This window comes from Beta vulgaris, chromosome 1 (genome assembly GCF_026745355.1).
Source record: "Beta vulgaris subsp. vulgaris cultivar EL10 chromosome 1, EL10.2, whole genome shotgun sequence".
NCBI classification, from domain to species: Eukaryota; Viridiplantae; Streptophyta; class Magnoliopsida; order Caryophyllales; family Amaranthaceae; genus Beta; species Beta vulgaris.
Window position 1 is genome coordinate 26699630 of NC_079202.1, and position 72089 is coordinate 26771718.

The window sequence follows — 72089 nt, forward strand, 5'->3', positions numbered from 1 at the left end:
TGCATTGTTAAGAATGCAGCTATATAAACTGCTAATGGCTCGAGAATTTAACAAGAGAGTCGCCAGACGACCACTCAAAGTGGGAAACCTGGTCCTAAGGAAGATGGAAGCGGTCGGCAGAGCCAAAAAGTTATTCAAACTAGCACCAAAATGGAAAGGACCTTAGCAAATCATCCAGGAACTGCAAAGTGGTACATTTCGTCTTCAAGTCATGGATGGTCGTCCAATCCCTCGAACTTGGAACTCAAATACCTTGAAAAAGTACCACGTCTGAGTAAACTAAAGAAGTTTGTTAGTTCCTCATAAAAGTATTATGGCACGGCAATGAAAGAGTAGATATGTATACATGTACCTTGGCAATCAACCAAGCAAAATTCATATAATACAATTCTACTTTCGCCTTATATTTGTCTCTTTACTTGTTACTTAATGCTATTTACTTAGGGACATCTTACCACCAGCTAGAACAGTGGTTTAAAATAAGTAAATTTTAACTAAATAACAATGTAAATAAAAATAAAAACGTCCATTATATCACTAAAACAAGGAAAATTTCCTTGACGCATAGTGCTTCTACCAGACCAGCCAAACATGTTACAGATCTATAAGGTTTATAACATGACGAATGGTATTCAATTGATAAATTCTAGAAAGGGTAACATCAATCTCCTAAAAGAAGACAACCAAAATTGAGAAACCTTAGTAAATGGGTCTTAATTTTAATCATAAGGTCATCCAAGTAATAACCACCTTAGTAAAGGAACAAGTTATTAAAAATTAAAAATAAAGAAAGCAAAACAGACTACTAGTTCCCTGAATACTTTTTTCCCTCAAACATCACTATTAAACATGGTCGTTCTCCTTCTTGGAACAAAGAGGATTCATAGAATACACTTCGTCCAAGAAGGGGGGGAGAGCCAAGACATAGTGATTCAGTTGAATCCGTCCATGATAATGATCAATTTATGACCTTGGACCATGGACGAATTGACAACTTGTTTAAAAAGCACATAGGCAAACCATCTGCTGAGTATTCTAGCAATTCTTAGACGAACAACACAAACAATTGTAACATTATAGAAAACAAGATCGTCCAGAAATAAATGGGTTGGATAATCATTAGAAGTCCTGTCCAAAGGGAAACATTTCTCTAGTCAACGACGAGTAACTTCAGCACTTGAGAAATTGAGCAAGTGTTGGAGAAACTTATGGATTCAATTTGTCCATCAGTGGTAACAGTATTGGATGAATTTCATTCATTCATAATTAGACGAGGCATTTTGATACTTAGCAAACAAAAATAAAGTTGCAAACAGAGGCAAGATTAGAAAAAGGGTTCTGATATAAATTTCATGTCCAAAAGGATTACAACCTAAAAGATAGAAAAACAAAATAAGCTAAGTACAGAATGGCCTCCGGCCAAGTTACAACAACAATGGAGCAAGGGCTATAAGTTCTATTCAGGAGGCAGGCTGGCGTCATCGGCTTGAGTCTCTTCATCGGTCGTCTCTTCCTCTTCATCATCATCAGACGATTCTTCAAAGACTGGAGGCTTTTTCTCGGCCACCATGGCCCTGTGAAGACTCTCTTAGAAGTTTAGATGACGTTCATAGCGAGGAACTTCGTTCGCCTCGACCAGCATTTCAAAGGCCTTTACAGCCCAAGTCTTGGAGGTGTCAATGACCTCGTTCAGAGCCTCCTCGGTGTCGTTGAAGGCCTGAGCCACCTCCTCTTTTAACCTATGGTTTTGTGCCCTTAGAAGGCAGTTCTCCCTTCTAAGTTGAATCGCGGCTAGAAGAGCAATATTCCTCTCAGCCTTCAAGGCCAACTCTAACACGTCCTTCTCGACGAAAAGATCGTTAATTCGGATGAGATAGTTCTTGTTGGCCGCCTCCATCTCGGTCGAGCGCTTCTCCCATGCCTCCCTAGATTGGCGATGCAGAATTTCTGCCATCTTTATGTCACGAATTCCTCGACCGTTGTAGCCTGCCGGACTAGCTGCTTGTTTTACTTTCAGAGCTGCCTTGCCCGGAACTGCGAGCAAAGAGCTGAAAAGAAAGAGACAAGGCATGTAAGTCAGACGTTCATATAAAAACATATAAATATACAAGTACAAAAGAAGAATAGCAGGGAAATGATTTCCATACCTTAGCAGCTAACTGGGACATGTAGTCTACATGCCCAGAGGAAGCACCTCTCAAGCCTTTGATATAAGGCTCATGGAAGCACTTGAAAAGCTCCTACTTGAGCTTCTCACAATTGGCCGAGGTCATCCTGACGAAAGTAGCCAAGGACTCATCATCCAAAAGTATAGGGAAAGCCTCAGGAACTACTTCAGCCGCTCCTTTGCCTTTATCTGAAAGAGGAGATTCGTTAGTGTTTCTGATGGGAATGACCATTGCTAGTCTGTTGGACAGACTCATCGGATGCCCACCAACATGCAGAGTTTTAAAAATGTTGGAATAGTTAGACTCACTAGAAGACAATGAAGCAAATTCATATGCAGGGGCATATGAGATACCACCCTAACAACATAGCCAGAAAAGGCCGAGCCATCCTTAGCCGAGTCCGGCTGTGTGAATTGTTCTTCAACCTTATTAGGGCTGAACAACAACCACACCCGGTTGTTTGGCAGATGTAGAAGGCGTCAAGCTACCCTCCCCAACGAAGGGAACGATGGCCCTTGTATCTTCTGCTTTGGGAGGCTTCTCAACATTCGGCAGAGAAGGATGCTCAACCTTCTTTTTGGCTGTAAAGCCTTTGAATTTTTTCGAAGGAGGGGCGTCTCTTATACTGGTCGTCCTCTTCTTTGTGGCCGCCTTCTCAGCCAACGCCTTTGACGTTGGGGCATTTTTCTAAAAACAAAGAAAATACAAGTTATAAATAAAATCATAAGTAAAGGTTGCACAAAGGTGAAAATCGGCCAAAAGATGGTTGGCTTCTCGTCCAAAGAAGAGGCTCGTCCTAATGTTGAAATATAGCTTCAGCCCCTAGACGAAGGTTGTCTGCAGAGGAAAGTCGGCCAGAAGCAATTGGCCGCTCTTCATTTGGAGAAGAGGCTCGTCCAGACAATGAAGAATAATTTCAGTCCCCAGACGAAGGTTGCTCCGTGAGGGAGGTCGGCCAAAATTAGTTGGCCGCTCTTCACCTAGGAACAGCCCCCGTCCAAATATTGAAAATGTACTTCAGTTCTTACACAAGGACTAGCTGAAGAAGAAAGCCGGCCAGAAGTCTGCTAGTCGGCTTCTCTTTTCAAAGAGCCTCGTCCTAAAATATACAGACCCCAAAGGCTAGGACGACCATCTTGGCTGCCTACCTCCTAGAAGGGTCCCTCTGCCATACTTCGGTATACAAAACGGTTGTCTGTCCTACAATGACGTTCAAAGATAGTCATCCCCCGATCCAAACCCCAAACGATGACCCCCTGGTCGTCGAAATGAAGAGTGCTAATCTTTCGGGTGGGTCGAGTATTGATCGACAGCGGGAGCTCCGCGGACATCATAACAATGGACTGCTTAACAAAGCTGAAGTATCGGGTAGCCGACCTAACGCCCATCCACCAGCCCTGGTTGGATTCGGAGGACAGTACGTCCATCCATTGGGCTCAATCAAACTCCCAACTCGAATGGGGAAGAAGGGCAAAGGAAGGAATGTCGTCGTCACCTACCTTGTTGTAGACACAAGCCCCCCTTACAACGCCATCGTTGGACGGCCGACCCTCAACAAAGTTAAAGCCGCTATTTTTACGTATCAGCTGTTATTACAATTCGAGGTGGGGAGGACGGAAAGGTCGCTCGATTATTCGGGGATCAAAAGTCTGCCCGAGAATGTTACATAAACAGCCTAAATAGTCAAGAAAAAGAAGAAACCACTAAAAAAAAGCCCTCGAACTGAAAAGCCCGGGAAAATTCAAGCTATCATCGAAATGAAAAGCCCTCGAACTGTCAAAGAAGTTCAACGCCTAACCGGCTGCATGGCGGCACTAGGACGCTTTCTGTCACGATCAGCTGACAAAAGCTTATACTTCTTCATGACGCTAAAACAATCGACATTTGATTGGAACGATGCCGCAGAAGAATAATTCCAACACCTCAAAGCCCATTTGGCTACCCTCCCCAATCTTGTCTCCCCCTTGCAGGGAGAGACACTCTTCGTCTATCCTGCTCGTTGAGCGCGAAAAGAATCAACATCTTGTATACTTCATAAGCCACGCCCTTCGAGGCGCAGAAGCCAAGTACCCTTCAATTGAGAAAATAATCTTCACCTTTGTCCTCGCCACTTGCAGGCTCAAGCCTTATTTACAAGCTCATCCATCAAATTCCACACTAGCTAGCCCATTCGAAAAGTCATCAAAGGAAAGAATCACTCTAGCAGGGTGACGGACTGGTCTAACCAATTATCAAACTTCAGCATTAAATTCGAACCTCACCGCGCTATCAAAGCCTAAGCACTGGCAGACTTCATCGCCGAATGCACCTCCAGGCCTACGCCTACGGAAGAAGGTTTCTTGGAACTAATTGTCGATGGATCATCATCAAAGGTCAGATGTGGTGCCGGACTATTGGTCTTGGACCCATAAAGAAATAGAACAAAGTATGCAATCAAGTTCGACTTTACCGCCTCGAATAATGAGGCTGAATACGAGGCACTACTACCTGGGATCCAGCTATGCAAGACAGCTGGGGCTCGAAAACTCAAAGTTCACTCCGACTCCCAGCTTATTATCGGGCAAGTGACAGGGGAATTCGAGGCCAAGGAAGACAGCATGAAGATGTATCTAAAGAAAGTTGAAGAAGTAATTGCTGATCTAACCCCCTTCACTATCAATCACATCCCTCGATTCTGAGAATCTGCAAGCTGGCGCACTATCAAGGTTGCCCAGCTCAGCCGAGGATCTCTCATCCCGACCAATCATGTGGGAAGTGCTCAAGGCTCCAAGCATCTATAGAGGGGTAGCCACCCTCGACAGAAGCCTTACTTGGATGGATAAAATCATATCCTTCTCCAAGTATGGTGTCCTGGCCCAAGATGAGCTCGATGCAGAAAAGTGCGGAGGCGAGCTTGATGGTTCACATGACACGAGGGTCAATTGTACAAGAAATCATTCACCCACCCCCTCCTCCGCTGCTTGACTCCCCTGGAGGGGGACTATGTCCTTCGAAAAATACATCAAGGGGCATGCAAAAGTCACTAGGGAGCTAGAACCATCAAAGCTAAGGCTCTTCGAGCAGGTGACTATTGGCCCACCATGAGAGTGGACCACCATTCAAGCTCCTTTTCCCTTTCATATGTGGGGAATGGACCTCTTGGGGTCATTTCCCCCTGCTTCAGGGCAACAAAGATTTCTTTTAGTAATCGTCGATTACTTCACGAAGTGGATCGAGGCTGTGCGTCTAGCCTCCATCACCGATAAACAAGTGCAACAATTCATTTGGCAAAACTTGATCACAAGATTTGGGGTTCTTCGAGTCCTGATATCAAATAATGACCGTCAATTCAATAGCGGAACAACAAGAGATTACTGCTCTAGATTTGACATCGAAACCAGGTTCTCCGCCATTAGTCGACCTCAGACTAACGGACAAGCCGAAGCAGCAAACAAATTAGTCTTGAAGGGATTAAAAACCATGCTCGAAGGAGCCAAAGGTTCATGGATTGACCACCTACCGGGCATCCTGTGGTCGACGAGAACAACAGCCCGGGAAGCAACTGGACAAACACCATTCAACTTAGTGTATGGCAGTGACGTTGTGCTACCCGTCGAAGTTTGCATTCCCTCACTCAGGATAACCTTCTATGATTACAACAGCAACGAAGAAGAGAAGAAGGTCAACCTCGACCTACTCCTTGAAACTCGAGGCAACGCCCTCCTGAAAGCTTTTTCCAACAAACTCAAGCTGACACGGCTATTCAATCGTCGGGTCAATCATCGGCCATTTGAGGTCAATGATTGGGTCTTAAGAAAATTCGAAGCCACGGGTAGAGAGCGTCGACTTGGCAAGTTGTAACCCAACTAAGAGGGACCTTACAAAGTCACTTCAGTGGTTCGACCAGGTACTTATCGCCTCTAATATCAAGAAGGGCGCCATCTCCCTCGACCATGGAACGCGGACAACCTTCATAAGTTCTATGTTTCAGTTTATCCCTCGAGCTTAGGGGCATACCATGCTAGTTAAGCTCAATTTTTGTAAAATCGCATGCTTTTTTGGCATTGATTCATATGCAATAATCACTTAGCCTCTTTAGGCATTGATTTATAGCTTTTGTAAAGAATCACTTAGCCTTTTGTGGGCACTGATTCAAACCAAATTATGTAAAAATTACTTAGCAATTACTAGTCTTATGAAATGACCATCGAGTCTAGTTTAAAGCATAAAAGTTAGCAAATTTCAGAGACACAAACATAAAACAGAAACAAGGCAAAGTGCAAAGAATTGAGTTTTATTCCATTAATCGAGATACAAGGCATCGAAGTAGCTACATTACAAGCTAAGAAAAAAAGCTAAGGCAAGCAAGAAAGCTTAATGGTTCCACACTAACCCTGGTAGGAGGCCGCCGAGAAGAAGCGAGCAGAAGAGAAGAAGAAGATACCATGAGCTCGATCCCGACAGCTAAGAAGCAGGAGCTTGATGCCCACTACCATGAAGCAGGAGGTCGGTGCCGTAGTCAGCCCTCGAGGTTACCAGGGGCAAGATCCTGGTCTTCGACTTTAGGGGCCTTACTACTAGCCTTTGCATCCTCTTGGGAAAGCGCCCCAACGCCTTCCTCCACTTCAGCCTAGGAGAGACCAGGAGATATCCTCTCGAGCACGACTCGCACCTTCTGGAGGACCTCAGCATATCCTATCTCGGAAGCCTACAGTGACGCATCTTCAAGGAAGGTCCTCTCTTCTTGGGAAAGCTTCCAATTGTTGATGGTCAGGTTTCAACAACCGCGAGCTTCGACAATTGCTTCCTCAGCCCTCTTATTGGCCTTCTCTTGGGCCATCTTGCAATCCTTGACGGCCTCCCACCGTCTTTGGCTGGCCGAGTCCCTCTGGTTCATGAGATCCTTGATGGACTGCTCAAAGTCTACCACCTTCTCATCGGAGGACTTCCTTCTTGATAACCTCCTTGGCCTCCGAGCGCCTCAGCTCAGATATTGGGAGGCGGTTAACCAAGGCGGACCTCTCACCTGAGGACATCTCCCCTGTGGAGCCATCGACGGTAAGCCCCGGCTTAGACCTTCGAGCCAAGACCAATACCCTGATTGATAGCTGTTGCAAGAAAATAATACGAGTTATTATAAAAAAAAGCCTAAGAAATATACGACAAAGCGAAGTTACCTCGACCAGAGTTTCCTACATGGCCTCAATCTCCTGACCCTTGTGGGCCAGGCAGGCCTTCTTATCGGCCTCCGTCATCAGATGCCCCGAGGCCATATCAAACCTCGAGGCCATTTCGACCCTCGAGAGGGCCAAGAATGGCACTCGAAAGGGTTCCTCCGTCCACGGCCTCTTCCTCGATGGTGGGCCGCCCTCCGACCTAGAAGCAACCACCGGGGTAGGGTCCTCGAGCTTAACCTCTGAAGGTTCTTGCTTGGGGACAAGTGCAGTTGAGGGCAAGCTTCGTCCCTCAGTTGAAGTAGCATCTTTTGAATGAAGACCATCAGAGAGGATGGCCTTCGAGACATTTCTCCCCCTATTGAAGGGCGAGCAGCGTTCGAGCTGGACTTGGCCAGTTGGCGACGTTTAGCCGCTCGAAGTGCCTCGACGGTAATCGAAGGCTGAGACATCGGCTCTCAAGATGAAGAAGTGGGTTGATGGTTGAGATGAATTATAGAGAGAGAGAGAGAGAGAGAAGAAGAAGAAGAGAAATGAGATTGTGAGTTCTAAGAGTGACTTATAAGGAAACATGACCGCAGTTCCCAAGGTTGCAATAAATTCAATCCCCTCATTGGGCTACATGTGTTGGCCCAACAACGTCAAGCACGCGCCACACGTTTGTCATGTATCTTAGGATTCAAGCTGGTGTTGCAAACACCTCGAGGGTCTTTGAAGCTCGAGGATGTCATACCTCGAAAGACTGCTAAATCGAGCGATATGAAAGATAGAGGTTGGAGCATATTAAGGGAAGTAAAGCAAACACTAAAGTCAAAAGTTTCATTAACTGAAAAGATTTACATCCTAAAAGTCATCAAGGACTTGACTAAATACAAAATAGACTAAAGGGTTTAGTCAGTGTTGCTCGAAGATCCGCTGGTCGAAGTAACTGAGGATTCATTAGTGCCTAAGGCATCATCGGAATCAAGGGAGGTGGAGGCACTCGAGTCATCTTGCCCTTTGGATTTCCTCACCAACCACCTTTCCTACCTCAGTGTTCGGAACCTCGTCCACCAGGATCCCCTTGATATCAAGGAGGCGTCAGCTTCGAGCTCGGCGGCGATGATCGAGTTAGCTCCGCCTCGACAACGCTCAGTCGACTAAGGGATATGTCTTTCCCAAAGCCTCTCGAAGTTTGCCTAGAGTGACTTCAATAGCAACCTCGGCCCCGAGCAGCCTCATATTAGCAGCACAGTCCTTGCCAGCCTGAGAGTCCTTCCACTCCTGGATAATGAGCTCCCTAAACTCCGAAGTCTCGCCCTTCGAGGCGTTATATTGGCGTTTGACCGAATCCCTTTGGCTCAAGGCATCTTTGATCTTCTGATCCCATAGAGCCTTCTCATCGAGAAACTTCTTCTGCTCTGCAGCTAGCTCCTTCTCGAGCCTATCGATTTCGAGCTTGCGATTCAAAGCAAGCTCTGTCTGATCAGTCAAATCCTCTTGAAGCCTCCGGAATCCTATCATATTCCGATGGCTCATTATCGCCATTCGGATCGAATGCTGAAACAGCGGTCGAAAGTTAGCACAAAATCATAACTTAGAACAAATAAAGAAGTACCAACAAGACTTACGTCAATCCAGGTAGAATGAAGGGCTTCGAATTCCTCCTCTTCAGTCAATTTTCGGTAGACCTCGATGTCCGCCTTGGTGAGGAACCGCTTCACTGTCGAATCGAAGCGATTGACCTTCTCTATACCAGACAGCTCTGTGAAAGGCTACGAGATGGGATCTAGGTCCAGGTTTTTCCTCTTTTTGCTAACCGAAGGATCTTCCTCTCGAGGAGAGGACTCCTCCCTAATCTCCCGAGATTGGGGTGGTCCCTCCCTCGATCGAGGAGCGGAGTCCGCAATGATCTTCCTCTAGTCTCCACCCCCCCCTGAGGAATAATAATGGTCGAGGCAGTGGGGGGTCGAGTTTTAGGCCTCTTCGAGGGATCTTGCAAGCAAGAGGGTCAGTAATCGAAATAATGAAGATAGAGAAAAGCCGAAGCGGGAAAGTATTACCTTGTGGGCTCGAGGAACCTGAGTGTCTCCCCTCGACACCCGCTATCGAATCTAATTTTGCACCCGCTGGTTAGCTGTCAGACGCTTTGCATCTCTTCATTGAGTTCTTGGTGGGCAATAGCTACAGTAAGAGAAATTAAGTTATTAATCTAACAAAAAGCATCTGGTCGAATACCTAACAACAAGATCCCTACCCTGAGGATAGGCAGGGCTCAACCCCATTGCCTACAGAAAGTGCTCGTCGCTCAGCCTCTGCGTCAGGGTTCCAGTATTGGGGGATCTACTTTCAATCACCATTGTTGATCAAGGTGATAATCTGATAAAAGATGGCCACCCGGCCTCATCCTCGGTCATTTGAGGCATAAATCTGTTTTTCAAATTTAAAGCTCAAACAAGATCTAGATTTCCCCATCAAAGCTCGTAGAATATTTAAAGTGGTACTTTTTCGAATTTTTTAAGCTTAATTTTGTAGTTATTTCTAGGATTTTAGGGTTTTGTTTTTATAAGATGATGTTAATTTGCAATTATTTTTAAACTAATGTAGTGTCTTTAGCAAAATTTCTATTTCTCGAATTCATTTTTGAGTAATAAAAGTAGTATATAAATTGGGCTTGTTCTTGAATTCCATGGTGCAGAAATTCAATCGAACAATTTGCTTGTAAATGAATTTCTTGATGTTGTTACATTGAAATTAAGCATGTATAATTGGTTATGTAATTTGGGCAACTTGTGATGTATTTTTACGCAACTCATGATGTCTATTCAAGTCTACTAGTAAAGCAATCAAGTTGGAGAATATTTACTTTACGTATCTAATGGATGATAATGTGTTCAAATTTTAGGAAAGATTCTTACAGTTTTATGTTGATCAACACTTATCTATACTCATCAAAATTGATTTTTACTGAATATAATTCTTTTACTTTCAATTGAAAAGACACATAATAAGTAGTAACTAGAATTACTGATATCAAGTTCCCCTAAAAAAAAGAATTATTGTTATAAAAAAGTAATTGAATTATTTTTAAGGGTCTCATCGTTACAGATTTTGTTCTGTTATTGTGCTCACATCTACTCACATTTTTGTAGTAGAATTGATGTTTTGAAATTTGATATGCTTTTAACAGATTCAATTCTTGTAATGTATGTTACTTGAAGAACAAATGTGGATGAGATTGAATCATGAAAAAAGAATTACTGCTATTAAAAAGTGTACATGAACTCTTAGAATTTCAATCATGACAAGTAAATATTACCTGTTGCACTTGTGTTATATGAGTTATATAATTTGTTTATATGATTTTCACCATGTTTGATTTTATATATCATATTTCAAATGAGGAAGGTAAAGGCAAAAATTATGTCTATAAGTTTGGAAGTCGTATGTCTCCATTTGGACTTCACTCTATGATTGAAAATATGAGTTCTGGACAAAGACAAGTTGTAAAAGATATTGGGTTTGGTATTTTTCTTAATCTGGGCTTTGGGGCTCTAAACAACAATGTACGAGATGGGAAGATCACGATTGATCGGGAAGATGTCCAAGTGACTCTTGGCCTTCCTATGGGTCCTAAGGCTGTGAAGGAAGCAATGAAGGATTATGACAATGAAGAATTTAGTATTTTTTTAGAACAATGGAGGAGTATATGGGGTTTGGAGAAAGGATACCCTAAAACTACAAAAATGCCGGAGAGAATTGTTACTTGTGGGCCGGAGATGATTTCAAGAGAAGTTTGTGGGTTTTGTTGTTTCCTCGTGTTCGCATGGGCATAAGAATCAATTTTGCAACTACAAGATTTTGTTTTCACTAATGCACACAAGTGAAATAAGTCAGATGGATTGGTGTCAATATACAATTGATTGTTTAATCGATGCAATCCTGATTTGGAAGAAAAATCCATGTGGGTTTTTCACGGGATCTATATTATTTTTCACGGTAATGACACTTTGATATTACCCTATTGTATAATTTATAAAATACACTTTTAGATCATGCTTTTCAAGGGATCATGTTGATATATGCTTGCTTCAATCTTTTTTCTAAGAAGGTGTATATAGAAGGTGTATATGTATTTGAAATAAGCGGTATTGGTGATGTATATGTAGTAGAAATATGATGTACATATTGAAGATTGATGTACGTGATATGCATATATATTATTTCTCTATTTTTATCATTATTAATTCATATTTATTGTTCAGTAATTATTCTACTTGGATAGGGTGGAATTTATAGGATCGCAAAGTGAAAGGAAGGCTCCGATTCTATGTTGTTGGAAGGCTAAGGCTATAGAAGAAAGATGTAAGGCAGAGATAAAGGCCGGAAATTTTGGGTTTGGAAGGATTTTGCCTCCTATACAATCAAAAGTGATGCTGATACAATTATTAACGATGTTGTATCAGTCCATTCTACAACAAATGATCAAGGAGATTCATCACAAAAATCTACTGAGGTATTTTTAACTAGTGCACCTATACTTAGCTTGAGATATCTTAGTCTAACATGTACTTATGAAAAAAGAACATCATGATCCTTGGTCGTTGTTCGTAGCCTCTGCTGACAAGACATCCTAGCGACAAGAAAATTTTATGGTCCTCAACTTTTCATCTCGGTATGTATCAGATGGTGAGACTAGTTTTCTTAAGGATTGACTGTTATTCACAGTCCACTCTATTAAGCTGATATCCAAATTTGTGCATGCACTTAAGCTTAAAAATCTGAGTCTCTTACACGATTTCACCACCTCCTTTACCCCTGCTTAGGTCACGTTTATGCAATTCTCCAGGTTCAAATGTACTAATCCAGTTATCCATCCAAGACACTTCTTCCCTATACATTACCAACATTTCGTCGTTTATCCCTGAATCATTTGCGATTAACATATCTAAGTTTGAGATTTGTCACTGTTATATTTGTGACTGCAATTCACTTGACACTTCATATGAAAGTAAAGAATCTTAGAAAACTTCTCTTTTTATATCAGTATAAAATTTATCATCTTATCATGGATCAAGTATAGAAAGAAAAATAAGTTTAAATAGGTTATTGATTGATCACAAATATGGAATTCTATTCCCAGTTCGTTATGCTCCTGAGCAAGATGAGAACTTTGTTCAGTTTATTACATAAGTCATGAACTAAGATCCTTGTTGAATTGTCTTTATTACAGGATTTTATTGATACCCTTTCATGTGTTATAAACAATTTAGCTATAAACTTTATTTAATTCAGGCAAGTTCTCTCCATGATCCAAAAACAATACCCGGGTAGTGAATTTATAGAGAAAATACAAACCGCCGATGTTGACATGTTCACTAAATAATCAGAGAAGCAACAACCTCAACCGGAAGTAGAGCTTTTTGTTTCCAATCTTAATGGTAAGTCCAATTCAGAAGAGTTTGATGCTTTCTTTGATCAACCCGGAGTTCTGGAAGCAATTGATGCCCTTGTGAATGCTTATCAAGAGACTTGTGGAGCATATAATCAACAAGAAACTAAGAAGGAAACGAACATTCCAAATGATATTTATGCTACTCCACCACAACCGGATGTTCCTAGTTTTGACCTTCGACTTGAACTTTTACCGTTCATTCGGGCTCCTCAAAGTAAAGATATTAATATAATTTCATCCCCTGATGCACTTGAGATTGATCCACTTGAGATTGATGCACCTGAGATCGAGACCGAGAGACCCATAATTGTTGCTTTACAAGGTCGATTAACCCAAAAAAAGGGAAGAGCAAAGTTGTGCATTTTGATACTGAGTTAGAGGGAAAACTGGAAAATAAGAGACAATGTCCTCTAAGAAAGCAAAAGAACCTGCCTTTGCAATATAGGTCTCCATACTATGATCGATATGTTGACGTGTTGAATAAGTTGACTATAATTGAGAAGCAAATCTGCAAATATGTTATGACATTTGGAGATAGAAAGTAAGATGATTATGTTAGTTCTTTTGTCTAATTTATTGTTTGATCTATACATTACAAATTTCAATTCATTGTCATTCTTTTTTTTTTTAAATCATGTGTCTTTAGTGAAGTACTGTATCATTACAAAGGATTCCAAGGTGAACGCCATCTTTTCTCATCACTTTTTAAAGAGTATGTGGACACTGGTATCATTGATATATGGTCATTTCTTTTTAATCGAAAGGAATTAGGACGTGGGTTGGGGTCCCCAAGAGATTATTTATCCCTCCTACAGCTTGTGTAAGTTTCTAATTGATGCAGAAATTGGAAATTTTATTGTGGTCTAAGCAGAGATCAATGTTGTAGAAATTGCTTCATTACTAGTTAATTATGCCTACTATGTAATCACAAAACAGAAGAACATCAGCACCAATAGTAAGTAGATTAACTGCATCTGCCTTATTGTTATATGTTAGGTTTTAGGGGACTATTGGAATTCCAAAATTGAAAACTTAAAATTGGTTAATGTTCCCTCTCTTCTAAAAAGTGATGTTTATTGTCTAATACTTGGAGAAATTGTCAATGAAGCACTTCAGGGAGGCAGATCACAATGTAGAGCATATTATGGGCCTTAGAGGAGTGTTAGACAGATGTGGGCTACAACAATGCGATGTAAAGTTGTCGTGTGAGGGAGGGTGGTGCGGCTATTGACTTATTGAGTGATTGGTGGACTCTTTGAGGTTTCAAGGGGGTTTCTTGCTTGGTGATTTTGAGGCTTCTACGAAATGGGGTTTGTTGGATGTACACCCTAAAATAGTATAAGGTTCTTTATGATAAACCCACATTTGACATGGGGAGAATGGTTATACATGAATTCAAGGTCATATAAATGGTACTTGTAGTGTTATTGCCATAATATAAAGTTATGAACTAGTTTCATTTGTTAAAGCAATTGCATTTGTTGGTTGATGATTATGAAAAAGTATAAACTAGCAAGTCACATACTGTTAGGTGGTGAATTAGCACAATTCCTATGATTTATCAGGTGGTTAATGTTTATCTTGTTAAGTAATTTAGGTGTTGAGTGCTAAATCACATATTGTCTTATTACATGTCTTCTGTCCTCTTCTTCAAGGTGGTTCTATGTAGTGTTATGTTTCAACTTCTAGCATTTCAAGATTGATATTATTGACCAAAGGATGCTTACTGGAATATTAACTGAAACTTATGGCAACTATGCAACAATATTGGTACTTTATTGATATTCATCTCAAATACTTTGTTCTTTTTATGAACATAGTTTATAATAGTATTAATAATGTGTGTTTGTAGTCTAGGGCATTTTCTAACTTTTTGGAGTCAAGTGGTGATCCAAGAGCTGCAAAGGTATTGAATTTCGATCTAAAGCTAATCAAGATTCAATGGAGATTAAATGAGCATGATGATGTTGATAGTGGTGTGTATGTATGTAATGAGGTGCTTAGAAATGTATATGGCGCAAGGAACTTCTTCATGGGATACTTGCTTAAGAAACAATGTAAGAAATTTTCTTTTTAAGTTCTTTTTCCTACTTATATTTGATGCTAAAGCTAATAAAATATATGTTTATTTTAGGCTCATTTTATGAGAACTTTGAGAGCCAAGTATTGTTTTGAGATCTTGAAGGATGACTCCAACATGGTCAAACAACTTATGTTGAAGAATGCTAAGGTGATGAAATGATGAGCAACTTGGAAGAATTTGTATTGTGAGGAAATTTTCCATATCTTCTGTAAGGAAATAAAGAGATGCATACTTTTACAAGATTTATTCAGAATTTCATTTGTATAAGCCTTTTTTGAGAATTTTGGTTGTGCATAAATTGTCATAACACAGTTTGGTCTATCTAAGACATATTATGGTTTGCATGCTTACAGTGTGGAGTATGATTCTTGACTAAAACTTCCTTGTGTGCCGGTAGTTATGCTTTCAATCAATGATGTACATTCAAGTCATCAGTGATGTACATTCAAGCCATCAGTGATTGATAAGTGTGTTTCAAACGTACTTTATGGACTCCTTTTAGCTCATTTTGATCCTCTTTCTCCCCTTTCTTCCCTCTTTATTCTCCCTTTCCCCTTCTATTTCATTCACTTGATCATACTTGATCATAGTGATATTTTGCTAGATTTTTAGTCATTTTTGACCGAATTTCTAGTACATTTGCTTTCATCTTGTTTTGCCATGTTCTTGATATAGGTGAAACTACTAAGATGGCTACGATTTGTAAACTTGGAAAAGGTAGCAATGAAAACAAAGCACACATTGATAAATGATGCGCTTGCACCATTCCCCATGTCCGCTCGCACAAAGGAGCACATTGCACAATGAAATCTTGAACGGAGAACTTCAAATGGACATAACTTTCAAACCATAAATCGGATGAAGGTAATTCTAGTTGGAGGTGAAAGCTCGTTTCGATATCTTTCCAACGACTGGTCATAAGCTTGATTTGGATATAAAACGAAGAAGTTATGCTCGTTTTAAGTTGAGCTGTCCAGTTTGAGGCAGAAGGGTTAGGTGCGCCCGCACCTGTTTTTGGTGCGCACGCACCTCTGTTTGGTGCGCCCGCACCTCATCTTGGTGCGCCCGCACCAGTCGTTTCCGGAAAATGGCGCCGTTGCCGGGGAAATATGCTATTGATTGAAGTTTTCTTAAGTTTGAAATTGCTTAATTGATTTTTTTTTCTTTTTTCTTTTTTTTTTACTTTTCTTTATTGGTTTTTTTTTCTTGTCTTTATTTTATGTGGTAAGTGTTGTTTATACGAGTCTAGGATTTTGTACATATTTTTTTTTTTAATTTTTTTTAAGAGAATTCCAAAAAATGACAAACTTCTTTTTTCCTCAATATAAGGATGAACCATTTTGGAATTATTATCAGAGATTTGAGAACACTCTTCTAACTAAGTATAGACTTGAGATTTGGGAGATGTGTGAGGTGATATATGATGGTTTGAATATGCATACAAGAGAAATTGTGGAGTCTATGTTTAATGGTGAATTTCGATTCCAACACTTTGATGAAGCATGGAGTTTCTTTGGGTGGTTGTCTAGAGATACTTATGAGTGGGACCATGGAGAATACCACTTTCTCAAATTTAGAAGATGTCTCTAACTGTGAACGCCATGTTTATTATGAAATTCTTAATTCACTTGAAGAAAATATGGCATTATTAAAGAGATGTGATTCTATGATGGACAACATTGTCGAATCTAGCAAAATATCAATTGAAACATTGGGTCAAATTATCAATAATCAAAATTACTCTTGTATGACCATAACTAATGAAGATGATGAGTGGGATATGGATGAGAATCCCAGAGTAGAGGAATCATTTGTTGAGAAAGCTTACACTATAAAGTCTAATGATGTTGAAAAAGTAGTTGATGAGACTTTTGTTTCTACTCGTTCTCTTCATATTCCTTTTTCAAGAAAAATCGACTTAGTTCCTTCCTTTCCCATCTTATTCCCTCGCCTCAAAGTTTCACCATTGGAAGAGCCTTTGACCTCTTTAAACCTTCACAAGACCCAAATGAAAGTCATCGAGGATAGGACCGGGCTTAAAATTTGCAAGGATCATCAAAAGGAGAACTCATTGTTTTCTTCTTTTTATTTGAATCTTAATGTTTGTTCTTCATACTTTCCAGGATTCTCTTGGAAATTTCATTATTTCCGGCACTCATTACTTGGTAAGCATATAGACGCATTGAAATTTGTGCATGCTCTTTATCTATATCATACCTATTTGATCCATTGTGAAATGTGTGCTAATGCTTATGACAAACTATTGAGATCTTTGTCAAATTATTTAGTGATAAGGTCTAGCTAATTATCCTAAAAGAGCTCTTTTTGCCAGGTATGTTGAGACCCTTCTCCTTATCTTACTTGGTTAGGATTTTTTCTTGTTTTTTTTGCCCTTACCTCATCCCTACTTTCTCTTTGCTTGTACACTCCGAGGACGGAGTTTGTATTAAGCTTGGGGGAGTTAGTTAGCATGTGTTCTCTCCATCTCAACATTTTTTTCTCCCCTTTGCATTTAGGTTTTTTTTTAGTGCTTTTGCATGTTAGGTTTGCATAAAAAAAAAACACAAACAAAAATATTTTTTTTCCTGCATTTAGGATAGCTTGGTTGCATGCATGATTTGTGGCTAAAAGTGTTCATAACTTGATTGGAAGACCTTCCCTACATTAGACTTGATGGTTTTGGAAGCCCTGTTGTGACTTTAAGTGACTCTTGAGAACGATAACTTTTGGTAGATCTCTTTGAAATTAGGCGAGTTGGATGAATGGATTGCCTTGCCCCTTGTGCGATGAATCCCGAAGGAGGGCCAAGAACCTCGTAAGACTCACTCACAACCCTCACCATTGATCGCCTAACTTGTGACTTGCATTTTAGCTCCCCAAGATTACATAAGACGAGCCTCTAGGAAATGATTTAGGGCGTTTCTTTTGCTAGTAATAGGAGCTACAAAGCCAAAAGCTTGAATACCTGCATAATATTCGCTTCTCAACCCATTTGAGCCTTTCTATCCTATTTTTGCTTAACCCACATAATGAGTCATGGCCAAACTTTCCCCAAAGTGGAGTACATGTGTAGTTTTTGTTGAGCTAAGTGGTTTTGATATTAAGTCTTGGTTGAAAGAGAGTTAATGTGCTTGTATGATAGCAAAAGTTGAAAAATTTTGTGAAAAAGAAAGACAAAAGAATAAAAAAGAAAGAAAGTTCTTATTGTTTGATTTGGTTTATTATTGAAAATGAAAAGAAAGAAAGATCAAATTGATGAGAAAATGAAAAAGTTCACAAAGTGAAAAAGAAACAAGTGAAATTCAAGTTATGTGTGAGAGTTCTTTAATTGAGAATAGTGTTAGGACTAGCTTGGGGGGGTATTTACCCCTAGTTTGTACTCCACTTACCCTTTTTGCACCACATTCCTAGAATATAATCCACACCCCTAACCTAGCCCCGTTACAACCTTAACAAAGTCCCTTTTGACTTCTAGATTGGACTTGATTTATTAGTAGTGGCGGGTGAGATTTTGTGCAAGTCATGATGAGGTCATCAAACATGGTAGAGGCGAGCAATTATGGTTGAGCATCCCTAGGGAGGAGTCAAACTTGGGTCTTGGAAGTGGAGAAGAGTGAGAAATCATTCTTGGAAAGCTTTCTTTCAAAAAGACTCGGTTGATGGTGGATTGAGACCTTAGAGTCACTCTTGTGCTTCCTAATCACTTCCCTCTTGTGTTTGGTTGGTCTCCTAAATCTTGCTATGAACTCATTTAGCTTGCATGTCATGTTTGTAACCTTGCATTTAGAGCATATAGGTTAGTTTGTTGCATGTTTCCCTTTTCTTTTTATTCTCTTTTTCTTCTTCTTTCCTTCATTCTCACTCTTGGTTTACTTGAGGACAAGCAAAACGCTAAGCTTGGGGGAGTTTGATAAGTGTGTTTCAAACATACTTTATGGACTCCTTTTAGCTCATTTTGATCCTCTTTCTCCCCTTTCTTCCCTCTTTATTCTCCCTTTCCCCTTCTATTTCATTCACTTGATCATACTTGATCATAGTGATATTTTGCTAGATTTTTAGTCATTTTTGACCGAATTTCTAGTACATTTGCTTTCACCTTGTTTTGCCATGTTCTTGATATAGGTGAAACTACTAAGATGGCTACGATTTGTAAATGTGGAAAATGTAGCAATGAAAACAAAGCACACATTGATAAATGGTGCGCTTGCACCATTCCCATGTCCGCTCGCACAAAGGAGCACATTGCACAATGAAATCTTGAACGGAGAACTTCAAATGGACATAACTTTCAAACCATAAATCGGATGAAGGTAATTCCAGTTGGAGGTGAAATCTCGTTTCGATATCTTTCCAACGACTGGTCATAAGCTTGATTTGGATATAAAACGAAGAAGTTATGCTCGTTTTAAGTTGAGCTGTCCATTTTGAGGCAGAAGGGTTAGGTGCGCCCGCACCTGTTTTTGGTGCGCCCGCACCTCTGTTTGGTGCGCCCGCACCTCATCTTGGTGCGCCCGCACCTCATCTTGGTGCGCCCGCACCAGTCGTTTCCGGAAAATGGAGCTCGTGGCTTCATTAAACAAGTTTATGTTTTATTTCAAAGACTTACGCTTTATTCTATCTTTCACACAATATTTTAGGGTTTTGTATTAGAGAGAAAACACTGGAGTTTTCATTGGTAATTGAGATTAGAGATCATAGTTTGTGATTCGATTTACATTCAAGGTACTTTTATTCAATTCAATTCAAATTTTAGTTTTTATTTCATTCTCTTGGTGTTTGTTTATGTTCTCATATTATTTAAGATCTTCATTCTCTTAGTTTATGAATTGCGATTTCATTAGTTTAATCATTTCTTAATCATGTTTAGCCTTAATTAGTCATAGATTTTATGTTTAATTGCTTAAACTCCATGATTAGTGAGTAATTTCATATCTAGGGTTAGGGTGAAAGTATGAATTAGGGTTTTAAATATGGTGTTGATGTGATTGTGATGAATGGAGAGGTTTATGCATTGATCTTGGTGTTTTGAGACCTTAGGATAGATATTAATCACATTTATACTTTGATATTTTGATTTCAAACGTTCTTAAATCGGATTTTGAACTCTTTTATCATCCCCAAGAATCAACTTAATTTTCATACCAAGATATTGGATGGAAATTAAGGGGATCCTTCATTAGGGGTTTTCCAAACTTATTGAATCTCTTAATCAATTAACTAAGACCATTCGAGAGAGGATTTAGTTGATAGATTAAGCGATTACTCTTGAGGACCATTCGAGAGAGGACTCGAGTATTTTAGAGGAGGACTAAACCTTGCATAATCGTCTTCGTCGTTCCACAATCGCATTAACAATCATTATCCATTCTTATTCATACTAGTAACCTTAACTCTAGTATCTTTTATTTGATATTTAAACTCGTATTAGTTGCTTGTTCTTGTTATTAGTTAGTCTTAATTGATACCAAAACTCTTTCAAACCCCCAAAAAACTTCTTCAATTAGGCAGTCTAGACTTGTTAGACGTTAACCAATCCCTGTTTCCCTGTGGATCGACCCTTGACTTGCCCTTACTATTCTCTTAGTAATTGCTTGTTAGGACTACAAATATTGTTTGGAAAGCGGTTCTTAGTGCCTTAACGACACACTAAAAACCTCTTATCAGTGATGCACATTCAAGCTATAAGTGATGTTCTTCCGGTCTTCGATTTTCCTTGTTTTATTTTGTTGTTGGTAATGATCATTTATTAAAAAACAATAGGTTAGCAGAGAAAAAAATAGTGAGAAAAAATTGAGATAGTCTAGTAATTAATATAGAGCATCAACTAAAACTTTTCGAGCCACTACTGATGTATATTGATAGTTGAATACAAGTTATCATTCCCAAGTGGCTTGGCAACTGTTGTCCTCATAAATGTGTTTCATTCAAGGGTCTCCCGTCCAGGTATTCGGCATCTTTATTATCTAAGAAGTAAAGACTACTTAATAAGCCATCACTTCTTCTAATGAGGCTGCTTCTTCTTTGATAGCCATGTATTTCCTTTTCTTGCTTGGCAAGAGGTTGTACGGTTTGCTTGCTAGAGTAGCCTGCGCCTGAGGTCTTTCAACCACCGACCTCATAGCATCCACTTGGTCTTAACAAACTCGGCCGCCTTGCCTTCAGCAGTTACCTTCGGTTGTTCTGACTTTTCTCCTTTCCATGATGAGGGTCTCAAAGTGGTGAGATAACATTCTCTAGCCGCCTGTTGGCCTCCATATAAAGATCCAAATTTTCCCCCATCACACTCAAACTTCATCAACATGAGGTGGGTAACAATTATCACCTTGATGTGGTCCCATGTTGGTCGTCCTAAAATGACATTGTAGGCCGTCAAATATCTTACGACCAGGAACTTAACAAACAATGTTCTGGACACCTCTTTGTCCCTTACCTGGACGGGAAAGGTAACTGTTCCCATTGGGTGGATGATTCCTCCCCCAAACCCAATTATGGGATGATGAACTGGGACTAAGTTGGCTTCGCGAATTTTAATCTTGACAAATAATCAGCGCTTATGATATCTGTAGAACTTTCGGTGTCGATTAGAATCCTTCTTACTCTCAAGTTTGCTATCTTCATCTCTACTACTAAGGGATCATCATGAGGAGTTCTGACTTTCCCCCAATCCAACTCACTAACGACCACTTTTGGGAATGGGTCAGTCTTTGCCTGATTGGTGAGCAGGACCTGGCCGAGTTCCCTAAGGTAGTTCTTATACCCCCGATTGGTCGGTCCTACTGCTGCAAATCCTCCTGATATGACCAGAACCACATCCTCATCGGGACTCTCACTTTCCTTCTTTCTGCTTTGACGATCATCTTTTTTCTGAAATTTTCTCCCTCCTTGGGGCAAGTACAAATTCATCTTCCCTTTCCGAGCTAAATCCTCCAAAGCTCTCTTAAGGTGTTTACATTCATTTATTTCATGTCCACTGTCCTTGTGGAAGTGACAATACTTACTTTTATCCCTATTTCTACTGAGAGTCTTCATCTCGGCAGGAGCCTTCAATTCATGCTGATCTTTTATCTCCATAAGAATGGAGTATTGATCTTTGCTGAACTCCATGGGTTTCGCCGGAGTTTCGGATTCTCTTCTTTTACTTCGCCTAGACGAAGTTGTCATAGAAGTCAGTGCCCAAGTTTCTGCCTTCTTAGGATTGTTCTTCTTCGGCTGAATTATTTCTTGAACCTTTTTCGCTTTCGGATGTTTTGCCTCCGCACATACTTCAGTTGCATGGATGAATGCTTCAGCCTCCCGGAGGGCTTCAGCTAGAGTAGTGATCTTCTTCTTTACGAGATCAAACTTAAAACTTCCTTGTTGTATAATATGAGCACTCTAAGAGGGGGGGTGAATTATAGTGAGAGAATAAGCTATACTTTTTGCAAAATTAAAAGTTAACTTGGTAACAAACATGGGAACACGAGAGATTCTAGCGAGGAAAAACTTCCTAGGCCCAATAGGAAGAAACAACCTCGACCACAAGGGATTTTAACTTAAACTCTCCACTATAATAGGCCAAAACAACTATGTTTACAATCCTATTACTTTTCTCTCGAGCCACAACTTAAGTTACTAAACTCAAGTTCCCAACGACAGTTCCCACAACTGTCGTTCCTCTCAAACTTCACTTGAAGTTACTTTCTCTTTCTCTTGCTTCACTCAAAGCTTCTCACACTTACAAGAGTTCACTCAAACCCTTAACTCAAAAATACAATTTGTAAGACAATGGAAGAGTAATAACTCGAATAAAGTAAGTATGAATTCTCTTAGGAACGACACTGACTCTTTAGACAACTAAGAATATTTAGCTAAGCCAGACACACATTTGGTGTGACTAATAAAAGTCAGACACAATTTGTTTTAAGGTTTAGGCGCCTATTTATAGACAATTTAGACAAGACATAAACTTATCCATTACTTAATCCATTATCCCATGATGTCCATGACTCTAATTAATTAATTAGTTTATTTTAGATATTCCTTGAGAAGTAATTAATCCACTTCCTCCACTACTTAACTTAAAACTAAGACGCAGTAAGTGTTACGTGGTTTTAGATACTTGGGGAATAATTAAACTATTTAAATTAATTAAGACTTGGGAAATAATTAAACTATTTAAATTAATTAAGACTTGGGAAATAATTAACTAAGCCCACTAACCACTAACTACAAACGTGTAGCAGTAGTTTTAGGCGTTACAACTGATTTCTTGGGGAGTAAATAAAATATTTACTTTAAATAGTTTTTATGAAAATATCTTCAAAAATAAGTTGATTTAAAACGAAAATGATTTTTATATTTGAAAGGAAAATCTTTTTAAAACCAGAAACTATATTTAAATTTGAAAAGAAAATCTTTTAGTTTAATTAAAATATAAAAGATAAGATTAAAAACCGTTTGATATTTATCTTAAGAAAATCAGAAAATCAATTTAAATCTTTTCTTGACAAACTAATAACAAACTCACTAAAATAGTGGATCTAGTCAAAACTAACCTAAAATTTCTAACTAAGATGTTGGGTGCACAAGTAATGTTAGGCGCACTACTTAAAAGTTATTTAGGTGTTCCTAAGGCTGTCTATAAGTCTGTTCCTTAACCTTGTTCCTAACTGTGCCAGTGTCTGTTCCTTTCATGGGAACAGAACCAAGTTCCGTTTGAGAATTCACCACAAACTAAATTGAGCTTTCACTCAACCTTAACACGAAGATATGAAATACGCCCTAATGTATTCTAATCTTCACTGCAAGCTTGATACTTCATCATTCGAACATCTTCACTTCGATCTTTGATTAGTTCTCCATTTTAATCTTCAATCAAGTATTCTCTTTGCTCGAGAATGAATTACCTAGCAATAACATAAATAAAATACACTATGTCTTTTGTGGTTAAGTCATCTTCAAAACTCAAGGGTCAACATTCCTGAACTCAGGCCTCTGATGAAGGCTTTAAAGGCCACCCCAACATTCAGATCTTGAATCTGCAATGCCTCTAAATTGAATCTTTTGACAAAACTTCTTAAAGCTTCTGTTGGTCCTTGGATAATTTTCTCAAGTGCATGCTTGTTTTCTGCTCTTGCCGATTTGCTATAAAATGACTAGTGAAGAGGTAGCTAAGCTCCGTAAATTTATTCACCGAGTTAGGAGTGAGATTATTGAAGCTTTTTTTAGCCACACCTTTTAAAGTGGCTGGGAAATTCTTACACCATTGCGTCATCTACCGCCTGAACATATATTTGATGCTTGTATGCAGACAAGTGGTCGTCTGGATCAATAGTCCCATCAAAGGGTTTTATAGTAGGCAGCTTAACCTTTGGGAAAGGGGGTCCTTCCATGATTCTGGCCGAGAATGGTGTCGGCCAGTTAATCTTGAGTGCCCCCCCCCCCGACAGTCCCTTAATGGGTATGTGCTCCCGACGATATTCCCTCAATATGGGGTTAGAAGAGGTGTTTGCGAGGCCTGGTTGCCTATACACCATAGGTTGCAATACAGTCTTCTCTTGTCTTGGCTGAATAGCATAGGGTCCTAGACTTCTTTCCTCAGTCTTGGACGGCAGTCTCAACGGAGGATCCCTTAAATAAGAGGTAGATCTTGAGGCCGAACGTTGCAGAGCTGCAACCTTCTTTGCTTCCAAATACTCTCGAGCATCTGTTTCTATGACCACTTGGATGAATATTGTCCTAAGTTCGGACCACCAACTTCCAATCCATCTTCCTTCGATGCTCACTAACATACGGCTGCTTTCCTTTGGTGAGCCTCTTAGACAATTCCTGGCGAGGAGGCCTACTTGATCGTGGAAGACCCTCCTGAGAATGTCCCTTTAGAGGATTGGCAGCAACGAGATTTGGACTTACTTGAAAAAAGAGCATATTACTCTTGATCTGCTTTTGAACAACAACAACCATCTTAGTATGAAAGTCGTTCAAGACGTTTTCCAGATGGGCAGATGTCACCGGGCTCTCAAGATTCTCCAGGATAACAGGCTCGAGGCTTCGTATAGAGAGATTGATACAGCTAGAGGCCTATCCCTTCCTCGCAGTGGCTTTTCGTCATCTACCGTATCCTCTACTCGAATTTCAAAGCTTCTATCTGTTTCTAGCTACATTAGATGAATGGCAATCAATCATTGTTGCGTCTCCCCATATACTGCTATCCCCACAATAGGTTCTTCAATTAGAGACTTGTGTAACAATGCCTTGATCAAAAGATCCGGAACCTGAGCTCTGTTCCCGAACTTGCAAAAAAGGACCCACCCTGGAGGTTTGGGTGGTATTTTCCCCTCCGAAGCTTAAGTCGGGTATCAGGAGTAGTAAAGGAAACTTTTAGAGAGAGAGAGAATTCGAAAGAGTAACAGTACACTGCTCTGAAAAACGTACCTTTCTCTTGATTTCAAGCACTATTGATAGTGTTTAGGATAATTGATGTTCCCTAAGGTCACCCTAATCTAGGGGCAGCTGATTTGCTAAGCAATGAAATCATGACATGTGGCAAGCATTTATTGGAGGGTACACCTCATCCAACCTTATGCAGGTGCCTTTTTGGGACTCTGGGCCCAAGTACAAGCCAGACCATAAAGGTGGGCTAGTACTTCTCCAAATTGAGATTTGTACTTCAGTAACCTCCTTAGACAAGGGACATGTGGTCGACCAGATGAATACACATGTCCTACTTAGAGGCGTCGATCTTTAGCCTACAACAGTTATTGTTATTACTCATGTTCTTATTTGTATTAATATTGTTATTGTTATTATTATTATAATTATTGTTACTATTATTATCGTTTTATGTTTATTAGTATTATTGTTCTCAATATCATCATAATTATTTACAAACTTATATATCAATCATAGTGCTTATAATAATAAAGTCATTTATATAAAACTTGTAATTGATCGACTCGTTAATTTTGTCATCGGTTATATTATATAATATTAGAACATATGAAGAATCGTTCTACTACTTTACTCATTAGAGTGGTTTTACGCAGTTGATTAGTCGAAATAAGAGTTGCTAAGAGAATACACTAAACATCACGGTAAACAATATATTGTTTTTATTAGTTTTTTGTTATCATCCATATATTTATCGCACACACATATGTATATATATGTCGATCTTAATACTTTTATTAATATGATTTCCTTACAAAATCCATAAAAAATTCAAAATGGCCCGACTAACAGTTAACCGAAGTTGAATTGATGTTCAATAGCGATGGACCCGAAGCTTCATAATGATCGAACTAAGGTCATTAGTGATGCAACCCAAGTACGCTTGACTCTACCAAGTGTACACGAAACCCCAATAATACGACCTGCATAAACCCGAGTAAAAAAATGTCCATGGGCAATCATACCCGGGAATGGATCGACTTGTAAATGAAACACTCAGACATGTCCGACACCCGACAATCTCATGATTCAGATGTGATCGACCCAGTTGAACATAACCTGACCAATCACGACCTAGGACGCTGACTATCACAATCCTAACCTGTTCGAGTCTGACCTGGTTCGCCGTGAGTATACCCATAACCTATTTTGACACCACTAGTTTAATTAGTACTTCCTTCGTTTAGAAATAGTTGCACCATTTCTAACTTTCACGCCTGCCGATTTATGATTTCAACCATTAATATCTTTAATTATCATTAAGTAAAAATTACAAAAAGTTTATTTTTAAAAAATTTACATCGAGATAAATCTAACAAGACCCCACATTATGTTTTTCCTAAAATATAAATCATCAAAGATAATCTAAATAAAATATGTGAATAATGCACAAAATAAAAATGGTGCAACTAATTCTAAACAGAGAAAGTATATAATTATTACTAGTTTTGAAGCCCGTGCGTTTCACGGGTTCTTGTTTATATTTTTATTTGCGAATTTTTCGTTAGCATTGTTGATTTTGTGTTGCTGTAAAATGAGATTTTTCAACATTATTTTATTTACATACTTCCTCTGTTCTTTTTCTATTGTAATAATCACCACTTTGGGTAATTTTATCTATTTGGACCACTCCACTTTTAGTAAAAAAACAACTATAATTGACAATATTGTATTTATTTTATGTTAATAAAATCATCATTAATTACTCATCAAATTGCCTCATAAAGTTGCGTCTACTTTATTAAGGAATTATTTATCCCCTATAGTTGTTGATCAAAAGGGGTACCTCTATGCTAATCTATCATTTTTTCATTTCCTTAAAAACCATGCACATAAACTCATTGTTATAGTAGAAAAAGAACGGATAAAGTATTTGTCATTATACTCTTATTTCTAGATTTTTGATAGCGATATATAAATTTATATTTTTTAATATTAAACTAAATATTGTAGCTAAGCCTATTATTAAATAGTATCTCGGTAATTGGTATGACTAACATAGTTAACACAATTTTAACATGAAGAACACCCCAATAATACTTGAAGAAAGTAGAGGGTACTTATTTAATAGATGCATGACATAAAAATTATAGAAAACATGCGTGTCAGCCACAACTTCAACTTTTAATGACACATAAATACTAACGCATACAGAATGGAAGATGGAAAAGTAAAAAAAACACTTAATGACGGTATCATAAATATAATTAATTAAATATAAAACTAACCTCTACTAATAATCAAAAATACTGTTTAAGAGAAAAATATACCTCTTCATTCATCATGACCATATCAAGACTTATCAAACTTTCTCCTTTTTTTATGATCCGTGACCTCAAATAGTCTAGAAATGCGAACCTTGATTTTCCAATTAGTTTAGTAGAATCAAATTCATGGAGAAAAGAATAAGATCTGACATATAGATATATGTGGAAAAAAAACATGAATAATTATGTATATAATAAATATTCTATGAATAAAATAATTAGTGAATTGCATAATACATTTGCAATGTTGTTGACAAAAATGTGATTCATGTAATGCTACCATGGTGTGCTATAGGTTCAAAATTATAAATATGTATTTTTATCTTTACATAACTCAAATTTAAAAGTATGATTTTCAAAGATATAATTATTATTGTCCCACATATAATACACTATTTTTATAGTTATTTTTACATGTAATTAAAATAATTAATAAATAATACGTTATTTTTCATCCAAATAAATAAATTTTCATAAGCTGTAAAACTACATTGTATATGAAACTTATTTCGAAACATATTTCGAGCACTCTCCAATCGTAAAAAAAAAATATAATATTGCGAATTTGTAACAAAAGTTATATTCAATTTTCATATTATAACAATTTAGATTGTTTATCTAAAATCAGAATGTAATGTTCACTTATCCAAAACACCTTATATGTATTTATATCTATAATGAATACGATTTTTTTTAAATAATTAATGATTAAAAAAAATAACATGACATGCTTAGATGAAGCTCTCTATAATATTATAAGTTTGTTTTTTAAAATCAAACTCTAATTTTTTCATCATCCAAAATTTTAATATATATGTAACTTTATCGCTATAGATTTTAGTTTTTGTTGTAACAATAAATTTTACTTAATAAAATTTATTACACTAAATTGTGTTGGTTCAGTGGAGTAATTAAGGCTCAGGTTGTGAAAGATAATATGTCTAATTTATGTAAATTAGACCTATTATAAAATTCTATAATCACATGTTGTACACTATACTTATAGCTTAATTATTATATTTATCAAAAAGAAAGACTAAAAAATGTCTTACCATTCATCTAATTAAAAATATTTTCATGAGTTGTAAAACTATATTGCAGATGATTCTCATTTTGAAGCATATTTCAAGCACTCTCCAATTGTAGAAAATGATAATGTTTTGAATTAGGTAGCAAAAGTTATATTCAATTTACATAATATAATAATTTAGGTTATTTATTCAAAACTAAACGTAAATTTCTCGCTATTCAAAGATGTGTAGAACTCTATTTTTTATTATATTTAAAATAAAAATTAATGACATAACAATCCTACGTGGTACTCTCTATTCATAAGTTGTAGAAGTATATTATATATAGATCTTGTTTCGAAGCATATTTCGAGCACTATCCAATGGTGCAAAATTATAATATTCCAAATTACGTAGCAAAAGTTATACACAAATTATATAATATAATAATTAAAGTTGTTCATTCAACACGAAACTCTATTTCGCTCATCCAAAACTCCTTATATGTATTTAAATCTATGTAGAACTCTATTTTTGTAAAAAACAAAATTAAATAAAATTGATAACATGACAATCCTACGTAGCGTGCTCTATTTATAAGTTGTAGAACTATATTGTATATGGATCTTATTTCAAAGCATATTTCGAGCACTATTCAATGGTAAAAAAAATTATAACATTCCGAATTACGTAGCCAAAGTTATACACAAATTATATAATATAATAATTTAAATTGTTCATTCAATACGAAACTCTAATATTCGCTTATCCAAAGCTCGTTTTATACATTTAAATATATGAAGAACTCTATTTTTATAAAAAAATAATTAATTACATGATAATCTTATATGACGCGTTCTATATTCCCAAAAATTTCTTCTTTAAATATATATATTAATTTTGTCAAAAAAAATAAAAAATATATATATATTAATTGTTGGCTCTACCACTCTTTTTAAACACGGTACAAAATCAGCATAAACAATCATCACATATAATTTTCCTTTCTTCCTCCGTTTCCGGGCAAAGTCGCACACCCATTTATATTCCTTTCCTTTTCAAACTCTCATACTTTCCTTGAGAAGTCCCTCTTCAATGGCGATCATGTTATAACCCTTCAACATCTAGAGATTCCCATCAAAAATTAAACAGGAGCATAAATAGAAAGTGCACTAAACCAAAAAATACAACCAAGCAAAAAAATGGATACAGAGCTCAAATCTCTCAACCAAAACCAAAATCAAAACGAAAACGAAAACCATCCCAAGCAATATCAGCAAGAACCAATCGACAATGGTGATCTGCCGCTCCTGAAATCCGACTCATCACCATCTGATTATCAACGCACCAATCAAATCCCGGAAGAAAAACACTTTACTGCCGAGGAATTTGAGGATATCGAGAAAAAGTTCGCTGCCTACGTTCGGCACGACATTTATGGCCCAATGGGTCGCGGGCAGCTGCCGATGGCGGAAAAATTTTTGTTGTTTCTCGCAATGTTTACGCTCCTGCCACTCCGTATTTTTATTGGGATGAGCATTCTTGTTTTTTACTACATAATTTGTAGGATTTGTACTCTTTTTTCGTCGCCGTATCGTTTGGATGAAGGCGACGATCCTCAGCAGCAGCAGCAGCAGCAGCACGAGGACTACTCTCACCTAGGGGGCTGGAGGAGACAGATTATTGTTTGTTGTGGGAGGTTCTTGTCTAGGGCTCTCTTGTTCACTCTAGGGTTTTATTGGATTTCTCAAACATCCAGGATTCAGGTATCGTATTTTTCGTGGAATATTGTAGATAAATTTATGCCCTAAAATTGAACCTGAATAATTTTCTTTTTTTATTGTCAAAGTTATATGGGAAATTTACAAAAAACAAGCACTTTAATTGAAAACAGTACAATCAATATTGTTGCTCACAGTTTTCGGTTTTGGTGGAATATCAACTTTTTTAGATGAGTACATTAGCACATAAATATAAATTTTAACTTAGTAACAGATTAAGTGGTCATTTGTTTGCGTATAGGAAGTTATACTTTTATGGGGTGTTTAGTAAAATTGTTAGGCTGATCACGAGGACTTGAATTTTCTATGGGATACTGGTTAATCAACTTCCCCTAATTTTGGATTTTGGGGTGGATACGAAATTGTTCATACTTGGGAGGATTGAATAATTCTCTCTTAGTTTTTGAGCCTTTTGTTTTACGATGTCTGAGGTTTGAATATTAGATTTTGTTATCTCAATGAAATGGAAGTTCGAATTATTGCAATAGTATGTGTTAGTTTTTGATATTATTGCTATAGCTGAAGATTCCTTAATCTGTGCACATAACCTGAAAAGACATTTGCTATCAAATGGAGGTACAAATTGTTTGTACATGCTGAGAAATCTGTTTTACATCATGTTTGGTTCCTCCCTGCCAGAAGATAAAAGAGACACGGGAGATCCTTTTTGTTATAAAATAAGCAGGTGCTTTTGGGATATAAATTTTCCTGGTCCAAGTGACTATTGTCACACTCTAGAGCACCCTGCTAGTAGTTTACTGGTTTTGGTACATATGCAGAATTTAGCTGTCGAACCAAGAAAAGAGTTGGGCTTGAACTTTTGTTCATTTTTTTTTATTTACCAGAGTGATAGCAGAGATCAATTAGAGAACTCTGAAAGGCCTGGAGTAGTCATATCAAACCACATCTCTTATTTGGATATCTTGTACCACATGTCGACTTCATTTCCAAGCTTCGTTGCCAAGGTTTGTCATCTTCATTACCTTAAGAATTCACACTGACATGTGTCTTGTAATTTTACTGATATGATTTATCAACATTCTTTGCTGAAGAGATCAGTGGGTAAACTTCCTCTTGTTGGCCTCATCAGGTTAGCTAAACATCTTTTCCGTTACTGAATTTGAGAGATTAGTGTTATTGAACGTTTTATCTTGTGCATGTGCTATATTAATTGCATATTAGCTTCTGACTTTATCCAATAACTGTCCATGTACAACTTCACAATGGGGCTTAAACTTTACAAGAAGTGCAATTTGATTTAGTGACAGCAATTGTTGAATCGTATTTAATGCATGTGGAGTAGTAGTTTGCTGGTCTAAGTTACTCTGAAGTTGATCTGAAAAAACTAGAAAGGAGCAATTTTATAATATTCTGTTGCTGTTGTGTTGGAATTGATGCTAGAACAATTCGGAAATTCATTGGCCCCTTTATTGGTTTTGTTGCAAAGTTTTGCCATCTTAATCTTACTTCTGTTGAGCTAGCACAGACGGTCTTCAATTGTGCAAACTACTGCAAAGTTATATACATTATTGTGGAGTATCCTCTCTAAACTTTCCCATCATTTGCTATAAATTTATATTTCTTGTTCTTTTTTCACTTTTCCAAGATAGCCAGTGTAACATAAATACACTTTTGTTTCCTAGCATAGCTAATGCAAAATTCATCTACAACATTTTGCGAAATTTGTCAAAACAGACTTTTTAAATATTACATTTTGCGAGCAACCACTTTTTAAAAATTTCCTAGGAACTTAAGACCTGAAATGTAAAATTTTTTGTGAGAAACAATCGTGGTCTATTTTTCGATGTTGACCGACTTAAGTAAAGCACGTGACTTGCACGTGACTTGTGTCTTTGTAGCTTCCACCATCATTGACCTCTTAAAGCTTCTAAAAAGTAGCTTATTAGATAAAATTGGTCCAAAAGATAAGTGCCCATTTCCATATCCCAAGGAAAATTTGCATGCAGAAGAAAACCTAGAAAAAATAGAGAAAAGAGGTTGCTACTTTGGAGGATGAACTCACAAGGATCTGCATTAGCAATTCCATCTCTCTCTCCCAAGCAACACACCATCTCAGCCAAAAAGAAAACCGAAGCTGCAAGCAACAAATTTCCTTCATGGGTTGTCATGTGTCCAAGAGGTCCTCTTTGCACTCGCAACCCACAATCACATCTTATTTCGTTGATTTAAACCAGTATTGTTGCACAATTTCCCCAATTCAATCAAACAAAAATTTCGAACAAAACTCTAACTTTACAAAACTAAGTGTGTGGAGAAATAAGAAAAATTGAAAGAAGTAACTTACAATTGAGTGATCAAATAGTTAATTTGCAGCAAGAACAAACCCTGAATCTTAATCATAGTTGATTGGTCCAATTCAAAGAGAAATGGAAAATATAGTTTGCATACAAGAGGAGAGAGAGATGGAGTAGTTAATTAGAGGGGGAATGGAGTTGAGATCTAGATAGAGTTAGGTAAGAAGATGTGCCTTAAGTTACATCTAGGACACATGAGGGCCATCCGGAGTTTTTTGGTCATGCCCTTTTGGTTTTGCAAATGGACTAACTACCTTGTCAAGCCTTAATGAATGAGGTTTCCGAGCCCTACTAAGGAAGTTTGTGTTAGACTTCTTTGATGACATCGTAACATGGAATAAAAACTTAGGTCTTTTCGTTACATAACGCCTGCTATGTCACCTGTATTGAACATGTCGTTCCGCAAAATGCTATAAAGTAATGCTGAGATGAAAATCATGGCCTTCTCGCTGCAATGTCTGTTGCGTTAGAATGTATTTTTCTTCTCTTGTTACGTTCTCTACTTGTAAGCATTGGCCAAAAAAGAGACTGAAACCAAAAAACAACTACACACACCAAAGAAGGGAGAAAAATGTGACATGAGCTTTCATGTTGGGTTACGTATATGAGTTAGAGTTTATTTATATGCATAATGGGATAAAGGACTCATATTTTAAGTTATTTTTTGTTCGCCATATGTATAACCCGAGCATATGATAGTTTTGGTCATATTAAGGAATACTTGTTAAACTTCAAATGCAAAGTTCTCTTTATGTGTTTTTTTTTTTAAAAATGCACGCTGCTTAACCGCGTTCCATTTCATTCATTCTTTACATGTGTCATTGCGTCCAATGTTGCAAATGCTACCGCATTCCCAATTTCTTTCTTGCATCCTAGTCTATAGCAAGTTCCAAGAACAACATCAAGAGCATTTGCATGTGGTACTCATTGTCATGGCTGAACAGAACTTTTATGCAAATGAACAAAGATGTGAGTTAGGTGAGTGGCAGGTTGCCTACTTGGGTCATGTTGGTTCTGCAAAAGGGATGGCTTTAGATCTAAGCAACGTAGGTGGAGTGGCCAAATGGACTTTTGGGGTTGATGGGTTATGAAGTTCATTAAAGGGTGTGACCATTTAGTTTAACTTCAGACCAACAGTTGGAGAAAGATGCATTTGAATGAACTCTCAAGAAGGCCAATGACTATGCGCCTATATGAGTCCTTCAATATTCGTCCAAGTCTTCACCTTGGAGACCCTAGGGTATGGGCCGTGTTTTTCCCAAAGGGGCACTGCTTAGGGCCAGGTTCACATCTATTTCTGAGAAGGAATTGATGGGCATAGTCTTAATAGTTCACAAGAGGAGACAATATTTGGTGGCTAGAAAGCTTATCTAAATTGATCAACAAAGTCTGAAATACTCAATGGAGCAAAGAGAAAAGTGAGGTATGAGTAGAAAAAGTGGGTGAGTAAATATTCATGAGCTTCGAATTTGATATTGATGCTCTTTCAAGGGAGTTTGCTGGGCTCTTGGAGTATGGGGCCTTAATCAGTATCTGTGACACAATTTGGGGAGAGTTACGGTCCTAATTACAACCACAACATAAGAGTAAATATTGATAAGGAGTGAAAATTTGCAGTAGAAAATCTTCAATGTGCAAGGGTAAATTTCAGGTGACAGAGAGAGGGGAAAAGGCATTTAAGTGGAAGATGAAAGAGATGGGAGGAAGTAGTTGGAGAAGAAGTAAATTAGGGGCATGATTGTGATGTGCTTTTAAAAATGGGAGGGAAAAGATTTATAAGGGACTCCTTAATAGATGCCCACCTGACTAATTGTTAAATGGCCGTGCTACTAAATGTTTTGGTGCTTTAAAGTAGGCTCTTTTTAAAAGTTTTTAGTACGGTAGATTTTTCCAGAAGTGGTCATTTACTAGGTAGTTTTTCACAAAGAATCCTTTCGAAATTCTACTTTTAAATTAATCAGGTTGACGACTCATGGTTGACCAGAAGATGGTTAAAAGATAACAACTGTGACCAGCAAAGCTTGTCTTATAGAAATGGCTTGAGATAGACGGGAAATATGTATTTTATTTGTTTTGGATGAGAAAAATTTCCATTAAAAAGAAAAAGGAAGTTATGAAGGGGAACTAGAAGCCACTAGAATCAAGGAAAATAAGTAGAAAGAGAACTCCAATATTGCAATATATTAGAAATGGACACACTAGATAAAGTCTCATGAGGGTGATCCGAAAGAGAAACTAAGTACACACTTGATCCAATTAAGAAACCAAAGAAGACTGCTGATTGCAATTATTTTCATGTCACCTCTCTTCAACCATAGCATCCAGGCGTCCACATATAAGTAAAGAGCCAAGCTGCCACAGATTTTGATGCGCCTGATGGATTAAGAGGAATTTCAAAGATTTTCTTTTGCAGTATACAATCATTTTCATCTAAGTTATTAACCTCTTTGTTTGTGTTCCATGTGTTTTCTTAAAAAAACCAAGATCATCCTGACTGTTCGACATGTCCAACCAAGTCAGAATCTAGCAAAATCTGGTTCAAAACACCTTTTTCTCCTTTAAGAAGAATTGATAATGAACAGCTACTTTGCATGCTTACACTCGGAGGCTCGCAAATAATGGATTTGACAATTTTAGCATGATAAAAACTTAGTTCATCACATTTAGTTTTTTTCAGATCTCCTTCCATTCTTCCAGGTACTAGTGCCTCTAGAGATTTTGTTGGCTAACTGTTTTCATTTTTCAATGTGATTATTAACCTCAGTGGGTCTGGTTGTTAAATAATTAAGTTTATACTTTAACACTAAGTAGCATTCTCCTATCCTCCACAGCAAGTGCCTTGGTTGTGTCTATGTGCAGCGGGAAGATAAATCGTCAGACTTTAAAGGTGTTTCAGGTATTGATTGCTGTCAAAACTTATGCTATTCCCTTATAGTTATATACATAGAAATTTCCAACACCCTGAGGTCTTTAATGTTTTCCAGGAGTTGTGACAGAAAGAATCAAAGAAGCGCATGACATTAGTGATGCTCCATTGATGTTGATTTTTCCAGGTGATTACTCTTCATTTTACTGCAATAGTTATCCTAGTTATTGTTTGGTTGAGAATACTGTTTGTGAACAACCATTTATGATATTCAAATTTGGGCACAACCTGTGCTAAATCCACTCACTGGTCAGTAGGCTCAATAGGAAGAATGGGAAAGAAGCTTAGAGAGATGTTGTATTGATAATCCTAGATGGGTAAGGATAACTTTCAACTTTTGAGAGGCTGATAGTCTCCTAAGTCCTAATACAAAGGACTTGCTAATTTCAGAATGCCTTCTTCAATCTACTACTCTACTATTTATAGAGCTATTACAACCAAAGGATGCTTTTCTCTCACATGAACATGTTACATTTTCTCTCACTATAACCTACTATCTATATATTCCAGCACATCAGAATTGTTCTATAAGATTCTAGAAGGTTCAAGTAACAATTACTTTGGTACTCTTCTGCTAGGTAAAGCGTATGGGTGGCCTCTGTGGATGCATTGCATTACCCCCTCGCCAGACACTCACCTTATCCTCAAGATTGAAGTCAAGGCAGCGTTCTTCGATCTGAGTGAATTTCTCGCAAGTAGCTGCCATTTGATGAGGACTTCCAAAGAAGAAGTATCTCCCGACTCAATAGTCTGAACTCCCAATAAGTCTTAGGTGTAATTTTCAATTCTTTATGTGATGGTAACAAGGGTGGAGAAGGATTAGGGCCTATAGGATGATTTAGCTGAGAAACGTGAATAACTAGGTGAACTAGGAGGGCAAGCTTGTATGCAACGGATCCCCCTCGAGGTGTGACATGTTAGGTGCATAGAATCTGGTAGTTAATTTCTCAAATGGGAGACAAGCCAATGAATTTTTGGCGATATGGTCGGAGCTTTAAGTAGATTGTGTCACTCACCTCATCTGGTTATCTTGGCGTTTTCCATCAGCTAAAGTCTTCATTCGTTGTTGGGCTTTGATTATATTAGCTCTAAGATTATCGAAGATGGCTCACGTTCTTGCAGCTGGGCCTCTAAGGAGCCAAGCCGAACACTGCTTGTCCATGACTATGCTTGATGGGATAAGGGGATCACGACCATAGAGAGCTCGAAAACGGGTCATATTCATGGACATGTGTGGAGAAGTGTTGTACCAAATTTTGGCCAAGGCCAACCAATCTGCCCACAAGCGGGGTCTTTCTCCTACAAAACATCTTACATGTCTCTAAGCATTTGTTAACCACCTTCGATTGACCATCGGTGTGGGGGTGGTAGGTGGTGCTACACAGCAAGGAAGTATTGTGGAGACGGAACAATTTCTTGCAAAAGATACTGCCGCCCAATCTATTTGATGAACATCGTGGTGACAAATACAACAGTGAAGGGATGTTTGAGGCAAACAAAATGCCCAAATTTGGTGAGATTGTCATCCACAACCAAGATTGTATACCCTTAAGGCCTGTTCTCGTTAACTCATTTTCAGTTCAGTTCAGCTCTAATCAGTTCAGTTCAACTCCAATCAATTCAGTTCAGTTCAGCTCCATTCTTTTATAACCATTTTGTTAAATATTATTATTATGTTGGTATAATTTATTTTACTAATTACTCATTATTATTTATTTTTATATCACTACTATTAAGTATTATTATTATTATTGTTGTTGTTGTTTCTATATATTATTATTGTTTATTATAGCTTTACTCATTATTTACTATTATTATTAGGTGGAACATGGTTTAGGTCAAAGCACAAATAAACCCACGTTTTTAAGCCTATAAACCAATCAAATCGTGTCAAGACGGTTTATGATGTAATTTTCGCGGTCCAACCCAATCATTATTTTTATTACTAAATATTATTACATTATTAAATCTAATTATTAAAATAGTAATATTAATTTACTTCTTAGATATTATTGTTATTATATATCATCATCAAGTATTAATATATTAATACAAATAATATAAAATTATTATTATTAATTATCATTATTATCATTAATTATTATTATTATTATTAATTTATGATTATTAATATTATATATTTATAACTATCATTTAGAAATATCCAAAATACTATTATTATTATTCATTATTATTACTTATCATTATAATTATTATTTAATATTCATATTATTATTGTTTAAATATTATTTATATATTTATTACATTCAATTTAATTCAATTTAATTTAATTTAATTCAATTCAATTCAATTCAGTTCAGTTCAGCTGTTTTATGCTGAAGAGAACAGACCCTTAGATCTGGGTAAGCCCTCGATGAAATCTATTGAGATTTACTTTGGACCTATGTTGGCAGTGGGGCATTGGTGCTGGCAGGTGGGGCATTGGTGTACATACTGGCAGTGGCTTTTCGCATTTCGGGCCACAACCATTTGGCAGCGAGTTGGAAGTTTTTTTTTGAAGTCATCGTGCCCCCACATGGTGAATCATGGAATAATTGGAGAAGCTCATGGGTGAGGAGAAATGATAGAAATGACTTTTCGGCCTTTGTAGAGTAACTGACTATGGTGGACTTCATACCCCTTAATGATTTTTCCATTTTGGATATGAGACGTAAGATGAGAAATGAATTGGTCTTTGGCAAAGTCTTGTTCAAGAGAGGCCCAATTTGAAACTGGTTGGATATCATGGTTTCAAGAGATGGGTCAGGAATTTGACGCCTTTAAAGAGCTTCCGCAACCCGATTGGAGGCCTCGGGTTCATAGTGAATTTGAAAGTAGAAGCCCAATAATTTTCGGAACCACTTATGGTATTCTAGACCCACCTCTTTTTCACTCATCAAAAACTTCCGTATATGATAATAGTGCAGCCTAACAAAGTAATGGCGCCACTTTTGGAAAACACAGCCTAACAAATCTGGAGGCCCATAAAGCCTTAGTTCGGTCTTAATTTCCCCCTTAGCCCATATATGAAATGGCCACTATCACCTACTCATAAACATCTTCCAAAGGGGTTGAAAACATTGTGGAACGTTTTAAATATTATGCCACTTTTCCACGTTGAGCAACGCCTAACCATTGCTCATAAAGAGAGCCATCACGGATAGACCAGACCTATCGGCGAAGTAAGGTCTTAAGCTCCAGCAATTGGGTGAGTGCTCCCACTAGTACCAAAATAATGCGTCTTCCTCCAACGCACCACCACGACTTCCACCTTCTCCTAATGATCCAACCGTTGTGGATAACACAGTCATGTCTAGTTTCTTTAATCTCCAATCCGACCCTCCATCATAACCCCTAAGTGTTGGATGTGATGTTACGCGAGGTTAGATCGGACCTCATTCTGAAAAATCGATTTGTCCCTCCATGAATGGTGCCATCTCAGCATTCAAACGAGGTGCCATTAAATCACCTAGATGTCGTCGCTGCGAATCACCTAGATATCCTTCCTCAAGAAATCGCTCCTATGTTTTGAGCATAGCTCGATTGAATCTGCTTCCAAGAGCCACGAATTCCGCTCTTGCTCAATAGTTCCTACCCTTTGAGTAATGTTACTAGGTGCCATTAAATCACCTAGATGTCGTCGCTGCGAATCCACTCACTTGTCAGTAGGCTCAATAGGCAGAATGGGGAAGAAAGCTTAGAGAGATATTGTATTGATAATCCCAAAATGAGTAAGGATAACTTTCAGCTTTTGAAAGGCTCATACTCACCTAATACAATGTTTTGGCTAATTTCTGAATGCCTTCTTCAATCTACTACTCTGCTATTTATAGAGCTATTACAACTAAAGGACGCTTTTCTTCCGGTACAACCAACTATCTATGACTAATCAAATCTAACAGCAATATTCCAGCGCAGCAAATAACATAATCGTTCTATGGGATTCTAGAGGGTTTTAGTAACATTTACTTAGGTACTCTTTTAGTGTAGGTGAAGCGTATGGAACTATGGATTGCCTCCGTGTATGCATTGTACCACCTCTTAACTAAAAACAATATGACTAATGCTCATTTATGTGCCTAGTTTCTTTTGATGACCTTTGTAGTCTAAAAAAGACGTGAATTATGAAGTTGCGGAAAAATCGATGTTGCATATATTTCTTATCCATGCATCAATGTACATACTTAATGCTGTTTGAACATGATCTTTGCTTTTTGTGTTTGGAAAGATATGTTCTCCTCTACGACTTTTTGTAGGTATCTAAATTCCTTGATTTGTTATCCTCTTTCTCTAAGCGGTATCTCTGACCTATTCCCCATTTAGAACCCCTGCCATAGTTCGAAAATTTGGTTTTGGTAACGGTTGCGGTATCGCTGGAAAGAAACGAACATGTTCATCATAGACCGCGTCATGCTCGTCACGGCAAGAATTTGGTTTTAAAACTTTTCAGATTTTTTTATAATTGTACCCAAATATTAAAGATGGGCTGATGCTTCTATAGCTCCTTATAAATGGAAGTATACTTTGGCCCAAAAAGAAATAAAAATTTGGGAGTCAAAGCATGAAAGGAATTAAAATAAAGAAAATAAATGAAAATAGAAAGAAATAAGATTGACAGCAACACGTTTTAAAAAAAATGATGGAGAGGGTAAATAAGGATGTGGGACAGAGGATTGGAAAAAAGGAAATAAAAGAAAAAAACTGAGATGAATTGATATTAAGGGGTAAGGGTAATTTAGGGAGTCTCTTCATTAGTTAGCTTGAGGAATAAGTTAGATAGTACGAAAAGAAGTCTATAATTTGTGGTAATGAGAAAGAAGAAAGCATGTTAATATTTATAAGAAAATTGCGTGAGCTTTTAAGAGTTGAATGGTAGAGAACAAGCCTAACTATCCTTTATATTGGTGTAATTTCAGTTTATGAATCAATTATACTTTTTCTTTCTTAATCTCTGCCATTAAATAGTGTCAAACTATGTATATTTCATAGCATAAGGGTGTGAGAGAAAGGAGAGAGAAAAGGAAATAAAAAAAGAATATGCTCCACAATTGTCAAAGCACGTCAGAAAAGATAAAAAAAAGCAGAAAAAGCACAGCCACACATAGGTGAGAGAAAAGGAAGACAAGATCAAACAAAAGAAAGAGAAGATGAAGATCGAAGAAGATAATGCCAGAGAAGATGAAGATCGAAGGGAGGACCTGAAAACGCACGAGTCGGCCTCGATCCGGTGAAATACGGGCAAGTTTGGTGCGATGCGGCCGTATCGGATGATACTTGGTATGAATCGGTAAATATCGGTTCGGTAACTTGAATATCTGTTCCAAAACGGCCGAACCGAAATGGAACGGTCACGTTCTCAAACTATGACCCCTACCACCATCTCCTTCATGCCAGTACCACTGTTGCAACCGTAAATCACACATTATTTTAATTTCAATCATCCATGGAATGTGTAGATGAGAAAATTATCTCCTTCATGCGAAGATTCGTTGCTCCTTGGCGTTGGTAGGACATATTTCAACGGCATATTCTGCAATTATGCAAAAAATTACACTAGTGGTTAGTCAAATCAAATATTTAAGTAGCTAGATAGATTTGTGTTGCTTAATTAGAGTAATTAGTTAATACCAATGCTAAGGTCACCTCTCTACCTTTTATACTGCTGTCTCTACATGATTTATGGATGTCTCTGTCCATCTCCTTCTCTATTTATATCCTCTTAACTACAAACTCACATGCCCTCAACTCTTCTAATTAACTCTATCAATAGAATACATAACTAACCACCCACATCAGATGTCACTCTCAGCTGCGTCAACCCTTTTTAGATCCTCTCCTTGCATAAGTGATAAGCTGATGCGCACCAATATTGCCACCTTGTCCTCTAAGTAAGAATTTCAAAGTAGCTGTAAAGGCGGGAAGACCCTTCCATTAAACCAAAACTTTCAAAGTGAAGTGAGACGATGCTCTAATTTTTTTATTTCCAATAGAATCTCAGGTTTTTCTCTAAGTTGATATCGCCTCTAGTGCCGGGGGATAGTATAGTTGAGTTTTAAATGAATTTCAGTTATAGCTTGTAGTTGAAGTTTGTATTCCACCTGCCGCACCTTATGTAAGATCTCGAAGGCCCATAGTACGTTGCACCTAACTTATTAAAGGGTCTTTTAGCCACGTGCCTCAAGAGTTGTAGTTTCAGGTAAATCGAGTCAATCAAATGCATGTCTTGTAGACTAGAAACAACAATGAGGAAAGAGGACGCCCTACCATAGAGAGTCTTAACTGGAATGCGCTTAGTGGAATAATTAATCGAGGTGTTGTACCAGCATCATAACCTCGCCAACTAGGTGGCCCATCTCTTAAGGTGACCTTCAATAGAACACCTCATATTACTCCCTATCTGATTGTGGGAGATAAAATGGAGTTTAATCTCTTGGAGCTTGAAAAGCTCCTTCCAAAACAAACTGATCTAAAAACTATTGTAGATGGATATACATGGATTCTTACTATCTCCTCGAATACAAGAGCCATTGAATGGACTGCGAAGTTGTGTTTGAAGAAAATGGTTATATTTGGTAAGCCTATCACTACCTAAGTCTCGAGGCCTTTAGATTTGGGTAGGCCTTCAATAATGTCCATTAAGATATCCTCCCATACGAGAAGGGATGGTAAGTTGTTGTAAGAGACCAACGAGCTTAAGGGTGGAGTGTTTTATTGTGATAGATAAGCATCAAACGTCATAATACCTTGTAACAACTTTATCCATGCATGGCCAGTACCACTCTTGGACTATATCCTTGGGTAGGTTTTGAAGTCATAGGAGTGTTCCCATAAAGGGTATCATGGTTTTCTTGAGTGGAGTGCCAACCAAGGAAGTATCATCGGTTATGATCAAATTCTCCTTCTACCCCAGGAGTCATAGTCCAATCTATGCTTGGATGTCAGTTTAAGTTGTTTACACCTTGGTACAAGTATACCATGACTCACCAATGAATTTCGCGTATGTTTTATATTCTGTTGTCACCTAAGTGTCATCACTCATCACATTGGTGAGTCATGGTATACATGTACCAAGGTGAGAATAAGGGGGAAATGGCTATGAATGACAAGTCCGCCTTTAAACAATAAAATACATGGGTTCTTGTCGTGGCTCTTTCCAAGGTCTAAAAGGCTTGAATACCTTCTGTAGTCCAATGGAAATGGTCTTTCTTCAACTAGTCTTTGATGGCGTGAGCAAGATTTTCTAAATATTGGATAAATATTATGTATTTTCTATGTTCTTTGAGGGTCTAAGGTAATGGCTAATGCGCTAATCGTCTAATTCACCATGGTCTTGGTAAGAGCTGAGGTTTGAGTTGAGTTATCTATCGTTTCTCTCCCAATTTCACACTTCTTCAAGTTGATGCTTAGCGAAAAGGGCTAATACCTTAGCTAAGTGTTATCAATGCTCATCTAGAGACTTGATACACAATCACATATCATCAAAGAACACAAAAACAAACATCTGTAGTATGGCTTGAACACTTTAGTCATTGGGGCTTGAATGTGGGGTATTAGTAGAGCTCTAACCCTTTTGGATGTCATTCGGGTCCTGTCAATTTTGGATCAGTTCAAATCGGATCTTAATCCTTTTTGAGTTGGGGTCATTATATAGTTGAATTTCGTTCGAGTTGAGTCAGTTTTGGGTCGGGTTTCATTAGATTCAGGTTCTCAGGTGGGATTCATTTTGAACGGGTTTTGTTTGGGTTGGGTCAACCTCGGATCGGGTTTGCTAGGATTGGGTTACATTGCTAATTTCTTGGGCCATGTTTCAAAGTTGGAAGTGAAAAAAAAAAAAAGACGGAGGAAGTGTATTTTAGTAAAAATGAGTTTAGTTCAATAAAAAAAATGTTAAATCCAGTAGGTCTAAGCTCGACAAAAATAAGTCATAAAAGAGTTCAAAACACAATATGCTGCCTTCGTTCATTTATAATCGGCGCACTTTGTACTTGACACTATTCACATACTTGAGTTTAACCATTGTTTTCGATTTATGCACAAGGGAATAAAATACCATGTCCCATTTTGTTAGATTCATAATATATATCAATATCAACTTTGTATACTTCTTGCTCGTATGCAATTAATTATATGCCCATGAGTTTAATTTTTTTAATTAATTAATAATTATTATGGGTAAAAACAACAACCATAAAGGAACATAAAACGACTAGCCACTGTCAGTAACCATGTTGCGACTTGCTGTACCCTTTGAAAGACTTTCAACGTTACCAATATTCAAACTCTTCAAGTTCTATTGAAATTTCGAGAACTTTGCCACATCAAAAGTGAAAAAACACACCGCCCATTTCGCAATCCGTACACCTCCAAACACAAACCTACCGTCATATAAAGAAATCAACAATCCCGAAAAAAGGTTACCTTCACACAAGGATCGACTTCCATAACCATCGATTAAAACCAAACAAACTAAAAGAACTCCTAAGCACCTAATAACCCGCATAAAATCATTATGTTTCAATTAGAACGAAAAATATGTGAAATAGTCATAACAAGTTGGGTCAAACAGGTCACATACTCTAATTGGTTTGGTTATATGTCAGTTATTTATCTGGTTGAATTTATTTCGGTTTGTTATTAATTTGGCTGTAATCAGGTCGAAACACGTCGAGTTAATAAGAAGTCGGGTTAAAAAGAAGTGGAGTCAATATTATTGGGTCAAGTTTTTGTCACGGGTTGAGTTGTTCTCGGGTCGGACACATATCTTGTTCGGGTTATATTATTTGGTCAGATTCATGTTACAAGTTGAGTCTGGGACTTGGGTCGGTTCCGGGTAACCGCTTCTCGGGTTATAACCGGGTTGAATGCGGGTCAGTTCGGTCAGTTTCACGAGTCAGGTTAGAAACTAACAGCTCCTAATTGAATTTATTTTTTGGTAGCCAGAAACAGAACATAATGGTTTATATGAACTAAATTGAATTACTCAGTTTGTTCCTTTTCTGTTTTCTTTCTGAAAGGGGGGCGGGGATACCAAAAAATAATAACAAACCGAGAATTGAATCTGTTATAAAACTGACCTGGAAAGAGAAGCAGGTCAACACAACAATGGAGTAAACTCTAAGAAGCAACTAAAGCAGCAACTTGCTAAGATAAATACAAAGATAAAGTATAACAAGAATAGAAGAATAAGATTATAATAGGCTGAGCAGTTAGCTAGTAGTATTGATTCAAGAATGTAAAAAGATAGATTCACAACATTCAAGAGGCCGGAACCCTCCCTTACAGCAAAATGAAAAACTCTCAACTTCTGGATGGTTCTAATCTTTCTATGCTCTATTTTTTTCCACCAGATCATTCATCCTCTCTACAGCTGTCACGTCTCTCTCTACGGTTATTCCTGATTATTCCCTGTCACTGCTAGGTGTCCTAGTCCCACCTGCTACACTATCAGCCTCAGTATTTTCACTTCCAGAATCAGCATCAGTATTCTCACTTCCAGAATCAGCCCTATTGTCAGCAGCAATCCTTTTGCCCTTTGACTTTCTCCTTGCATAAATTAGCTTGATAGGTGGCCTGGTATATGGGTGCATAACAGAATCCTGGCCAGGTTAGAATGAAGATGGTACTGCCTTCAATAAGGCTGTAGCTGATTCTTATTGGTGGCTAGTATGTATCTAAGATGATTGATCTCCTATGATCTAAGTGTTCACTGCTTCATTGGTACTTTTAATTTTCATGGTGCATACTTGTTTATTTATATTTTGTACTTTTGATTGATGTTCTTACCACTTTGCAGAGGGGACAACTACAAATGGGAACTTTCTTCTTCCTTTCAAAACTGGTGCTTTCCTTGCAGGAGCTCCTGTTCTTCCTGTGATCCTTAGATATCCGTATCAAAGATTCAGTCCTGCCTGGGATTCGATATCTGGAGTGAGTTTCTATTGCAAATCATAAAATTCTATAAATAAATTAGCGGTTATGCTTTAAGCTATAATTGGATCTCTTCTTTTCAGGTAAGGCATGTAATTTTACTCCTATGTCAATTTGTAAACTTTATGGAGGTAGTGAGGTTGCCTATCTACTATCCCTCAAAAGAAGAGAAGGATGATCCCAAACTCTATGCCAATAATATGAGAAAGTTAATGGCTAACGAGGTATGCTTATTGTTATGACCAGTTAACGAAGTTTAGTAAGTTTGTTAATTTCAGCTGAGAAAGTTCAAAAATTTTCCTAGTTGCTGCTTGATTTGAATCGTTCCAGATTCGTCTAGTTCCCGTGGGTTCAGTTAGATTTTTTCTTTTCTTTTTGTGGTCATTGACTTTCCAATTTTTGAATGTCTTAGTAAGAATTATTGTCCTGTTCAAGCTTTAGGCTGCAGTCATTAGTATCAGATTCAACCATTTTGATTTTAAGTTTATGAAACATTATATGTGGAATTTCAGTTGCACCTTGATTGCACGACCACAACTCTTTGAACAGTAATGAAAATAGGGTAGTGCCATAGTGGACAAATGAAGAGGATCTGCTGCATCATGACATGTTTTTTGGCAACTTTTTACCTATTAATGAAAATAGTTTATTTTTTTGATGATAAAAATGTATCCTAGTAATAGATAGGAACAAGTTGTACAACCTAGAAGCACAAGTTTTTTGATTGCAAAGCAGAAATAAGTATCCCAAGGCAATAAACAGAAAACCTCGTGTTGCAACCCCCCACATTTTCAGTTTTTTTTTTTTTTTTTTTTTTCTGTAGCTGCCTCCAATTTGAAAACCTCGTTGAAGTTCAGAAAAGCCAAAGCAGTTAAGTTATTTGCACTTTATTTTCTTTTCGAAGACCACATACGTGCTTTTGAAATAATAAAATAAATCTTAAAGCCTCCCATTACCCCTCGTTCCCATGATTCCGCTCCCAGCCATTGCTTTAATGCTTCCCCTCTTTCAACCTCCCTTCATAATAACAAACCATCCCGTCCACCTCGACCTATGCCCCACCGGCCACCTGAACCAAAATCCCAGCCCATTTCTTGTTCTCTCCTCTAGACCAGGACAATCACCCAACCTGAACCACCCCATCACTGCCATAACCCATGATCACCAAAGTCCCATTGTTACCACCACCAAGTGCTAGGATGTTACTCTATCTTCTTCATGATATACACATTTTGAATGACCATCTTCTCTTTGCATCTGTATGTGAGATGATATTAGTGTCAAGGTTTATCCATAGCACTTAGAAGTGTTCCTTGTCCACTTTGCAGCATGATGTGGTGATGTGCTACTTATATGATGAGGCATTTTTATGGTTTGCCCAAGTGTTTTCTGCAAACTTTTCCTTTTAGTTACAAAGGATGTTTGGAATTCCTTATTTTCTCAATAACTTTTTCTTACCTGTCAAAAATCAATCCTCCGCAAAGCGGGTTTTCGCCAATATAGCAATCCAAAACCTGATCTTTTTCTTCTAAAGCTGAACATTTTTATTAATTCTGGATTAAAGGCTACTCGAATTCACACACTAAGTATAGCATTTTGTGTAATAATAAGCTATTATGTGAACCTTCCTAAACAAAACTCTAAGTATTGAATTCTTTAGATGTAACAAGATTTTCTGTTTGAACTTAAACATCAACTTTTTTCTGCTTTGCTACAATATATATGAATTAGCATGGCCTATGCAAGATGAGATTGTTTATGATCGCCGGTTGGTATCGTGTTGGTGTATGGGAGTCGAATTAAGGTTAATGCTAAGTTGGAAATGTGAAGACAATCGCCAATATCGCAAAAGGTTGAGGCTATAGGCTAAGGTGGAGTGAATTGGAGTAATAGAATGCCAGTATAGGTATTGAAAAGGAATTAAATGACTAACGAGGATGTAGTAACTTTAAATGGTAAGGATATACTCCTAAGTGCGTCTTTTAAGTGTTTTGTGTTCGATTTTTCAGAATGGAGATACTGGCCAATATATGACTCATAGACTATTCACCGGTTCCAAATTGGATTAGATTGGACCAACCCGGACCGGACCAAAAACTGGAAATTCGAAAATTCAAGACACGAACACCCGGACGATTATACTAGGATTATGACCGGACTAGACCAATAAATCCGGTCCAAGACACAGACCGGAATATTTTGGACCGGTTTCCTACATTCCTCTTAACCTTTTGTAATAGTTTTTACAAAATATGGAAAAAGAAAAGAAAATTGTGAACAAAATTAATTGTACAACACCCTTTTTAAAAGTCTAAATAGCTGTAATATAATATTTGTATCCAACATATTGAAAGAAAAAACCATTCACATTAGTTGTTTATATGCATATTTTTAAATACAACTGGTCTGGTCCAAATCGGACCAGAAACCAGAAAATATTAAATAACCCGGAGACCCGACCAGATATCTTAGGTCTGGTCTAGTCTGGTCCGACGTTGGTCCGGTCATTCCGTTCCTGACCATTTTTTGAACACGCATACTCATGGGATTAGGTCTGGCTGGCTCCAATAGGAAGTTTCACAACTGGGATCTTGTGTGATCACAGCGTTTATTACTATACCAGCGTTATTCAGTGGTGATTAGCATATTAGACGTTGTGGATTGATTATGTCGAGTAGAGTTGCGCAACTGGGATATTGTACTATCGTAACTTGAATTCTTAGGGTCTTGAACCTGAAAATATCCGACAAGAACTCTGACCCATTTTATCCGTTTGACAAATCTTCTCTTACTGTAAGCACAAGCACAAAGTATGATTCAACAAATATGGTCTGCTCTAATATTTGTTCCCAGTTAGTTCTGAAATGTAAATTGTGTTGGCTGGTATCATCTTCATGATATTTTATGAGTTCGATCTAAGCTGGGATCATTGAGTATGGCTCAATGTAAAGATTGGGCTATCATCAATCATCATTGATGTTCATCATCGATGTGACTACTCTCAATAGAAACTGTCAGGAACTCCTATTGTTGTTTATATATGTTTTCGTTTAACAATGTTTAGACCTAATAATAACTCCTGAACTTGAAGCACCATCTGAGGCTTTTGGCATCTTGAGCATATTGGCTTTCTCTAGCTTCATTTGCAAGGCATCTCTTTTTGATATGATGTTTCTGTTTGTTTGCAGGGTAATTTGATACTATCAGATGTAGGATTGCCAGAGAAACGAACATACCATGCAGCTCTCAATGGTAATAATAGCCTGCGTAGTGTTTTCCATCAGAAAACCGATTGAATCTATTTCGTTGCCTCCCCAATTGATACCTAGCTTCTGTTAGTCAGTCTTACTGATATTTATGATGAGTGTACGGCCATCTGCAGCCGTTTGATATATACATGCAAACTGGAGTTATGTGTGGTGTATATCATATGTGTATTTATGTACTAATGTCACCTTCCCATTGTGTCAAAAATTTTAGAGGCTATCCTGGGTTTTCTTTTATGGTTTTAAGTGATTAAATTCCTTAAGACTGTTGTGCATACAGTAAATCTGAATTGACTTTCTCGTCTTCCTGCAGGTTTTTTATGTCAAAGATAATTTGGGTTCGCCTCTGTATATTCATTGTCTTGTCTTTTATTTAAGGAAGTTATAGGGGAAAAAAAAGAAGAAAATATACATTAAGTTATTAGTGCATTCTCACAATGCCCTCTAATGAGAATGCTGAATTTTGGGTTTCTGATGATACTTTGGTAAAGAGGTGGCAAACAAGCGCTCATTACCATCATTCTCTCATCATTTCGAGGGTTTCGAGATCCAGGATGTTTTTATATCAAGTGAAAAAGCCTCATGTCTTGTTATGGAGTGGGGGTTGTTTTGCTTTGATTCTCTCTAAGGATCCTTCCAATGCGGAAAAAAACATCAATGTTAGTTATAACGAAGTAGCTAACATATAAAGCAGTTTTAAGGTAAGAGACCCTCTTGGTCGGGTATAGGATACAAAGAGCATTCCACTGTTTTTTGGGGGTACGGGTTCATGTATCTTCTACTTCATATTAAATTGACTTGTCATATTGTTAATTGTTGTTATACTAGCATTAACCAGCCTACAGTGTATAAAATATATAGGCTTATGACTTTTGTGGGTCTCCCTACTATTATTGATTATTCACACCCTTATACCATTCAACACCACGGTCTTTTTTTGCGTACTCATTCCGTCCTATTGATCAATTTATCTGACGCTGCTATTGTTTTTGAGCCCTTAGTTAGGGATTAAATAGTCTGATTTTATCGTTATTGGCAAATAGAAATGTTATTGCTTTAATTTTTTTTCCTATTCAATTGTTTGATTTTGACCTTTGCACTATTGCTTTCAATTTTCTAATTAGTATATAGAAACAAATATTATCATGTAAAATGTGGTTAAATGTATATTTTCATAATAATAACTTATTGTTAACTATTACTAAGTGATAAATTAAGATTTTAATTGTCCAAGTTGTGCATGGACAAGTGTGAAAGTGATTGAACAATTTAATAAAAACAAAGATATTATGATTTTCTTTTGGAAGAATTTAAATATTTTGATGTATATACATTTTAGGAATGTACTTTCTTCGTTTTTTTTTTGTTCCTGTTTATTCATTGGCAAGTTTCAATATGTTCCTATTTTGAATTTCTTTTTTTTTACATAAAGTAATTTTATGGCTTAAATTCTCATTGGTTTTATGTTGTAATAATTGTGTTCACTATTTAATAGCCAATTTTTTTTTTAACTCTTTTACCCTTTTAATTGTTGTTTTATTGGTTGCCTAACATATACTAACCTCCGTTTCTTTTTAAGTGACACACTTTTTGTTTTCACGTTTGCCAATGCATTATTTTATTAGAGTAACCTATAATAAGAAGCTGCAACTTGTAAAAATATTAAGTCACCTCATACATATTAGGAAACTTATAAGGTGAAGGTCAGGGTATAAGTAAGACTATTAGAGTTGCCTATGTAGAAGGTGCGACTCGTACAACTCATCTGACAGAGGGTAATAAATGAACGGAATGAGAATTTTAATTGTAATGTTATAAGCGAAGCACCCTTAGAATTTCCATGGGGAGGTAATTTCAACCTTCATGTTTGTGTTTTTTTTTTCATGGGAAAGCAATCTCACCCCTAACCATATGTTTTTTCCTCCAAGGGGAAACAATTTGCAATAACACTCATTACCACTTACAAAGTGATATTGCATGGGTATGAAAATTTAAAAAGAAAACTAGACATTTTAAGATAAATTAGCATTGCCATGGAAATGAACAATGTTTACAAATTTACACATATATTCATTCCCATTACCACCATTTAAAACCAACTACTAAACGGCCGGGTAAGCCTATCAAGTAGTCTCATACATATTAGGCGATTTAATGGGTGTTATATCGAGTTAGAACCCAATTTTGATATACCTAATGATCACCTAATAAGTAGACTAATATGTATGCGGTGACTCGATAGATTTACGAGCCACACTTTACACGTCACCCTGATAGTCCAACTTATTAGGGTAGAAGTTGGACTTTAGAGTCCCTTGTGTATAAAGAGTGACTCGTAAATTTATTGAATCGTCTCGTACATATTAGGCGCCTTACTAGGTGTTTTGTTGATTATCATACCAACCTTACTAATTTAATTATAATTTTTTTTTTTATAAAGAGTACCTTTGGTCTAGTGGCATTAACTTTTGCTGCCATTATTCCAACCGAATTTAGCAAAGAAAGGCCAGACACTTCTGCTGCCTTCATGAACGCAAACCTTGATAACGAAAATATGTATGGCAGATTTGTAGTCGTATTGTTTCGCCTACGCGGGATGAGTGCGTATTTCACTAACTCATTGTAATGGTTTTATTTTAAACGTTTTTGAAGTCGCCAACAAGTCTTTAACGGTACTCATAAACCTAATTGAATACTGAAAAGCCTTGGAACAACTTTGGGACTTATACAATGCAGATTTTTCCGACATAACTCCATAGATGGTCAATGAACCAAAAATTGAGTTTGGGGGTAAAGGTACGAACACGGTCAGGAACCACGTTCATCCGTTGCTGGCCTCTACTTAATATTGATTCATGTCAATTTTTATGTATACGATTAATCATAAAATATTTGTATGCACTCTAAAAATAATTTATTTTAGATTAGTTCATTAAACACATGAAGAACTATCTTTTTAGTTATATGTTATTGACGAGACGTTGTAAACTCGTTAAATATAACATAAATTACCTAAGATAGGATAAGTATGGTCGAATTCACAAGGGAGTAGGGTTAATGAAGGGTTAATTTGCTTATTACAATGAGCTAAATCTATTTTTGATTTTTTTGAAAGTTCAACAATGATTCTAAAGTCTAAGTAAACTTGGTTATTAGCATATTAAATTAACAAGTCAATTAAATGAGATAAATGAGGGTAAAAGAACTAGGGGATTCACCAACATTCAATACAAGAATCCAATCATCAAAATCAAGGGGAAACAAATGAGGGTTCACAAGGGGAAAAATCACGCATATGAGAACTCTAATTACTCTCTCGAGCTAATTAGAGAAGCTTGATTAGTTACTCATTACCTATTTTCATGGCATGAACAATTAATCTAGCTAAATCAAGCACAATATGATTAATCAAGCTTCCTTAAACTAGAAAATACCTATTTTTCATGGAGATCATAGTCTAGAAACCAAATTCCTAGCTTCATCTCTCAATCCTTCATTAGGAATTCCAAATATACAAGTGAAGTGCTGATCAAGCACCCAACAAACCAAATCAAGTAAGTTTGATCAACAAGTTCTACCCCAAATGTTAACCTCCTAACCTAGATTTAGAATCTAAAGAGTAAATGAAGGTTACATTTGTTGTCCTAGTAAGAAACTACTCATACATCATGGAAATAAAGCAAAATAAAATTTCAAATAAATTTATCACCATAACCTTGGAGGAAAGAGAGAAGGGAAAATAATAAACTAATAGAACAAGATCTAAGCAAACAAAGGATGAAATAAACAAGAATAGAGAAAAAGAAATGAAATAAGTAACATATTACCAACTTTTGAGCTTGCATAAATGTGAAAATGGAGTTCAAAAATTTCAAACCTTAACTTTGTCTCTCCTAGGATTCTAAAGTTTGAATGTTAAAACAAAATTTAATCTCTTAAATCTCCAAATAAAATTGCTTAACCTAAAATAAGAGTAGTTTCTCTTATATAGTCCTAAAATAAGATAAGGTTAATTACAATAAAGCACCCATACAAAAGCATCACAATAAAGAAATAAATTTTGAAAAATACTGCTACTCGAGTGGGTGTCCAGGGCGGGTTACGTGATCAGGAACGAATAATGACCTCTCAAAACCTAATTCGGGGGGGTCAAGTGAACCCGAGCACTCGGGTCAACAGACCAGGGCGGGTCACAAACCAACCCGGGCGGATCGAGTGATCAAGAAGCAGTGGTGCAGCTGACTGGGCTGACCCGGGTGGGTCAGGTGACCCGGGCCCTCCAGTCAACTCTCTTCTCTCCTTTTTCTCTTTTTTTGATCCCATTGATGCTCCATTTCTTCAATGCATTGCCTAGGGTTTGAGCAATGGTCCTCGAAAGAGGCTACTAAATCCTGAAATAACGCTAGTGGAAAAAACTGCATGTGCTACTTGTCAAGTGCTTCGGTTGAATAATCAACCCAAGCACTTGTGGATATTTTAATATTAAAAATTCACAAGTGCTTGGGTTGACTAGTCCACCAGAGCACTTGATGTCAAGTGCTCCGTTTGACAAGTCAACCCAAGCACTTGCACTTGCACATAACCATATCGCTTCACTTTATTAGTCTTCCCTCAGTTAATTTGGAACCCTCAAGAACTCAGAAATCCTCCTTCGCTTCCGTCATGTTACTGCACTCAAACTCCTCCCTCAAGAAATAACCCGTCGTGCTACTCGCTTCTCGTCCGTCCGTTGAACCTTCTCGTCCTCCTCCTTCGCTTCCGTCGTGCTACTCGCTTCTCCGCCGAACCTTCTCGTCCTCCTCCGTCGCTTGGGTGAAGGCTGCACAATCTTAGCGCTTCTCCATCGAACCTTCTCGTCCTCCTCCGTCGCACTCGCTTCTGAGCGATTCCATTTGGTGAGTGTTTTCGATTTTTCATTATTTTTGACCTAATTTCAGTAATTTCAGTTTCAAGATTACGTTATTTTTGAAACCACACAAATTCGCCAAATAAATTTGCCTATAATTAGAAACAGTGGATTGAAATTTCTTAACTTGTTAATGGTGGAGAACTACAAAAATTGACCCATTAAAACTAGGGTTTTTCTTAACTAAAAATCAGATTCCAATGCTCAAATTTATTGCTAATCACAGAACCGATCAAGTTGAAATCCAAAAATCTCCACCATAGTTTAAAGCTTTTGCAGCATAAGATAAGGTATAATCTTAACAACAAAAAACGATCTTTTTTTTTTCTTTGTGGTTGTGCAAAAATAGAAGATTGTTACCTCGTATATGCCCACAAGAGTGAAGCGAGTTGAAGTATAATCTTAGATTAGTAGAAACTAGAGAAGTAGTTGTTTCAACATTTGGCCGCTTGGGGATAAGAATAGTTCCCGGGATACACTTTGCTTTCTTAAACCTATTTGGTAAATGCTTTCAGTCTCCCACTCCCACAAACCTAATCCAACTTCAATATGCTCTCAGAGTATCTGAAGAAAACTAGTAGATTAGTGCCAATTCCATGAAGATCAGTGAGAATAAGAGGTGAATCATGGTCGATTACTTAAAATTTTGGACCCTAGAGGAGAGAGAATAGTGAGTGAGAGAGGCTAGAGGGTATATTTTGCAGAGTTAGGGTTGTAATTTTTGCAAGCGGACCTTTAGAGAGCTTGTGTTTAGTTTAGTAGTTGTAGTTGGTGTTTATTTCTTTTGTTAGGCTGATCACGACGAATTGAATTTTCTATGGGAGACTGGTTAATCAACTTCCCCTAATTTTGGATTTTCGGGTGGATATGAAGTTGTTGCGTGAAACCATACTTGGAAAGAATGAATAATTCTCTCTTAGATTTTGAGCCTTTTGTTTTTACTATGTATGAGGGTTGATATTAGATTTTGTTTATCTCAATGAAAAGGAAGTTCGAATCATTGCAATAGTATGTGTTAGTTTTTTGATATCGTTGCTATAGTTAAAGATTCCTTAATTTGTGCACATAACCTGAAAAGACATTTGTTATCAAATGGAGGTACTAATTGTTTGTACATGCTGAGAAATCTTTTTGACATCAAATTTGAAACGAAAATGGCATGGTTAAATATGCTATTGACTTTTAAGCAAGTATTATGTATACTGGGTAAAGCAATTATGGAGGAAATTTTTGAAGTGGTTAATTCTAGTATGTTTTCGAACCACCAATATGATCAACCTTTTTATAGTTTTGTAAACACTTTAGTTGGTTATTTTATATGTGGCATTCTCTTCAAAACCAAACCATTCTTGGTTTTTGAAGTCATTAATAAGTACCTCTCTTTTTGGCTACAATGCTTAGGGTGCCTACATATCTTTACACCTCGTCTCTGTGTACTCTTTCCCCCTCTCTCGGTCTCCTACAGGTTAGTTGCACTCTCTCTTACTCTTATGTAAAATTTATTTTACATTTTTGTTCAAATGATTTGGTCATATTTCAATTTTGAATCATTAAGAATGCTTTAAGAATAAAGGATTGAATTTTATTCAACATTTTCTTTTTGTTATGAAAAAATTAACGTATCATCATAATCATATGCCTAGATACCCATCCAACACTTACTCATTAGGAATAAGTTTTGGATAGTCCCCGTTTTGGGACTGTTCTTGGACGTTTGATCTCACTTAGGTGGTAAATGTATGTTTTCTTTTTGTTTCTATGGAAATCACGGCTACTCATTTCCCTAATCTGTTCTGCGGGTATATATGTAGATAAGTAACTACCTACATTGTACACTGGGAGAACTGTAGGGAAATGCTGCCGGAATTTCCATATATCGAGAAGCTGACATACATTTACTAGTGGGATTACGTCCAAGGATGGTTAGGTTGGAGTGATAAGGACCTTGGAAGACATGTATATATTCATGCTATATTTTTTTTTTTGAATTTGTATGTTTAATGCTTAAATGGTTGACAATGTATTATTATATGTGATTAATTAGTCGTTAGATGTCTGTTTGGATGGCACGAGATTGTTCGTGGATGTATGGTAACGTTGATTCGTCAGAATTTGTGGATGGGGTACTGGAATTTTGTGATTCTGCCTTAGAACATCAAGCTAGGACGGGAGAATTAGGATTTTATTGTCCTTGTGTCAAGTGTGGCAATGTGTTCAAAGTGAGTGATATTGATTTGCTTAGGGAGCATGTACTTCGTCATGGGTTTAGGCCGGAATACCATGTATGGATTTGACATGGTGAGGAGGGAGTATATGAAGGGAATTCTCCTGCAAATGATGTCCATGAACAAGAAGACGTGACTCATGCATTTGAGGAAATGGAGAATGATAATGAGCACGAGGATGATGAGGATCATGTGGATGAGATGATGGAGGGTGTTGAGGATAAGTATGGGAAACATTCTCGTGTTTTTGAGTCTTTGACAGAGGCAGCTCAAAAGCCATTGTATCCTGGTTGTAAAAAGTTCACCAAACTGGCTGTCGTGTTGACACTTTTCAACATTAAGCCCAAGGGAAATTGGACCGACATTAGTTTCACTTCCCTATTAGAAGTGTTAAGTGAGATGTTTCCCGATGGCAACGAACTTCCAAAGTCGACCTATTATGCTAGAAAGCTCATGTGTCCCTTTGGCTTAGAGTACAAGAAGATACATGCTTGTCCGAATGACTGTGTGCTATATAGGAATGAATATGACAATTTGGGTAAGTGTCCACGGTGCGAGATGTCAAGATATAAGCGTGAAGGAGATGGAGATAAGAAAGGGCCCCCAGCTAAGGTGTTGTGGTCTCTTCCTATAATTCCTAGATTCAAGCGCTTGTTTTCCATAAAGAAAGATGCAAAAAATTTGAGATGGCATGCAGACAAAAGGAAGAAAGATGGTTTGTTGAAACATCCGGCGGATTCTCCTGAGTGGAAGAGTATTCATAGGTTGCATAAGCCATTTGGGGATGAAGATCGTAATTTGAGGCTTGGGCTATGTACAGATGGAATGAATCCATTCGGAAGTTTGAGCTCTTTACATAGTACATGACCAGTACTTTTAGTTATTGTATATAACTTGCCTCCTTGGTTGTGCATGAAATGCAAGTACATGATGTTATCACTTTTAATCTCTGGTCCTAAACAACCTGGAAATGACATAGATGCCTACCTTGCACTACTTGTCGATGATTTGAGAAAGCTATGGGATGAAGGGGTTTCTGTTTTTGATGCTCATATATACTAATGAGATGTTCACATTGCGTGCAATGCTTTTCTGCACCATTAATGATTTCCCTGTGTACGACAACTTATTCGGATATAAGACAAAAGGAAAGAAAGCATGTCCAATATGTATCGATGACATGGAATCCACATGGATTCCTAAGTGCAAACACGTGTACATACCCCATCGAAAGTTTCTACTACTTCACCACCCTTTTCGTAAGAAGAAGAATGCATTTAATGGGAAAAGTTGAAGAGAGAGTAGCTCGTAGACCGTAGACTATTGACCGTTGAGGGTGTTGAAACGATCTTTGGTAAAACAATGCAAGAGGAGATATGGTTGTGGAAAAAGGAGCCTGTCTTGTGGACACTTCCATACTGGAAAGATCTCCGGGTCAGACATTGCCTCGAGGTCATGCATATAGAAAAAAATGTATGTGATGCCATTCTTGCGACACTTATGAATATGCCTCGAAGGATACCAAGGCCTCACGGTTGTACTTAGAAGAGATGGGAGTTCGGCTAGAACTTTGGCCTCAGGATAGGGAAGGTAGGAAGAGGAATAAATCTGAAGAAATAAATCTTAAGGAAGGCAAGAAGAGGAAGAAATCTAAAGAAGAAAGAAACTTGAACAAGGTTAAGGATAAAGAGAACAAAAATAAGGTCGATAATAGGAATTATTTGCCTCCAGCTTGCTATACGTTATCCAAGGAAGAGAATCGGATTTTCTATGAGTCTTTGTATGATATCAAAGCTCCATCGGGATACTCATCTAACATGAAAAGATTTGTATCCTTAAATGACGAGTTGAAGTTAGGGCTCATGAAATCTCATGATTGTCATGTCATGATGCAAGTATTTTTACCGATTGCCCTTCGTGGAATACTACCAAAACATGTGCGGTATGCTATAATTGAACTATGCTCACTTTTCAACACTATATGTAGCAAAGTGCTTGATCCGACAAGACTTGATGCTCTTCAAGCTGATGTTGTAGAGACTCTTTGCAAGTTTGAAATGTATTTTCCACCTGCATTCTTTGACATAATGGTTCATCTTATCGTCCATCTAGTTCGCGAAATCAAGTTGTGTGGTACTATGTTTTTGAGGTGGTGTTATCCTTTTGAAAGACGAATGGGTAATTTACAAGACAAAGTGAGGAACCCTGCACAACCTGAAGCTAGTATCATTCAAGGCACCGTGGGCGACGAAGTTGGTAATTTTGTAGCTGAGTATTTGGCTAGTGCACAACTTATCGGACTTCCTACATCTCGCCATGATGGAAGACTTGGAGGTCAGGGTACAATTGGCTCAAAATTAGTTACACCTCCTAGAGATAAGCGCTTACAAGCACACTTGTATGTGTTGCATCACACTAGTGGAAAAAACGGAAGGGTTGCGGTTAAAACAGCCTTAAGGGCTGCGTTTTTGGCCAACAACCTTTTCCGTAGCAGCCTTTCACTAAAACTGAAGGGCTACGTTTTTTACCGCACTCCTTCACAACGAAGGGCTACGATTGAGGGCCAAAAACGCAGCCCTTCAAATTTGGAAGGGCTGCGATTTTGGGCCTCAAACGCAGCCCTTCTTTGCACAAAGTGCTGCGGGTTTTTTTTTTTTGCCTTTTTTTTGTCAAACAGCATGATTATATGTATAAACAACATGTTGTTGATATCCCTCAAACCACTTTCATTTGAACAAGGAACAGATGAAACTCCCATTATCACTATACTTACCCTTCTTATCACTACCTTCCTTAAATCCATCATCTTCAAAACTCAAATAAAAAGAATGTGCATTACAAAAAATAGAACTTTCCACAAACTCCCATTTCACTATCTCCAATAATCCACCAGATTTTTTTCTTAGAAGGGATGAAATTCCAAGCAATAACACGAATTTTCCTCCTTACCATACGAATATCAAATTCAAGAACATCACAGCAAAGGGAAGCGAAAGTCTCAATATCAAAACGAAAATGAAAAAAAAGATACGAAAATAAAAAAAAACGAACAGAAATGAAAAAAAGGGAACGAAAATGAAAAAAAAAATGCACGAAAATGAACAAAAATGAAAAAAAAATGAAAGAAAATGAACAAAAATGAAAAAAATGAACAAAAATGAACAAAAATGAAAAAAAACGAACGAAAATACAAAAGAGAAAAATTATAGATCTGAAATTACATGAATTCATCAAAACAAAGATCAAGAAATTATAGATCTGAAAAACGAAAAACATATCACTTGTTGTTGGCGTTGCCGGAGTTCGACGACGAAAAAACTGGCCGGAGTTCGACCCGGAGAAGGACGAGCGGAGAAGGACCCGGAAAAGGGCGTCACTAGTGCTGGTGGCGTTGTTTCTGTAAAGGCGTAGGTAGAGTAGAGGCCCAATATTTTATCTCAAAGTAGGGTTTTGGCCCATTAACCAAAAACGAATTTAGGGTTAACATTTATACCTCTTCTGTTGCCTGTTTTCTCTTTGTTTGATCTGTGTGTGTGAGATAAAGTGAGGGAGAGAGAGGGAGCTCCGCTGTAGTACAGCAGAGGACAACCATGGTGCACGTTTGCTTCTATCGCAACCGTAGTACCGCCATAGGGTTTAGAGTGGTGGCGTTGTTTCTGTAAAGGCGTAGGTAGGAGAAGGGCGTTGTTTTCTCTTGTATTATGGACGTGAGAGAGAAGGGGGAGGGTGAGAAGGAGGCGTGAGAGAGAGAAGAGGGAGTTTAAATTGTGAGAAATCCTTAGCCCAACAATTCTTTTTAAATTAAAGTTATTTTAAAAAAAGCCCATAAAGGGCTGCGTTTTTAAAAAACCACAACCTTTATTACTTATAGGACTGCAGTTTTCGGCTAACCGCGGCCCTTCACTAGAAGGGATGCGGTTTTTGCATTGACCGCAACCCTTTATTACTTATAGGGCTGCGGTTTTTGGCTAACCGCAACCCTTCACTATTAAGGACTGCGTTTTTAGAAAAATGCAGCCCTTGCACCGCAGCCCTTCCGTTTTTTTCCTCTAGTGTCACATTGCAGAAGTACATCCGTATTTCGGTGAGCATATGGAGGTGCTACGGGCTGAAAATCCTTCTAAAGGGGATAGAACATTGATGCAATTGCACAATAAGACATTTACCGATTGGTTTCATGATCGAGTAATATGTCAACAACAAGATGGTGTATCTGAAACTATTAAGTGGTTAGGATTTGGTCCTCATAAAGCTGTCAACAAATATGAGGGTTATGATGTTAATGGATTTACATTTTGGACTGAAAGTCGAGATCAAAAGTCCTCATTAGTGCAAAATAATGGTGTTTCTGTTTTACTTGCACAAACGGCCTTTACTTGCACAAACTTGACTAGAACAATCAAATTAGAATTGTTATCGTCCTAGTAGTCCTTAAAAAAAACATATTAGATTATAATGTAACCTAAAATTACATGATATGGTACGAAATGGATGAATTTGACATAAAACGGATTTGAAATGGCCTTTACTTGCAGAAACTTGACTAGAACGATCAAATCAGACTTATTGTCGTCCTAGTAGTTCTTAAGCAACATATAGAATAGAATGTGAGTAAAATTTCATGCTATGGTATATATATAATTGTATTTATTTGATCTTAATTATTAGGTTTACAACATACACACCAAGGGAGGAGTCATTTACTGTTGAGGAAATCAATGAAGTTCGAGACAAGTTTGCTTCCTTCGTTACCGATTGTTGTCTATGAATTTAATTTCTAAATATGTTGTAAACGCATACTTTAAATCTACGGTAATGTTTTGTAACTCAATTCTATACTTTATATAATAATAGTACGTATTTTAATTTTGAATGTTTATTTGTTGGATTTTGAATTTCATGTGCACTTTTTTGTATCATTGTACATATTATGTTGGTAATATATGAGGGGCAAGAGGAGGTTAAGTATGGTGGTGAAAATGAGGCTGCATGCTACGTAAATGTGTTTTGTAAATGTTGCAGCTAGCGCTCTATTGTAATATATACTCTAGGAAGCTAATAATATAACTAGCGTTTTTTTTTATTTAAAAAATACAAGTGCTTTGGTTGATAATGAACAATCGGAGCACATGATGCACAAGTGCTTCGGTGGTCTCCTATCAACCGGAGCACTTGAAATACTTTAAGCATAAAAAATCATCAAGTGCTCCGGTTGTTAACGCAATCGGGGCACTTGAAAAATGCTCAAGTGCTCATATGGGGTCCGCTATGGGTGAAATACGGAGCACTTATAGCGTTTTTAACCGGAGCACTTGATGTTTTTTCCACTAGTATAAAACCAAGCACCCAAAGAAAGAGCAGAAAGGAGGAATATTGCAAAAAATAAAGGAAAATAAAGCAATTTAGTTTAAAGTAGTCTAAAAGTTATCACAAAAGCTATTAAAAACTAATCAAAAGCCAAGTATATAAATCAAGCATAAAACTCCCCCAATCTAGATGTTTGTTTGTCCTCAAGAAAAATACATTAAAACACAAGTAGGAGAATGAAAATTTATTTGAAAAGAAAATGAAGAAGAAAGAAGGAAGAAAAAGGAAAAAGGGAGGAAGGATAAAGAATTTACACTAACTCATTTTCGTGGGAATCGCGATTGCATCTAGCATTGGCAACAAACTCTTTAAACCCTAGATCGCTCTAGAGGGCGAGAGGGATCTCGCAAGAGTTTCCAAAGAGTTTTTAAACCCACAACTCTAGTTTTTCATCAATCATTTATTCAACAAACTCAAGATTTTATTCCCAAGTCAACTATAACTCCCTGATAATTCTCTCTTTTTCAAAATATTTTTCAAATATAAAACTTAGAGAATCATCAAATCATTATTACCAGTGTGATGACGTATCAGCCTATTCAAAATTTTGTAGCAGAAAACATAATGACTAACTTTAGAATTGAAATTTAATTAATAACAAAGTCAACCACCCAACGTCAACGTTAACTTAAACCAAACCAAGTATGTAAATCAAAGTACGATAAATATTTAAAAATTCACACAAGCTCTAATGATTAGGGATGACAACGGGTCGAAATTGGGCCGAATTATTCATAATCGGACTCCGACCCCACAAGAAGTCGGATTTTAAATTCGAGTCTGACCCGACTTAAAATTCGAAAATTGGACTCCAAACCCGATCCAACTTAAGATACGAACATCCGACTTAGAATCCGAACATCCGACTCCGAACCCGATCCAACTTATTTTTCTGCTCATTTTTTTTTATAATAGAATAGTCTTCTATGATACAACAACCTAATCATTACAAATTCTAATAATCATATGGAAATCTTATATTGTACAAATAATCTAAATATTACTATTATTTTTGACAATATTTTCTTTAATGAGAAAATCCTATATAATACAATTGGCTTAAAGTCGACGTCAGGTTATACATAAATAATACATTAACATAATAAGAAAAAAGTTTTGATTGGCTCAAAGTCAGAGTCGGATTCGGATGTTGGATTATTTTATGAGATCCGACTCTGACCCTCCTCCGACTCGGGGTCGGACTTTTAAACGGAGTCAGATTACTTTTTTATCAGAGTCCACTCGGATTTTTTCCTTCAGATTGGAGCGGACTAGGGTTGGATCCAGACTAAGTTGCCATCCCTACCAATGATGCATCATCTTCAAACTTGTAGATGACAATGCACTAGAGAGTATGCTCACCAAGAATGGCTCATCACAGGATCAATAAGGCATAGCGATGATCAACATACACAAACAAAAGCACGAAATTAACAAAGTTGAGTACTACATAATAAATAAGTAAACAATCCTAACATGATACTAATAAATAGTAAGCACGGATAAATAATAACATAATAACTTGCAGTCTTTTACTGAACTAAACTTTAGCAACATTCTTATTACTTTAAATGGAATATTCACTGGACTGGAGTTATCTAACTAAAACAAGCCTTCCCTTTGGAAGACAAAATACGGGCGCGACTCCGTATTCCCATGACCTACGATATCTAGGAACCTTTAAAATAAAATAGGATCGACGATCAATTCGATCCCAGAAAAAGCCATGACATGCTCACCATGTACCCCAAGTCCTGTTTGTTCAACACTTCATACGTGCACTAATCTAAAATTTATCACTATCAAAGTTTCACTTTACATGATTTACCATTTATTACTTGTATGACACACAAGCAACACATATAATACATGATCAAACAATCACAACTTTTATTTTTATCTTAGGATTAGATAAATGATCACACAACTTACAACCCAAAATTAATTCCGTCTTTAATCCAACCTTCCTTATTTGTTAAACCTAGCCAACAACCAACTTAGCTTTCAAAGGTATAAAATATCAACTTACCAAACAAGATCCTTTGGTCCTCATAGAGTAGTGAAACAATAATAAAAAGGAAAAAAATGATTCAATCATGATCCATACCAATAAATATATTAATCCCACATGTGAATAAAGAAAATAAAGTTCGCAACCAACATGCTTGCATCAATCTTCCATACAAATATGATATACATCGCATAAAAACATGCAAAATCCAACATAGTAGCAATCATATATGAACTCAACATAATTGCTATACATGGTACTACATAACTTTCCTTCTTAAAATCATGATACTATATCAATCAACATATAGGTATGTACGTATCTTGTGTAAACAAACTAATAGGTCACTTTAACAATCTTTAAAAGTCGTCTAGAGAGAATTCTCCGCCTAAAATAATCAATATAAATTCGTAATCAATACTCAAATAATTTCCAGCAACTTTAAAATACTTTAAAACTCCTTTAAATAAATTTCAAAATTGTTTCCAAATTAAAACTTCAATTACTAACACTTCCTAGCATAGTACTACTATACTATTTATTAAAATCTTTAATCCTCCACCAACAATATCTTTTTTAAAATTCCAGCAACATATAATCTATTAAAACTCCCTTTTAAACATACTTAAATTTATAAGAATAATCAATTCCATAGTTTATAACATACTACTATGATTTTCCAATCTTTAACACCCTAAAAATCCATGCTTTGATAATTAAAAATCCAATCTAAATATAATAAATAAATCTGAACTTTTATTTCTTCAATGCATAAATTATATACTCTTAGATTCATAATCAAATCATCAAACTAATGCTTTTAAACATAATTAAAACTAAAAACAAACCTTAAAAACACAATCTTTAAATAAAACTTGAGGAGGAAGAAAGGTAATCAAACCAAAGCAAAGGAAGGAAGACAAAAGTGGCGCCGGTCAAGGCGGCGTGGCAGCGACTAGCGGCAACATGGTGGTTGGCGCGGCAGTTGATGAGGAGGGCAGGTTACTTGTTGAAGAAGAAAGTATTTCTTGGAAGTGAAGAAAGAAGAAAACCGTGAGAGAGAAAGGGAAATAGAGGGCGCCGATTTTGTGTGATGTGAGCAGAGAGAAAATTATATGTTGGAGAAAATTATGGGTTTTGTTGTAGCCTAAAGATCAACGGCTAAAAGCTAGGACACGTGGCTTCATCCAGCCCCTACACGTGTCCCATTGCTGCTGCAGAAAGTACAAGGTCTAAACAGATGCATGGCCTAAAAGTACACTTTTTCTAAATACAAGAATTGTACTAGCCCTTCTTTCCAACCCAATTTGTACTTTGGCCCAGCATCTACAAAAGGCATTATTGAAAGAAGGATGATGTGTACTCTCCAATCAATCCTTGCCATGTGTCATATAGTTATTGCTCAACCAATCAGGCGCTCCCAAAATAGGCTGACCTCAGGGTACAACAATTACTCCAGACACTATAAATAGTCCTTGAAATCAAGAGAAAAGTACGTTTTTCAGAACAATGTACTGTTATTCTGCCATAAATTCTCTCTCTATTTTCTCTCTACTCCTATACCTGACTTAAGCTTCGGAGGGAGAAATACCACCCAAACCTCCAAGGTGGGTCCCTTTTTGCAAGACCAAAGGCAGAGCTCAGATTCGGGTTTTGGGTCCAGGCATTGTTGCATAAGTCTCCTATTACAGAACCTACTCTTGGGGATAGTATTATTATTTTACGAGTTTCACGCTACGTAACATTTTGCGCCGTCTAATGCGAGTCGTTTGCTTGACGCGCGCTAGATTACCCTGCACAAGTAAAGATTGGGTCGTCTGACTTTGCCACCCATATCCATAAAAATAAACACTAGTGGAAAACACACCAAGTGCTCCGGTTAAAAATGTTGCAAGTGCTCCGGTTAAAAATGCTGCAAGTGTTCCGTATTTCACCCGTAGCAGACCCCATACGAGCACTTGAGCATTTTTCAAGTGCTCCGGTTTAAAACCGGAGCACGTACTTCAAATGCTCCGGTTGATAGGAGACAACCGAAGCACTTGTGCTTCATGTGCTCCGATTGTTCATTATCAACCGAAGCACTTGTTCCATTTTTTTTATAAAAAAAAACAAGCGCTAGTTATATTATTAGCTTCCAAAAGTATATATCACAATAGAGCGCCTGCAGCCTCATTTTCACCACCATACTTAACCTCCTCTTGCCCTTCATATATCACCAACATAATATGTACAATGATACAAAAAAGTGCACATGAAATTCAAAATCCAACAAATAAACATTCAAAATTAAAATACGTACTACTATTATATAAAGTGTAGAATTGAGTTACAAAACATTATCATAGATTTAAAGTACGTGTTTATAACGTATTTAGAAATTAAATTCATAGACAACAATCGGTAACGAAAGAAGCAAACTTGTCTTGAACTTCATTGATTTCCTCAACAGTAAATGACTCCTCCCTTGGAGTGTTGTAAACCTAATAATTAAGATCAAATAAATACAATTATATATATATATACCATTGCATGAAATTTTTGGTCACATTCTTTTCTATATGTTGTTTAAGAACTACTAGGACGACCACAAGTCTAATTTAATTGTTCCAGTCAAGTTTCTGCAAGTAAAGGCCATTTCAAAACTGTTTTATGTCAAATTCATCCATTTCGTACCATATCATATAATTTTAGGTTACATTCTAATCTAATATGTTTTGTAAGGACTACTAGGACGATAACAATTATAATTTGATCGTTGTAGTCAAGTTTATGCAAGTAAAGGTCGTTTTAGACCATTTTAAGCCGTTTTGGGTCAAATTCATCCATTTCATACCATAGCAAGTAATTTTAGGTTACATTCTCGTCTAGTATGTTGTTTAAGGAGCATTAGGACGATTACAACTCTAATTTGATCATTCTAGTCTGTTTGTGCAAGTAAAGGCCGTTTCAATGCCGTTTTAGGCCGTTTTGGGTCAAATTCATCCATTTCATACCATAGGAAGTAATTTTAGGTTACATTTTGGTCTAATATGTTGTTTAAGGAGCATTATGATGATTACAATTCTAATTTGATCGTTCTAGTCAAGTTTGTGCAAGTAAAGGCTGTTTCAAAGCTGTTTTAGGCCGCTTTGGGTCAAATTCATCCATTTCATACCATAGCAAGTAATTTTAGGTTACATTTTATCTAATATGTTGTTTGAGGAGTACTAGGATGATTACAACTCTAATTTGATCGTTCTAGTCAAGTTTGTGCAAGTCAAGGCTGTTTCAAGGCCGTTTTAGACCGTTTTGGGTCAAATTCATCCATTTCATACCATAGTTAGTAATTTCAGGTTACATTTTATCTAATATGTTGTTTAAGGAGTATTAGGACGATTACAACTCTAATTTGATCGTTCTACTCAAGTTTGTGCAAGTGAAGGTCGTTTCAAGGCCGTTTTAGGTCAAATTCATCCATTTCATACCATAGCAAGTAATTTTAGGTTACATTTTATCTAATATGTTGTTTAAGGAGTATTAGGACGATTACAACTCTAATTTGATCGTTCTACTCAAGTTTGTGCAAGTGAAGGCCGTTTCAAGGCTGTTTTAGGCCGTTTTAGGCCAAATTCATCCATTTCATACCATAGCAAGTAATTTTAGGTTACTTTCTGGTCTAATATGTTGTTTAAGGAGCATTAGGACGATTACCATTCTAATTTGATCTTTCGAGTCAAGTTTGTGCAAGTAAAGACCGTTTCAAGGCCGTTCTAGGCTATTTTGGGTCAAATTCATCCATTTAATACTATATCATGTAATTTTAGGTTGCATTCTGGTCTCATATGTTGTCAAAGGACTATTAGGACGATTACTAGTCTAATTTGATCATCCTAGTCAAGTTTCTGCAACTAAAGGCCGTTTCTAGGTTGTTTTAGGCTGTTTTGGGTTGAATTCATCCATTTAGTACTATAGCAAGTAATTTTAGGTTACATTTTATCTAATATGTTGTTTAAGGAGTAGTAGGACGATTACAACTCTAATTTGATTGTTCTAGTCAAGTTTGTGCAAGTAAAGGTCGTTTCAAGGCTGTTTTAGGCCGTTTTGGGTCAAATTGATCCATTTCATGCCATAGCAAGTAAGTTTAGGTTACATTCTGGTCTAAATGTTATTTAAGGAGCATTAAGACGATTACAATTCTAATTTGACCGTTCTAGTCTAGTTTGTTCAAGTAAAGGCCGTTTCAAGGCCGTTCTAGGCTGTTTTGGGTCAAATTCATCCATTTCATACCATAGCATGTAATTTTAGGTTACATTCTGGTCTAATATGTTGTTTAAGGAGTATTAGGACGATTACAATTCGAATTTGATCGTTCTAGTCAAGTTTGTGCAAGTAAAAGTCATTTCAAAGCCGTTTTGGGTCAAATTCATCCATTTCATAACATATCATGTAATTTTAGGTTGCATTCTGGTCTCATATGTTGTTTAAGGACTATTAGGACGATTACTAGTCTAATTTAATCATCCTAGTCAAGTTTGTGCAACTAAAGACCGTTTCTAGGCCATTTTGGGTCAAATTCATCCATAGCTTTCCATAGCATATAATTTTAGGTTATATTATAATCTAATATGTAGTTTACGAAGTACTAGGACAATTACAATTCTAATTTGATCATTCTAGTCAAGTTTGTGCAAGTAAAGGTCGTTTTAGGCAAATTCATCTATTTCATACCATAGCATGTAATACACTCTAGTCTAATAAGTTGTTTAAGGACTAATTAGGATGAAACTAAGTCATAGTTTATATGGGGACGAAATGTTACGAACCTTCTCAAGATCATCGACTTCCGTGCAACAAGTAAGTATATCGAACATAAACCTCATCACGTAATAGCCGCAAGCAACTCCATCTTGTTGTTGTCCGCACTAAATTCAAAATTATTTTCAAAAAAATAATTCTCAGCATGACGATCAATAAAATTAGGGAAACTAATAACTTAAAGATAGGACAATCAAAATCCTTTACCTTCATTGATTTCCATTGAGGAAGTGTGGCTCTTCTTGGACCACATCCACGTAATCTTTTCATCACACTACAATACCACATTTTATAATAGTTACAACGTTATGATGTTAATAAAGAACAAAAAGGAAATGAAAATAAAACAATACCTATTCAATATGCTTTTGATTAGTAAGCCTCCGGGTGGTTCTCGACACATAGAATCAAAATGGTATATTGCGTGAGTTGAAGGAGATATTACCAAGAGCATCCAATGGAGACTACAACAAAAAATTAAGTTCGCATATGTATACCAACAATAGTTATCCAAAATAGTATTATGAAAAGACATTATCAACTAGGTACCAAAACATACTCCTCAAGGTATGGGGAAATAATATAGTTATCTTTAGATCGAACACGTGCGGTAATACTCCTTTCAATGTACTCACTCGCTTCAGCATGGTTCTTCAAGCAATTGTCACCACGAATCTCTTGTGGACATAACCACCAAACTTTTGAAACAGAATTACATCCAAGTAAATCTTCGTAAAGTGCACTAAAAGAAGATTTAGTTAATTTAGATAGAAAATCGTCAACAACCAACAAAATATAAGAGTAGTTATTTTTATTAAATCACCTCATGAAGATTTGTAATATAGATACATTTAACATCGCACCGGAGAGGAACTCACAAATATCCACTTTTATATACCCAAATAGCTGAATCGTCATCTAAGTAGTGGAATTGAGATTTCTCCAAATCAACCTTTATTGGGGAGGAATCAGGCAAGTTGGTAACACGAGCATGTAGCCAAGAACATGACTTGCTAAGAGACTGGAGCACTTTTTCACACACAAGTGCAGTTCCTTTTGGATTCACATCAGGAGATGATCCCTTAGATGAAATCTTTCCTACAACTACACTCTTAGGTTGTGAATCCGCCTTGTTATTGTTAGCTTTTGAGTCCACCTCATTCTCTTTTGATCGGTTGTCTTGCGAACTCTCTTTGTCCGCATCCAAATTCTTCACTTTTTTGGCTGATTCTTGAAATAATCATTAGAATGATATAACACATATATTACCTTATCTGAAAATCGCGCCCAAGCACATGGCCATATCACAAAACTACCTTGCGTGTCGTTCAGAACAGTGAGGCTCCACTCTGGCCTAGGGACCGGCAATGAGAAATCTTCAGATCCACATATAATGGTGTCTACAGACACACTAAAATAAAAACCTGCTACCGGCAACAAATGTGATGTCTGGCCCTCTCTCGGTGGTTGTGCTCGACCATAAGCGACCACAACCAACTCACCATCTGCTGATTCGAGAAGTAAAAGATTGCAAGGGTCTCCTCCTATTTAAAACATAATTGGCTAAGTCAACCATTAACAATATATATCATATAGTTTGGTTGAAAAGAAACTGAAAAAGTAATTCTTCATTTACCTCTATATCAGGCACTGGGGGGTCAAGTAGTAGAGGTTTAGGTATCGAACCAAGTACCTCTCTAGGTGTCTCGGGATCTTGCTGGCTTAATTTGTCCCCAGGAGTGACATTGAGCTTGAGCTCGTCAAGACTAGGTAATCCCATGTGCTCCAAGATGGCGTTGAATTGATTCTTCATCCTTTTCTCAAGCTCCTCTATTGCAGTTTTCATTTTGCTCTCCATATCTTGTGATGCATTAGACACTGAGCTTGATCTTGTTGCGAGTACTCTGCACCATAAACTTTTCTCAAGCCTAGTTGTACCCCTCGTTTGCCTTTCACACGTCCATCATGGTCCTTACCTAGTATCATATATAAGGCATCCTTGTTCGCTTGCGGAACAAACTCGCCTGTAACCTCTTTGTGCCTCCACCCAAGCTAGTGAAAGAAAGAACAGATAAGAAGACGGTTAGTTGGAAACTGAAAAAGCTAAATTTAAGTGAAATGACCATAAATACTAACCACTGCTTCGGCTATCTTCTTTGTTCCCGGATCAGAAATGGTTCGTCTCCCACTTACATCTCGTCTATGAAGTGAACAATACCAATCAGCAACTCGATCAATGTTCTTTGTCATAAGTGTAGAGCCAGAAGTTATCCCTGATGACGAGGTCATGCTTGGGTAAAAATCTTTTTCCTGCATCTACTCCTTTCTTTTCTCTTCATAAGTTTTAGGACCCATATGATGATAAAACTTCTTCTGCCTTGAACTTTTGTAAGCTTTAGCACGCCTTTCCTGTAAATTTAAAATAAAATAAAATAAAAGTTAAGTTTAAGTCAATAAATGCATATAATACAAATAAAGAAGTAACTTTATTAAAAGTATTGTAACAATGTTGCGGCCTTCAGTTACAGCTTTGAAACCAGGACAAACTATCATATTCTTTAGTTCTGTAACTAATTTTTCCAGAACTTACACATGTAAAAACTCATGTTATGTCCATACTCTTAGTACTTAATGTCAGATTATCCTTTTAAGTACCTTGATGAAGTTTCCTTATGCTTTCTTCATGGTTGTTATCTCCTGAAGTATCTGCTTTACCGTTCAAGCAATTAAGTCTTACAGCAGCTAATACTTTCAGTTAATCAAGTGAGAAAGCCATTACCTCTTGATTCATTGTAAGTTTTTTGTCCTAACTAATCTCAGCTTCCAAGCCCAATTCATAGCAGACCTCTGCGCTGGTGGTTTTCACAACTAGATTGATGCCTATGACTATATTTTCTGGGAAGAATTCTTTGATAATCAATGAAGAGAGAGAAATGTCTGTCCTGATACTCACCAGAAACCAACTAGCAAAATCCTCAATAATAAGACATTTATATACATGATTTCCAAATAAACTACCCACCTTGCAGTGTCCTGCCTTCCCATCGAAGCATTGGTGTGGTAGTTAGGCATCCCAAACGAAAGAGTACTTAATAGACTTGATCTCTCCATACTCATTTTAAAGGGGACATAGGGCCTAAGTTTTTTTTTGGAAATTCAAAGTTGTTATTGATAGCTATAAAAAACATGATTACAAGAGTCTCACAACACCACCAAGACATGCTAGCCCAGAAGCCAAACCAACAAGGAAGAACAGCAGGGCAGCAGGCCTACACAGAAGGCACCTAACTCAAGTAATAAGTAAAGGCCTCATAGCCTCAGGACTCCTACAAGCAGTTCGAAACAGAATTTGCTTACTACTAGCTAATACATCCATAGTAGAGACTTGAAATACAAGTGCATCCATAGGCCCTAAGTTATTTAATACTGAAGTCAATATATAGCAATTTCTTGGTCTCCATAGTCCTTTCACATTTTAGTGACCTCTGCACTGGTGGTTATCACAACTAGATTGATTCCAATGACTATATTTTCTGGGCAGAATTCATTCATGATCAATGAAGAGAGTTAAATGTGTGTCCCGAGACTCAACAACTAGCAAAATCCTCAATAAGAAGACATGTGTACACATGATTTCCAAACAAACTACTCCACCTTGAAGTTTCCCGCCTTCCCCCGGAACATTGGTGTGCCAGTTAGGCATCCCAAACAAAAGAATACTCATTAGACTTGATCTGTCTCTATTCATTTTAAAAGGCACGTAGGCCCTAAATTAAATAAATGGAGTGCCTTTTCAGCGTTTTTATAAATTCAAATGGACATTGTAGTCAGTTTCAGTCCAATTAAGCACAATAATAATTAAATGGAGGGTCACAAATTAGTACACATAGCATGCCAACATACAGGAAACTTTGCCTGGAAATATCTAAATCCCAATAATGGAGCTTTGTTGATTAAAAATGCCACTGATTATAAAGTGGTTTTTTGGTTATATTTGCTAAGCATAAACACGATGAATTTTGTTATTG

At 37.1% G+C, this 72089-nt stretch overlaps 1 protein-coding gene across 3 annotated transcripts; it reads left to right on the forward strand.

The window, feature by feature from the left end:
* The first annotated feature begins 29510 nt into the window (after positions 1–29510).
* Positions 29511–49680, forward strand: LOC104898634 (lysophospholipid acyltransferase LPEAT1). Of its 3 annotated transcripts, XM_010685739.4 has the most exons (9): positions 29511–30309; positions 31170–31289; positions 31377–31414; positions 35471–35535; positions 35624–35692; positions 45359–45492; positions 45576–45716; positions 48681–48744; positions 49072–49680. In XM_010685739.4, exons 1-9 carry the CDS (start codon positions 29746–29748, stop codon positions 49089–49091), a joined length of 1215 nt encoding a protein of 404 aa, XP_010684041.2. In that variant the 5' UTR covers positions 29511–29745; the 3' UTR covers positions 49092–49680. The 3 variants fall into 3 exon arrangements, 2 of the variants coding, with proteins under 2 accessions (XP_010684041.2, XP_010684033.2); XR_790824.3 differs by lacking the exons at positions 48681–48744; positions 49072–49680 and adding an exon at positions 36144–36295; XM_010685731.4 differs by lacking the exon at positions 49072–49680 and having other exon boundaries at positions 48681–49021.
* Positions 49681–72089: the final 22409 nt, after the last annotated feature.

Coding starts and splice junctions, on each gene's coding strand:
- LOC104898634 (XM_010685731.4), top strand. CDS start 29,746: ATGGATACAGAGCTCAAATCTCTCAACCAAAACCAAAATCAAAACGAA. Junction 31,290..31,376: donor TTCCAAGCTTCGTTGCCAAG/GTTTGTCATCTT, acceptor TCTTTGCTGAAG/AGATCAGTGGGTAAACTTCC. Junction 35,536..35,623: donor AGACTTTAAAGGTGTTTCAG/GTATTGATTGCT, acceptor AATGTTTTCCAG/GAGTTGTGACAGAAAGAATC.